Source organism: Scardinius erythrophthalmus (genome assembly GCF_964197995.2).
Source record: "Scardinius erythrophthalmus genome assembly, chromosome: 3".
Taxonomy (NCBI): Eukaryota; Metazoa; Chordata; class Actinopteri; order Cypriniformes; family Leuciscidae; genus Scardinius; species Scardinius erythrophthalmus.
In genome coordinates, this window is record NC_138223.1 from 2,288,025 (window position 1) to 2,358,106 (window position 70,082).

Sequence of the window (70,082 nt, forward strand, 5' to 3'; positions counted from 1 at the left end):
GACTGAAACCAATAGGGCCACAACTGGCCCAAGACGAAGACAACTCAGTTATGAAGGACATGAACACTGGTGTGAAACCCAAGAAGCAAATACCAGTTCCTGTTGAGTTGCGCAGGCAGGGAACAGAACCTTCCCGACGATTCCTGATGGATCTAAACACTGGGATGCTAATACATGAAGTTGGAGAAATGAACAGAAGAGTTTCTGGCTGTAAGTCAAATTTCTTTTTAAACTCAATGCACATAGAAGATTGGTCATATTTACCTATTTGTGTCTTCCTCCACAGTCTACAATCCTCCAGCGTATGAGATGAGGAAGGGAACTCAGAATTCTCAGGCCACTCTTGTGGATTCCAGAACTGGACTGAAGCTGCCGTCACCATCAGAGATGCAGAGGAGCACAGCGCCATGTGAGTGTTTCAATACATCTACACACATGATATCAGTCATGTTTTAACTGTGTGTTTGAGCATAGCAACAAAATATAGCAACATGCAGCAATTACAGGGCCAAGTATAAAACAAGAAGATTTTAACTCAAAGAATCAGAACATAATCTGTTATGATCATCTGTTTGTGAGCACATTAATATTTTATAGGTTATGTGCACATTTTTATAATGCAGTTTAAGTGGTTGCCATAGACAAAAATCCAGCATAAATTCATGGTTCATGGTGTTTCCCGTGCGACGGCATAACTCGCTACTTAACTACCATAGTACGATGCATCAACTAGCTAGTCACAAAACCATATTGTCGCAAATTGGTCGTTCAACCACATTGGCTAATGATGTCACGCAGGAGGTGGAATAATAACTACAGTTAATGAATCTGTTTGAGATCGAATTAACACTAGATGTTTTGCTATAAATTACGGACATGGCATCTGAGGTCTATCTCTTATTTTTCTCAGTTATTTTGCTTTATTTCCAGATTCAATCATTGGCTCGTTCTTACGCACTAGAGCTCGTTCGCACATGCACACAAGTGACGCTTTAAATCTCTTGACAAACTAAAAGACGTAAATGACATTTGTATGTATTCTAAATAAAAGATATAGATTGCACTGAATGCCATCTTGCTTATGTTGCTCAAGATCAGGATTTATTGAATCCACACGTCATGCAAACTAGAAACTCTTCTTCTAACCACAGGTCGAGAGTGTCGTTCCAAACACACAACTTTGCGATGCTGTTTGTGAATGTTCGTCAGAACGATGGTTTCGGGAAATATCGACTCGTTGAACTATGCTGATAGTACTTGGGAACATAGTTGGCTAACGATGCTTTTGGGAAATGCACCCCAGAGCTGATGGACCAGCTGTTCTCAAGCAAAACTGAGCTGGTTTGGCTGGTCCACCAGTAAACAACAACCAGCTTTCATGCATGAGCATAAATGTGAGATTAGTCTCTTTTAAAAAAAAAAAACATGAGACTTAATTAAAAATCTCCAATTGTTCTTGTTTAACATGGTTACACTTTATTTTAAGGTGTCATTGTTACAGTGTAATTATAGTTAAGTACTGAATAATATTAATTAACAACATGTACTTAGGGTAGGATTAGGGATGGTTGAGGGTTAGTTGCATGTAATTATGCATAATTTACTCTGATTACTATGGTAAGTACATGTAACATATGTAACAAGGACACTGCAAAATAAAGTGTTACCTTTAACCTCATATAGGAAACTCTTCAACTGTCTGAGAGATATTAAATCTCATTGTGATTTTTTATTTTGTGTATATGGGATGTTTTGAAGTGTGACAGTCTCCATTTGTTGTGGTATTTCTCCAACAGTGGATGCGTTCAGACAAGGCACTGAAAACCAGCTGCACATCCTACAGGAGCTCAGTAAGCATCTCTTGTTGAAACCACATGAGCAGAGTGCGATCCCTGCTGATCCTCCCAGAAACGTCCTAATGGACCTGAACACCGGTCTCCTCAAAGAACACCGGAACGAGTTGGACGGGAGAGTAGCAGGCTGTAAGTCTCACTTTCTAATGGACAATCTACAACCCTTCTGAAAAGACCTGCATTTAGCTGGTGGACAGTATGGCTATAATGTTATACCAACAACTTCAGTTTTGTCAGAAAAAAAATCTATCTTATAGGTTGATTGGATTATCGAATGTAGAAATGGTTGACATTACTAAAAAAAATTAACAATGTATATTTCTAGGCCATTAGTATGAGTTACTTAAAATATTAAACAGCAAGAACTTATAATGTCAAATTTGGTGGCATGATCAGTTTAGTCACTGATGATGATTTCTGGTTAAAGCATGGGAATTAATGATGAAAAATATTTGGGTTACACTTTATTTTAAGGTGTCATTGTTACAGTGTAATTATATATTTAAGTACTGAGTAATATTAAGTTTACTGTAGGGTTAGGGTAGGATTAGGGTTTGGTTGAGGGTTAGTAGCATGTAATTATGCATAATTTACTGTTATTACTATGGTAAGTACATGTAACAAGGGCACTGTAAAATAAAGTGTTACCAATATTTGTTATGCAGAACTGCAAGTTCTGAAGCTGATCGCTTCAGGTTTTTGAGTTTTCACAACTTCTGATTTTTTTAGTGTAATGCAACGACAACCAACCCAAAGTCTAGTTGATCTTTTCAAAAGGGAATCTAGCTTTCAGAGAAATCCTTTTGCCAGTTTGGACTTATGTTTTCTTTGACCTTCATTAGCAGCCAAATGGGAAGTGGTTTCTGGCCCTGAGCACGAGGACATAAAAAGCCAAGACTCTGAACGCAAGGAAAACCACATAGCCGTTCCTGTTGAGTTGCGCAGGCAGGGAACAGAACCTTCCAGACGCTTCCTGATGGACATGAACACTGGGATGCTCATACATGAAGTTGGAGAAATGAACAGAAGAGTTTCCGGCTGTAAGTCTGCAAAGTCATTTAAAAAATAAAATTAAAAAATGAATGCACATAGTAGATTTTGGCCATTAACAATAGTTTTTGTCTTTCTCCACAGTCTACAATCCTCCAGCGTATGAGATGAGGAAGGGAACTCAGAATTCTCAGGCCACTCTTGTGGATTCCAGAACTGGACTGAAGCTGCCGTCACCATCAGAGATGCAGAGGAGCACAGCGCCATGTGAGTGTTTCAAAACATCTACACACATGATATCAGTCATGTTTTAAGTCTTAGAAATGATTAAAACATATATACACTACTTGCACTTTGTGATTTTAAAGGCCCACTGAAGTGCCTTGGAGCTTTGTCTGATGCGTTGACGTAATTTGCACTGAAACGGGAAGCTAAGGCGGGACATGTTGAATGGCTCCTCCCCCTTTTCTAATAGCCAATAGCGTTTAGTTTCCCTCACAGACTGACAGCACCATGGAAGCGAATCCGAGCGCCGATGATACGCTGGATTCAATAGTAGAAGTGTGAATAAATTATAGCCATTTCATTCTTAACCAACATACAGTTGGAAAACGGAATAAAACTCGAGCGTTTGAGCAACCGAACACACACTCAAACACATATTGCTCCATGACGTGTCAACGGCCGCTTTGGCCAGGTGGTGTTTATAGCATAGGGGGCGGAGCTTTAGATTCTAGAGAGCATTTGATTGGACAGAAGATGTAATGAGACGCGGTGACGTCATAAAAAAATCCCTGATCCATTCTAGCGGAAGTGAGAGACTGTAAGTTTTGAAGGCTTATATCTCCTAAATGCGACCAGCTTATTCATAACCTTAAGGCTAACATATTCATACTAAAAGCTAAAAAACGTACATTTTGATTTCAGGGGGACTTTAAATGGATTTTTCCTCAAAAAAGAAAATTCTGTCATAATTTCTCACCATATTAAACTTTGCAGAAAATGTTTTCCTTCTGTGCAACAAAAAAAGTTATTTAGTAGAGCGTTCAGGCATTGAAGAAATGCTTTTTATTTTATGTTACTGAACAATCCCTCTAAATACTGTTTTTCTGTATTCTTCCTTCAACAGTGGATGAGTTTAGACAGGGCACTGTATACCAGCCGTCCAACCTACATGAGCTCAGACTGACTGAGATGCACAAACAAGACTCTGAACCTTCCAGAAACCTCAAGATGAACCAGAACACCGAACACCAACATAAGATGGACAGAAGAACAAGCTGTAAGTCTCAAGTTCAAATATCTGAGAACAAGACGTTCTGTGCCATTGAATTAAAACAACACCAAAGATTCTTTTGTACCTTAAAATAATGTTTCCAAAATCGTTTCAGTGGTTCATCAACTCGTAACAGGGTGAACGGCACTTCTGCATTCGCTTTGCGACCCTCTATCGGCTATAACCGCACTGTGCAAGTTTGCCAGATCGGGTAGCGGATCTGTAGTTCAAACGAGACATAAGAAACTACAAATTTGACTTGCATTACGACAAGCGTTACAATCGCAAAAAAATAGCAAGCAATGTCATTATTTCGTTTTTCTTCGTTTCTGATGTCGCAATACATCATACTTTCATAAAATCATGCAACATACTATAGCCTGTCTGTGGACATCGTTATTTCCAAAGCCAGTGCTAGACGGTCGGCAGCGTTAGGCGAAATTATTTACGTCAGCGGTAATGCGGCAATTCCGCTTCCAACCTGTAGGGGACCGAAGAGGAAATAGTGCTTTGGTGTTGCTTTAAAGATTATTTGTTGATGTTGAGGATCTTTTCCGATACTTTACAAGCCAAGGGCTTAGAAAAATCTCAATGGTTGCCTGTGTAGACTTACGCCTTCTTTTACCTTCCTTAGCAGATAACTGGGAAGTGGTTTCTGGCCCTGAGCACGAGGACATAAAAAGCCAAGACTCTTCTGAACGCAAGGAAAACCACAAAGCCGTTCCTGTTGAGTTGCGCAGAAAGGGAACAGAACCTTCCAGACGATTCCTGATGGATCTCAACACTGGGATGCTCATACATGAAGTTGGAGAAATGAACAGAAGAGTTTCTGGCTGTAAGTCAATTTTTTTTTTAAACTCAATGCACACAGAAGATTGGTCATATTTACCTATTTGTGTCTTCCTCCACATTCTACAATCCTCCAGCGTATGAGATGAGGAAGGGAACTCAGAATTCTCAGGCCACTCTTGTGGATTCCAGAACTGGACTGAAGCTGCCGTCACCATCAGAGATGCAGAGGAGCACAGCGCCATGTGAGTGTTTCAAGACATCTACACACATGATATCAGTCATGTTTTAAGATTTAGAAATGGTTAAAAAATATATATATGGGATAATAAAGGGTTGTTTCCATCTTAGTTGGTACAAAATTGTTTTTTTCTTCTTCTGTGCAACACAAAAATGATATATTTTGTGGGTGTGTGTGTGAACTATCCAATTTTTCTGTTTTTATTTTTCATCTTCTCTACAGTGGATGAGTTCAGACAAGTCACTGAACCCCAGCTGCACATCCTACAGGAGCTCAGAAAGCATCACTTGTTGAAACCAAAGTACAACAACGCTTGGAGAAACCACCTGGGAGCTCGTGGTTAGAATCGGTGAGCATTTTCTAATCAACAAACAATATTGTAACAAACACACTAGCTAAGTCATGAAACATTATTAAGTTACAGAACTGCTCATTTTGCTTGTCATCATTCTTTTAACTTTGGGCTATTATTAAGTTGTGTAACACATCTAAAATAATCATGCAATTATGGGCCAAAACTAAACAAATGCCACCGTGCAGGAAATGCTGAAAGCAAAGTGATTTTTTTTGTGTGTGGTTATTTTCCAGAGGAGAGCGTTTGACTGTGTTTGTACCCTATGACTGCACGAAGACCATCTCTGGATCTATCTATGCATCTGAAGTGTATAAGAAGCAATTCTCAGTTTTACTAAAGCTTGTTGTCCATCATATATGTAATTGTCTATCTAGTAGCACTTTAATGCTAATTTCAAAGGTTTCATGCAATAAAGGTTTCATGCAATATTTGAACCTCCTGTTCTGATCTACAAAATAAATGCATTAACAAAATATTACTTTTGATGTTTTATTGATGTTGGTGGGTGAAAACTGATTTTTTGCATGTTGTTTACGGTTTTTATCTTAGTGGGACATATCTCTGCTTATTATCTGGTGTGTTAAAGTGCGCCTGTAGTCAATAATTGTATCCCTTAAAACTCATTTCTGATCACCAAAATGATCATATTTAAACATTATTTCCTTGAAAAAAAAATTCATGCCTTAAAATATCTTGAATGTAACTCGACACCCTTGCCTTATTTATATGCAGTTCTATGACTATGCAAATGAGCCCCGCCTCCACTCACTCACTCAGCTCAGAGCTCCACTGGTTGGCGATCACACGTTGATCTGATTGGTTACAAGGTAGTTTGTGACGTCAGAAACACCAGCGATTTCAAAGCGTGTTTTTGAGACTGTCTTTGGTTCACTGCAGTTTTAAGGAGGAAATATATGGGATCAAATTCCCGCCAAATATATAGCGGTCACGTATAAAAAAATAATAAGCGTGAATCAAAAATTTAAAAACACATGTAAAAATATATTGCACAAACTGAAAAAAAGAATGCAAAATGATAAGAATAGCAAACAACGTGGTCACGGATCAAAATATAATAAGCGTGAATAAAGAAATAACAAGCATGAATAAAAACTTTAAACACATTAAAAGTTATTTTGCACAAAACTTAAACTTATGGTCATGCTTTGTTAAAAAGTATGGTTTTATTACTGTGTACTTTGTGCTTTCTTGCATTTTCTGCTCATATTTTACTCTTTTGTACGCTTGTGATGTTTTTCTCTTCGCTCTTCTTTCTATGTTCTGCGCTTGCTCTTCCAAATGTTGCAGTTCGAGTTTCATGTAAATTAGGGCGGGCTTAAGCGTCACCATTGGTCCACTAGTTCTAGATTGACAGATACTCCTCTAGCCAATCAATCGAAGAGGGGAGTTGACGTCACACTAATGCGACTCGTGGTACAAGCTGTTTATGTTTGTACAATTTCTTCAATCCCATTATAATATACTAAAATGTTATTTTCTAATACTTTTATATACTGTTCAATTTCTTATTTGTGCTTTGATATGTGCATTTATTAAATTAATTATTTTCGCTTGGCATACCAGCGTGATTACGTCACCGCACACTTCAGTGGGTGGTGCGCGCCCGTGAAGCACTTCATTCTGAGTAAATATAACAACAAAGAAGCACTGCTGCACTCTCTTTTGTTTCATTTTTCTTTAATCATTATACTCTTTTTCAGGAGTGCTACACTTACAAGGGAAGACGGCAGTTCAATTTAACTTTACAAAGACTTTCAAGCAGTAAAGCTATCTGAACTCTGGACATAAATAATTAAATTCATTTTTTTTTTAGATACATGAGAATGTTAATGTGCACACAGGTAATTGGTGTTAAACAATATTACTTGGCTCATGATGCCAATATGTTAAGGCTGCTGTTAGCGAAACATCCTGCAATTATGAAACACTACAATTCGTCGCAAAAACTAAGTTAAAAACGGCCATTGTCTGAAGACTTTAGGACTTTGACCTGTCGCCGCTACGCATTGCCTACCTTTTTTTTATTAACCTCGCCAAATTTGACAAGATTATTGAAAATGATTGTGTTACAGAGAAGATATAGAGAAACCAGTTGAATTTAATACAGTGGTTTATTACAAACTTACTGTGTTTAATTACATAGCTACATAATTGCATATTACTTTAGAATTAATGTTTTAAATATAGCTTAAAATTTGAATACAGCAACATCTCCATCAGCGATAGGTAACGCTGTTTCTAGAGTGCCGCTGTCCTGCAGAGTTTAGCGTCAACTCCGATTAAAAACCTCACCTGTCTTAAATATCCTAAAGACGATGATTAGCTGGTTCAGGTGTGTTTGATTAGGGTTGAAGGAGCTAAACTCTGCACCCAGGAGTCAGGACCGACATTACACATCCTTGTTATTGATTAAATATGATTTTAAATATGAAAGTAAAACGGCCAGTAGGTGGTGGTGGCTGCTTGGAGAAGATCGACGTTCGCGGTGCCAGGTCCAGTGCATTAGAGGTGAATGATGGATCATCAGACAGGCATAACTGTAACAGGTCGTTGTTAGGATGACGAATTTAACTATACCATATTGCCAGGTATACGCGTATACCGGCAACAGTTTGAGTTGCAGGCACACATGCAGTTTAAAGGTGTCCTGTTGATGGTCGTCTTCCCCTGTATAACAAGTAAGCATCAGTAGCCACGAGTCGCATTGGTGTGACGTCAACTCCCCTCTTCGATTGATTGGCTAGAGGAGTATCTGTCAATCTAGAACTAGTGGACCAATGGTGACGCTTAAGCCCGCCCTAATTTACATGAAACTCGAACTGCAACATTTGGAAGAGCAAGCGCAGAACATAGAAAGAAGAGCGAAGAGAAAAACATCACAAGCGTACAAAAGAGTAAAATATGAGCAGAAAATGCAAGAAAGCACAAAGTACACAGTAATAAAACCATACTTTTTAACAAAGCATGACCATAAGTTTAAGTTTTGTGCAAAATAACTTTTAATGTGTTTAAAGTTTTTATTCATGCTTGTTATTTCTTTATTCACGCTTATTATATTTTGATCTGTGACCACGTTGTTTGCTATTCTGATCATTTTGCATTCTTTTTTTCAGTTTGTGCAATATATTTTTACATGTGTTTTTAAATTTTTGATTTACGCTTATTATTTTTTTATACGCGACCGCTATATATTTGGCGGGAATTTGATCCCATAGTAATACTCAGCAATGAATTATGAATTATGAATTTAATTCATTTTACACATGCTTTGTCTTAAAGCATATTAAAAACACCACATAGACACATAAACAACATTAAAAGCTGGATTTCATTGCTATAAGGTGTCAACGTTGCTTATCATCATCTCGATCAACAGCTTATCTTACCACTAATAGAAAATCATGTAAATATCAATTCATACATACATACATCTGCATCTATGCTAATAATGAAGTGATAATCACATTATGATCAACAAAGCTGTCAACACACATTTTAATGTATCATATTTGCTGATTCAAAAGATGATCAGAACTTTGAAAAACCTGTCTACATGCCTTCTGTCGCCTGTCTGATTGATAGTTCATATTTTTTTAGCAAGTAAAAGGCAATTTAAAATAATTGTATATGTCCACCTTAAGCTCGTGGTTTTATAAAAATCATGTTAAAATGTGAATTTCGATATCGAAATATGATCCATCAGGATTTTGAGGAAAGTTTTTTTTTTTTTATTCCTCAATAATCATTGTTTTTTCAACGAATTATTGCTCGGTTTAGTGTTTTATGAGCTCTTTATAATTTTCACTGCATCATTCTATATGAGCCATAAAAGCCTGATGTATCAAATATGATTCACTTTTTAGATTTTGTCTAACCAGCAAACCGTTCCATTACAATATATATATTTATACTACAGGGCCGTTGAATGCTTGAATCTGATTGGTTGACGAACGTTCTAAGGTGTGCATTATTTTCAGGGAAACGCACAGCTAAAGTAGTTCCAGGCAGGTCTTGACCGCATTACAGTTCCATATCACTTCGCGTAGTTAACGGTAATAACGGAAAATAGGATACAATTCATAACAAGAAAAAAACATTTAGCCGCATGAGCTTGATCTGGAATTTTCAATGTCTAGCTTCACAATCAATGGAAACATGCAGTTTAATTTGAACAAATAAAGTATATTCCTATCTATAATCAATAGAAAATTAAACTGAATATAGGCTAAATAAATGGAAAATCCTGCAGCACGGATTATTATTGCAGATAATATAACAAATAAATAATTATTGATAGGCCTACTTGTTAAAAGGGCTTTGTGTTTTATTTATTTGGCTAGTCTGTCATCTGTCAATAATAGGAAAAAAAAAGAATGAATTCGAATTAATTAAAAGGAATTGAATTAATAAAAAACGGCTCAAACCTCCGTTACTAACTCTAAAATGACGTTTTGGAATTAGCAACGGAGGCATATGGTTTAGATGCGTAAGAAATTAGTCCTACATACAAGAGCGTTTTAATGACAAAAACTTTACAAACGTCTTGAAATACATAATCTGAACACAGGGGCGGATCTAGAAAAATATTTATGGGGTGGCGAGAGGGGGGCAGGAATTTTTGAGGGTTGGCAAAATATGGCAGACGTATATACACTGAATTTAATCACAGTTAAATTGGCCATAACTTTTAATTCGTTGCTGCCAATAGGGATGGGTATCATTCGGTATTACTACTCTTACCAATACTCCTTATCGATCCGGTACTTTACGGTATTCTTATCGGTTCTTTTTGTTATATTAAAAAAAAGGAAAAAAATTTTTTAGAACACAATTAATATTGTTTTAGATTTTGAAATGTAAAATAAATATCTATAGCAAAAGAAAAAGCAATGCTTTAACAAAACAAATAAAACATACGTTATGCAGAAGGGTGCAGGCTTTTGTGTTTTATATACAGAAGACATAGGACACCAAAAACAAAGTACAAACACATGGTCAAACAAAAAAAGTATACAATTAAACAAATATACAAATTATATACCCAGTGCTTTAATTTCAGTAATGTCTACTGGCATTACTGTTCAGGAGTAATATGGGCTAAAAAGACATCTAATAAAGTCAGATTTAAAATAACACTGCATAGTTTATCATAGATAGATTAAAGCTTATATCATTCAAGAGCTGCGACTGATTTTCTCTTTGCCTTTTGTTGTTTGATTCACATTAATAGAGCAATCGTCAGCAGGATTATTAGACTGCTGCCTCTTTAAGACGAAATGCAGATCTATTCATTATTACGCATCATATTTTCTCCCAACTATTAACGCCCATACTTAATCCTATTTTATTTTGTTTCTTTTACTGTCTATGGTCGCTGCCGTGCTAGTGATGGGTGAAACCATTGTGAGGGGGAGGGGATTCTAAATCTGCGATTTCTGTTTGAGAGGAGTTTGTTGCGGGTCTCCTTGGCCTTCAACGTGTAGGCTATGAACATAAAATATCCTTATAAAATATTATCTGATTTATAAATGGGGTGGCAAGACTGTATCCCAGGGGTGGCAGCTGCCACCCTTTGCCACCCCGTAGATCCGCCACTGTCTGAACAATGTTTCGAGGTGTGGTAACTGTAGTATAAGCGGAATAATTTATTAGAAAAATAATGCACCCCCGAGGTGAACGACCACTCCGCTTCGCGTCGTGACCGCATTACCACCTCGGGTGTGCATTATTTTTCTAATAATTCAACGGCCTGTCGTCAATTATTCCTTACATATATATATATATATATATATATATATATATATATATATATATATATATATATATATATATATATATATATATATATATAGAGAGAGAGAGAGAGAGAGAGAGAGAGAGAGAGAGAGAGAGAGAGAGAGAGAGAGAGAGAGAGAGAGAGAGAGAGAGAGAGTGAGTTCAGATGCAAAAGCCTCTAAGTGCCATCTGAAATTTTCTTCTGGAATGATCATTTTTATAAAACTTGTATATTTAAGTTAAGTAATTTGAATTAAGTGACAATTAATAGGTAATTTGCATTGCCATTTAAGTGAAATTATTGAACATAAATTTACGAGCTTGATAAAAATGATCATTCTCGAAGAAAATTTCAGATGGCACTTAGAGGCTTTTGCATCTGAACTCTTCATATAGATAGATAGATAGATAGATGACTATTATTATAGGGTTTACTTAAGTTAATCGACTGGCGACTACATCAAAACTGGGGTAACTTGGTACTACTCACCATTTAAGTTACACAAAAATAATTTCGTTATCATGTTAACTTTCGATGATTACTGAAGCAATTATTATAAATTATATTATTCAATATTTTTGTTATTAGCCGTTTAACTAACGGTTTTGACACTTTGAATTTGCCGCTTTCGCGTCGCTGTGGTGACCGGAGGAAGAAGCAGTTGATGAGGCATTCTGGGATACTGGCGGACTCAACAACGCTTCTACTGTGATGGCGACCAATATCGAGCAGATTTTCAGGGATTTTGTAATGAATAAGATTAAAGAAATCGAGGATGAAACTCAAGAAATCAGGTAAAATGTTATATCTTTTACTCGTGACTTAAGGTATAGCGTGTTTCATTAAGAACGCGTTGATTTTTTTTTAGCCGACTAGCTCAACATTAACGTTAGCTGTTATGATCACTGTGCGCAAACTCCACTGAGATAGTGTTTAAACATTTAATGATGGTGTTGAAACTGAATTGTGTACTCTCAATGTTTGTTGCCGTCTGTATTAGCTACATAACGAGGATCATGTTGTTGAAATAGCGTTGAAATTACAAGTTATTCCAGTGAAACGTTACATGAGAGAATACATAAGACGTTTTGTGTAACGTTATCTAATGTTGTAAATTGTTCGTTAGTTCAGGCATCGTGAGGTAACGTTAAACCTTTACAATAAATGTTACCATGGTTAGCTTTCACCATAATTGTTTCATATAAATGTGTGACACACTTTAAAATGCTAACACTTGTATCATAATTGTTGATTCAGTGGTAACCCAATTGCTGGGTAGTTGCCAATCACTGACAGAATTGTTATGCAATACAATGTTTTTGTATCTGAAAAAACACAAAAAACTTAATTTTTTACAGTTATTTTCCTCTTTATCATGAAGCTGCTTTGAAACAATTTGTAAAGCACTATATAAATACTAATATATATGACTGGATTTGTCTAAAATTGCTTCTGTTATTAATAATTATGTTTAAATGTACGTGATAGGAATTTCACTCAATAAAGCAACTAAGACAACAGACTTCATCTACATCTGCGTCGTGTTTTAAATAAGTAATAAAATGTTTTCTATTTTTTCATTCAGTGTTACAGATGAGCCACAGTCTGAGCCTGTGACGGAGGTGAGAGAAGATGGACTAAAGGAAGAACAAATGAACACACCAACAGGTCAGTTGTCAATACCGTCTATGTTTTTGTATTTTATGACATATATATTCTGTCACTAATCAGTCTTTGCTTTCACTGCAGATAAAGTCGCACATACTGACCTCCAAGATAACCATGCTAAAGAGGACACCAGCACTAAACACAGGAAAAGTAAAAAGCACAAAAAACACAAAAGCAAAAAGAAGAGAAAGAAACGCAAAGAAGGAAAAGACAGCAGCTCAGAGGCTGAGTCCGACAAAGACACACAAGAAAGGTGAGACACTTACAAAAGACAACGAATGTTAATTAGTCACCCTTGTGTTTTATAGTAGGTATGTTTACAAAATGTGACGAGATCTGTTTGTTTGCTTAATGTTTAGTGATTGATTTCAGAGTAGTATCTTTCTTCTTAACATTTGACTTTCTTCATAAAGTCGTAATTGCGAGATATAAAGTTGCAATTCTGAGAAATAAAGTCGTAATTGCGAGATATAAAGTTGCAATTCTGAGAAATGAAGTCGCAATTGTGAGATATAAAGTTGCAATTCTGAGAAATAAAGTCGTAATTGCGAGATATAAAGTTGCAATTCTGAGAAATGAAGTCGCAATTGCGAGATATAAAGTTGCAATTCTGAGAAATAAAGTTTTAATTGCGAGATATAAAGTTGCAATTCTGAGAAATAAAGTCGTAATTGCGAGATATAAAGTTGCAATTCTGAGAAATAAAGTCGTAATTGCGAGATATAAAGTCGCAATTCTGAGAAATAAAGTCGCAATTCTGAGAAATAAAGTCGCGATTCTGAGAAATAAAGTCGTAATTGCGAGATATAAAGTCGCAATTGTGAGAAATAAAGTTGCAAATCTGAGAAATAAAGTCGTAATTGCGAGATATAAAGTAGCAATTCTGACATATAAAGTCGCAAATCTGAGATATAAAGTCAGAATTGCGTGTTACAAAGTCAGAATTGTTTGAGATAAAGTCAGAATTGCGAGATATAAAGTCAGAATTGCGTGATATAGTCAGAATTGCGTGATATAAAGTCAGAATTGTGAGATATAAACTATTATGAGGTAAAAAGTCCGTCTTTTTTTCCTTAGAATTGGACTTTATTAGGGCTGCAACGATTCATCGAGTAACTCGATTTACTCGATTACAAAAATTCCTCGAGGCAAAAACTCTGCCTCGAAGCCTCGTTAAATTCCTATGACGCGCACTATACGCGCAGGGATCTGATTTCACACGGACCGTTGTTCAATGTTCAGGAAGCACACCATATCGCGTGATTCATTTTGAATTTAGTTGGCGCGATGGCAGAGAGTAGATGTCCATAAACGGCAGAGAATGTCTAAAGTTTGGGATCGCTTCCTTCCAGCGTCGCTGAAACAAGGTAACGATTCTGTCCCCCGCATTTTTTTTTTGACCCAGCGCTAATATCTCCGCCCGTGCCGAAGCCTATACGATGTTCGCTGATTATAATCCCATACTGTATTTGTAGTGATGTCGTGATGCGGTTTGACTAGATATGATGTTTAGCTTTGATGTTTTTAAGTAGTAGGACGTATTCACGTTCAATTGCAAGAGAGTATAGTCTAAAAAAAGAAGCCCCTCACACACACACACACGCACGCACCCTCGTCTCTCTCACGCGCCAGTCAGACCAATTGCGGCAATGCATCACAAATGCTTAAACTTTTATGTAGCCACGCAACAATAATTTCAGCATGCATTCACTGTATACACCGAGACGTGATGGAGGAACAAATATTGTATTGCAGTCTTTGCGAGACCTCGTATGTCACGTCTGCCAAATAGTTACAGACAGACAACAACAAAAAATGAAACTCCCCACCAGCCTGCTTCTCCAAATCTACTCGTACTTTTGGGGAAGACATAATCGGCTACCAAAGTAATTGAGCATAGAACATTTTCAATTAACAAAAAAATATAATACTACAAAACGTGCTAATATACTTCAACTAGCCTAAGTGAGAAACAAAATGCTGTTCTTTTTCTATTTAACAAAATGCATATTTGCAATAAAACATTCCCCTTTTCAAAGCTACACTTATTTTTTTTAATAAATTGTATACATTGTGTACCTGTTTGGCTTGATATTTTATATTCATTTTATTTATTTTTGTTCTCCGGTGGGTAATTTGCAGAAGGTGCAATCCTTTTTTTGTAATGTTGTATTAAGAAGACAAAACTAAGGCCAAATGGCCTTTACTATTTAAGTTTGTATTCATAGTTTTACATGTCATACATGTTTTACAGTATAAAGTTGACTTAACTGTATTGTTATATTGTTGGCACTGGCACTTATAAACACTAAATGGGTAAAAAGTACAATAAATAGCCTTAGTTTTGGAGCCAAATGTTGGAGTTGGAATAAATACCTCTGTTTTTTTTTTTTTTTTTTTTTTTGAGAAATAAAAGCCAAATGCTTGATCATTTTACAGCCACATCATTTTCGTTATGCATTATTTGTTTTGGTTGTTTAAAAACACTAATTTTTATTTATCCGATTACTCGATTAATCGATCGATTAAGTGCTAGATTAATCGATTACAAAAAGAATCGATAGCTGCAGCCCTAGACTATATCTCAAAATTGTGAGAAAAGATGTCAGAATTGCGAGATATAAAGTCGCAATTGCGAGAAAAAAGTTGTAATTATCTTTTAAAATGTTTTATTTTGTGGTGGAAACAAGCTTCCATACCATAGGTTCAATTATAACTTTGTTTCAACTTTGTGTTTTTTATTTTTTACTATGTTTGTTTGTTGTCCAAAGTGGAAAGAAAAAGAAGAGAAAGAAGAAGAAAAAAAGCAAAGATGCAGACAAAGTAAAGAGGTCTCGCTCAAAGTCTGAAAGCTCTTCAGCATCTGGTTCTGAATCTGAGTCTGAATCAAAACCTAATGAAAATACGAAGTCCTCTTCCGCAGGTAAGATTTCAAAGTCTGAGCTCAAAGACACATCTGGGGTTTTGCCTGACATTATTCCCAAGATAGAGAACTCTGTCCACAAAAGCACTGAAAACGAAAGGCCCAAAGATAAGAAAAGAAGTTCGTCTAAAAGTAAGGAGACGTCTAGAGGATCAAGATCACCCAGATGGAAATCAGGACACAGATCAAGATCCCGGTCTTCGAAACGACAACGGCGATCAAAGTCAACCTCCCGCTCCAGAAATAGCTCCAAAAAGACTCATAAACAGAGAGAGAGAAGTAGATCAAGGTCAAAGAGACGCAACAATCGGTCCAGGTCTCATTCAGTCAGAAGAGGCAAACATTCAAGATCCAGGTCGCGCTCCAGGCGAACTAGATCCAGGTCTGTTGTGATCTCGAGGAAGAACAGAAAGTCTACGTCAAAATCTAGGTCACGAAGTAGATGCCGTTCCAAGAGTAGGTCTCAAAGTAGAACGAAACCTTCTAAATCAAGGTCCGTTTCTAGATCAAGGTCTGATCTGAAAGATGAACTGCAGAAAACTGAATCGATTAAGAGTGATGCAGATCCGGCAGTGGACAGTAGTACAAGTTGTGCAATGGAAATGCAGAAAAATGTGTCACAAAACACAACTGAGAATGGAAAAAGTCCAACAATGGCTGTGAACTCTGACACCAAGTCGCTTGACGTTGCGTCGATCACCTCGAGTTCTGGTTTCAACACATTCGGCGTCACTGGATCTTGGCGACCAGTTCCCTTCTTGGCAGAGACATCTGTGACCAAGTCTTCCCAAAAGTGCATTACACCTGAGGTGCCTTTGGATGTGACCAATGTATCTGAAGAACCGTCAACCGTTACGCCAAAAGATTCAGAGTGCCCTGCCAACCCTGAGGAAGAAACCAACGCAAATCCAGTAACCGCCGTGGAGACTTCGATCGAGAGGAACTCAACCTCGCCATCCAAGTCTCCCAGTCAAGAAACGTCCTCGAGATCCAAAGTAGCTGCGCGATCCAGATCAAAGTCGTCCTCGAGAAAGAGAAAATCAAAGTCTCGATCGCCCTCGGGAAAAAAATCGCACAAGTCCAGAACGAGGAGCAAACGTTCGAAGTCGAGGTCGCCCAAAAAGAGGAAGTCGAGATCTCGTTCACAAGGTCGTAGGAGGAAATCTCGAACTCCGGACAGAAGCAGGCGATCTAAATCAAGAAAGAGGTCTCGCTCGCATTCGAGGAGGAGATCCCGATCCGGCTCACGCTGGAGAAGAGGAGGCTTCGGGAGCCGATCGCTAAATCAGCGGGACAGATGGAAGCGAGAACCCAGTCGTTCCCCGGTCCTCATCCTCCGCAAGAAGAGCTCGACTTCCAGACCTCGACGGAGCACCAGCAAAACGCCTCCACGTCTTACAGAACTTGGTATGAAGAAACTTCTAAATTCTGTCCATTTTTTGGAATAATTAATATTTTTTTTAATGTCTTTGAAAGAGGTATCTTATACCGTGTCCTAACTACACACGGCGCGATAAAAGGTTATTTTCCATGTTAATCAGAGTGATTGTCCTATCCAGCCGCGACGGCGACACGCGACGAGTCTATTTTAGAAACGGTTTCTATTTTTCTGCGACGTCGCGCTGGAACAACAAACACAAAGTGTGGCGATGATAATCTCAAGTGCTGTTTATGAGCTTTATTTAATGTTAAAAGCGTGTAATGTGACTTTGAATATCATTTAGTGCTCCAGCTTTGAGGCTGTAAAAGCAACAATGGATAATTCACCTCAGATCTTGAAATTAAACAAATGGAAACAAGAACGTTCAAACTGTCAACAAACAAGTGTATTCTTTGACAAAGATTGTTTTAGTAACTCAGCCTATGTATTTTTAATAATGTTTAAATGGTGTAATATTTGTGAATTTGATTTTGTAGCTACTTATCCATTTTCTTGCGAGTGCCGTCAGGATCACTCTCTGGTGCTGTGCACTCGCCGCGAGACTCCGCCCACACGTTGTTCTGATTGGCTGACTCCGCCCACACGTTCTGATTGGCTGACTCCGTCCACACGTTGTTCTGATTGGCTGTGGGTTTTGATTGATTTTTACACATCTCGCAGTCGCGTCGCGTCTAGTGTGGACAGACACATTATTTGTCACTGGAATCTTATCGCATCGCGTCTGGTTAGGACACAGTGTTATGCTCACCATTTCTGTACGTGTTTGATCAAATATATGATCAAAACTGTCAGTAAAGATGATGTTACAAAACATATCTATTTCAAATAAATGCTGTTCTTTTAAAAAATAAAAGAATCCTGAATTTTATCATGGTTTCCACAAAAATCTTAAGCAGTTAAACTGTTTCCATTTATATTAATTGAACATTATTAATAATTGATAATAACGGAGCGCACACCAAATCAGTGTATTGATGTCTAAAGGATCATGCAATGATGCTGAAAATTCAGCTTTGATCACAGGAATAAATTACAGTATACTATATATTCACATAGAAAACGGTGTTTCAAATTGTAACAATATTTCACAATTTTTACACTGTATTTTGATCAAATAAATGCATCCTTGGTGAGCATAAGGACCTCTTTCAAAAACATTAAAATATTGTAATTATTCCAAACTCTTGACCAGTATTGTAAATTGCATTTGTCGGTAACAGTGTTATTGTTACATGTTACATGTAGTTACTATAGTAATAACTATAAATTATGCATAATTACATGCAACTAACCCTCAACCAAACCCTAATCCTAATACTAACCCTACAGTAAGTGCATGTAGTTACTTAATATTACTCAGTACTTAAATGTCTAATTACACTGTAACAACGACACTTTAAAATAAAGTGTAACCCACTTTATTTTACAGTGTCTTTGTTACATGTGTTACATGTAACAGGAAATTATGCATAATTACATGCAACTAACCCTAATCCTACCCTATCCCTATAGTAAGTATATGTAGTTATTACTCAGTGCTTAAATATATAATTCCACTGTAACAATGACACCTTAAAATAAAGTGTAAGCCATTTGTCTTCTCTTACTGTTGTTTTTCCCATTCCCAGATAAGGAGCAGTTGCTGGAAATAGCTAAGGCTAACGCTGCCGCTATGTGTGCCAAGGCAGGCGTGCCGATCCCGGACAGTCTCAGGCCCAGAGCTATTCTCCAGCTACCCATGTCATCCTCAAGTTCCACATCCTTGTCCTTAAGCGTGCCAGTAATGTCAAACATGACTATGAATGCTGCTATGGCTAGCATGACTGCCGCCACCATGACCGCTGCTTTGTCTAGCATGGGTGCCTTGGCTTCATTCACACAAAATTCATTCGCCCCATTACCCACAATCGTCAACAAGCCACCGTCTTCAGCCACACCTAATCTTGCCAGTATTGAAGAAGCCAAAAAAAAAGTGACAAAGCAGGCGAACACCTTCAGCATTAAAGAGCTCACCGAGGTAAGGGTTGTTGTGCATGTGCTTGCAGGTTTGGTGTTTCTTGGTCTGCGTTGAGTCCAACAGTTTATTTAATCCTTCAGAGATGCAAGAAGATCGCAGAGAGTAAGGAAGAGATGGCCATCGCAAAACCACACGTGTCAGACGATGAAGAGGATGAGAAGTTTGGAGCTTCGCTGAAGGAGAATAAGGGCATTGCGTTCAGTCTCGGTGTAAGTCTCTCACTTTTTCCACTTTAGCTGGACAATAACTTTATTCTAGAGCTGCTGTAAAGCCAAAACAATCTCTGTTACTGTAATTTCCTATTATCACTGTAAAGCTGCTTTGAAACAATCTATATTGTTAAAAGCGCTATATAAATGAAGATGACTTGACTTTCGCTTCACTGTTACTTTTGTTCATACTTGAGGTTAGCGGTTTGTTTAATTCATTAACTCATAGTATTACACTTGGAGCCATATTAAACCATATTGGCCCTATCTTACACCCGGCGCAAGTGTTTTTTGCTAGTTTCAGCCTGACGCAGTTATCATTTTCTCGTCTTGCGCCACGTTGTTTAAATAGCAAATGCATTTGTGCGCCCATGGGCTGCTGGTCTGAAAATGAGGTGTGTGTTCTGGCGTATTGTTGGAGCGTTGCTATTTTGAGACAACAGAAATAGACTGAGCCGTTGATCAACTGAAACCTGGTCTAAAGTCAATGGCGCAATATTATTATTTTTTGTTATTTAAAGAGCGCATTAGTAATGTGCACCTATAGGCGGGTCCACAACGTGCGTACACACTTATTACACACACAGGGACGCACAGCAGCACACAAACATGTCAAATATTAAATATAAAAGGATTACAATGTAAAAGATTATTATTGTGTACATAAAGATATGGTGAATCCGGCTTGTCCCGTAGATGTTCTGCTTGCGCACTTTAACCTCGTGCACGAGCAGATCCGTTTGCGCTCTGGAGACGCGTTCGGTCTTTCCACTATCAAGTTCCGTCATGTAAATAGCGAATCTGCCATGGCACGAGCACAACTGGCATTTAAAGGGAATGGGAGATGAGACTCTGATTGGTTTAACGCACGTAAATCCCAAAACACACCCATTACTCATTAAGAGAATAGGGACAACCCTTTTAGACCATGCGCCGGGAGCACCGACCATTTTTCCCGTCGTTAAACTAGCAAAAGTGGATTTGGACACACACTAAGTGCACCTGCACCCTGCGCTTTAGACCATGTGCTTAGATCGTTAAAATAGGGCCTGTACCTTGAATTATGAGGCTTGTTAAGGTGGGCTTTTACTTTTCACATTATTTTTTTCCTTCTGTTTATTGGTATTGTTTGATATTGGATATTTAACATGTATGTTGTTTTACATTTATATTATCTTTGCAGTCACCTAACACTCACCTTAATTAATTTAATAACACTAAATGCAATCGATTAAAAAAATGCATTTAATGCATTGTATAAAATTTTAATATTAGCCATTAAACATGAATTGTACCTCAATTATGCAGGTTGTTGAGGTAGGCTTTTTTTTACGATTGTTTTAAAATGTATAAGTATAGTTTGATAATGGATATTTAATTTAGCATTTTTTACATTTAAATGACCTCCATCTAACCTCCATAAAAACACGAATAATTTGACAACACTGTTAAATGTAATCTTTAGCGATTCCCAAAACAAAAGTTTTTCATCATGCATGTTATAATGCTTGACATTATGATAAACATTGATTGATTTATTTATTTATTTATTTATTTTTTAATCAGCCATTTATCAGTTTTTTTGCCCATACTATGAAATTAATGTCTTATCGTCATAGGCATGATTTTAATATCACCGTCTTCATCTCTACTTCACAGTAACGGTGTTCTCTTCTCTTTCAGATCAAGCCAGGCGTCCGAACCGAAGCGGCCTTTGCTAAGGAGTTCCCGGTGTCCTCCGGCTCCCAGCATAGGAAGAAAGAGGCTGATGGTGCTTATGGGGAATGGGTGCCAGTCGAAAAGAAAACAGAAAAGCCTCCAGCGTCTGTTCCTGCGTCTGTTTCTGCTTCTGTTTCTGCTTCTTCTGAGACTAAGGAAGCCAGCAAGGAAAACGATAGTGTCTTTCCTGAAGCACCTTCTCAAGTCAGTGTTCAACTTCTGAAATGCATCAAATTGATCTCATATAAGCCTCATCCTCAGCTAGTCTCTATAAGCTCTTGTCTTTCGTTTCTAGCCCGTGGACATCACGCTAGCCGTCAGTGAGAGAGCGGTCGCGCAGAAGAGGCTGGCGGAAAACCCTTTCGACATCAATGCCATGTGTATGCTCAACCGGGCTCAGGAGCAAGTACGTTTAGAGTTTGAGAGCCTACATGGTCCATAAATCACAGAAAGTGTCTTATATGTTTTGGCTAATTTGATCTTGCTTTCAGCTACTAGTATAAGTGTAGCAGTGTGGTTACTGTTAACTATTAAAATCCATTCTAAATGTGCCTTTGCAACTAAACAATGTCAAGTACTAAAATTACTAAAACTAAAACAATAGATAAAAGCAAGAAATGCAAAAGTAAATTCAGTATCCCGGAGCTCTTTGGGTGTAGGGATTCTGATTTGTATACTTTATTGGATTTATGATATTTTTGACTTGTGGATTTTGATACATATATTCCAATTTATTTATTTATGATAATGTATTTGTAATTAATCGTTGTTGTTTTTTTACATATATTTTGCTTCATGTTTTTGGTGAGATTATATTTTCTTTGTAATATTTGAACTTTCTCTCTTCTGTTTGTCCTGTGCCACATGACCAGGTGATTGTCATGTGACTGATTGATTGCTGTATAAAATAACTCTGATTGTGTGTGTCACTCACACTCTGATGAAGACTCATTAGCCGCAACGCGTTGGTGTGCCGTTGCTCGTCACCTGTTTTTAAAATACCTAAGCCATGAATGAATAAAGGCTTTTTATATTTTTCTAAAAACAATTTACTCGAGTGCCTTGGATTGGTTTTTTTTTATGAACTAAAAAAAAAAAAAAAAAAAAAAAATCTCAACAAAATTGCTAAACCTTAAACTAAAATTAAAATGAAAACAGAAAATATAATATTACAGTAGTGGGCAAAAGTGATGTTCAGACTAAACTTTTTAAAGACTCTACAAGTTTGATTAAACAATAAAAATATATATAAATATTTTAAATATGAAGTTAAACCAAAACACTAATCTTGGTTATGGTATTTATCTGATAAAATTATTTGGCCAAAGAGGCAAGCTACAGGCTTTATTTTACTGTGCAAAACAAAACAAAACAAAAATGCATAGAAAATCAAAAAGCTGACAGGAAAAAGCAAACACTGATTATAGCCTAAGTTAGTAATTAATTTTTAATATTTGGTTGGTTTTCTCTTGTTTTTGCGTGTGTTCATAATTTCTTTGTATGACAGTCTGGACAAAAATGATGTTGCACACAATTTGGGATGTTTCATTACGTCATTATCACAAATAAAACAATCGACTCTAACCAGGACTATGCAATATGCTTACAAAATAATTTACACATTTGTGAAGATGTCAACTTAACATCTGCTTAAAACCCGTTTTCGGTAAATAAAACATAAATATTAGATGATAACCTTAAGTGATAATTGGAAATGTGCCTTTGCAACTAAATAAGCTGAAGTTGAAATACCAAATTTACTGACACTAGATAAAAATAACGTTTATATAAATAAAAGAAAGAAAAACTAATGACAAAAGCACAACAAAATTTCTAAAATTAAAACAGAAAAAAAAATGTATATATATTAATAAATACTATAATAGTATATAAATCTAGAGTGCATTGTTAAACACTGCAGAAATTAACATTTTGTCAGAACCTCTTGTAAATCACATGTTATTTTGTTTAGTTTTCTGTTCAGAATGATATGAAAATCGTGATCTCTATTTGAAACAAAAATATTGTGACTCTCAGTTCATCCAGAGTCGTGCAGCTCTAATACATTCGGTATTAGCCTATGTTTGAGACTTCATTTCCACGCATCATGATTGTATTGCTCACGTCTGGTAATGATCTTTCGCAGGTTGATGCATGGGCCCAGTCCAACACGATCCCCGGCCTCTTCACAGGCTCCACAGGCGCTCAAGTGCTCTCATCTGACGAGCTCTCGAACAGCGGCCCACAAGCCTGGATTAAGAAGGTAAAGCCCTGAGTCAACGCCACCACTCTTACAATGATTCTGGACATATATTGTGCTTGATGGTTTGTGTTTTGCATCATATATGTGTGTGTTAAATTCCCAAGAATCATGAAAGACGGTGTATTGCAGTCAGATGCTTAGTTTAGATTTCCACTGTTCTGACATACGCTCACATTGCACATGAAGGGTAAAATAGATCCTGAAATCCTCTCAAAACTCAAAATACCCATCATCCTCTTTGATAAAGCATATAAGAACTGTCATCTGTGATTACTTTGCCAATTGGTGTACCCAGCTGAGTTGTTAATCCGACCGCAGTCCAGTCACTCGCACAATGATAGTCCACACCGGCCGCTTTTTAATTAATAAGTATTGATCTTTGAGCTTAGCATGACGTCAATGTATCCTGGGAAACGATCTTGCCAAAAGACAGCTCAGAGCTGTGTGTTTACTGACGTCAGCTGAATGAAAGACAAAGAGCGTCTTTTCTTTTCAAGGGGACCTATTATGCCCTTTTTCAATGTCTTGATTTTGTTTTTTCATGCTTGAATGTTCAAAAAAAATAAAATGTTCACACATTCTCCATTGTTGCGGCTCCTCTCTTCCCAGTCTGTCAGTAACGCTCTGTTTACTTCCTGTCTCTATGAAGCCCCGCCTTCTGAAAAGCACACTGTGCTCTGATTGGTCGGCTGGAGCAGTGTGTTGTGATTGGTCGAGTGCTTCGAGTGTGTTTGGGAAATGTCCCACCCCTTTCTATAAACGCCAGTTTAACACACTACTAACTAACTCAACCAGGCCCCGCCCCTTTATTCTGCGCATTAATTATTTAAATGAGGAATATTGTGACGTGTTCGTTCCCGGAAGAAACTCAAGACTACAATGGAGGCGTTTCAGGGAGTTCAGAAACACTGACACTGATATATTGATCAAACAGCAACATTACACTAAACACAGATGATGAAAGCATATTAGGTCCTCTTTAAGTGCAAATGTTTGACTTGATCTCAACCCTTTGAGGGAAACGAGGCTCTCTTGATTAAACGACCCCAGCGCAGAAGCAGTCGGACGGGTACACCACTTGTGCAGGTCATGCAGATGTTTTATATGTGAAATTCTGTCGCAGCAGATGCATTGATGGATGGGCAGCACGCCTCACTTTACTCCTCTAAAAAGTGTCTTTTGAGAGAGGGGAGGAAAGGAAGATGATGTGAAGTAAGTCTCTCCGCCCCTCCTCTGAATGACATGCAAACTTCCAGTGAATAGAGAAATATGCAGCAGGATCCGACTCTCAAATCTGATTGGATGAGCCACTTCCAGAAAATGGAAGCGAATCTGTATAATAACAACCTACAGTTAGATTAATAAACTACAGTAGTCAACATTTAAAGTGGATCACAACTTTATCAAAGCTATACATGAATTTTGAACAATACCCGTTCTTGTAAATAACTTGTTTTGATCCACTTCATATATTGACGACTGTATATTTATCTACACTACTGTTCAGAAATGTGGGGTTGGTAAGATCTGTCTCATATTCACCAAGGCTGCATTTATTTGACCAAAAATACAGTAAAATTGTGTAATATTCTCGCAGTTTAAAATAGACGTTTTTTTATGTGATTATGTTGTAACGTGTAATTAATATCATGTGATCAAAGCTGAATTTTCAGCATCATTACTCCCAGTGTCACATGACCCTTCAGAAAGCATTCTGATACGCTGATTTGCTGTTCAAATAACATTTCTGATTATTATCAATGTATTATTATAGAAATATTTTTGTGGCACATTTTATTTCAGGATCCTGATAGAAAGTCTAAAAGTACACAGCATTAATTTGAAATGTAACACCATAAATGTACTTTACTGTAACTTTTGCACAGTTTAATGCATCCTTGCTGAATAAAAGTATGAATTTCCTTTAAAAAAAAAATCTTACTGACATCGAATTTTGAACATTAGTGTAAATATTCAGTGAATATTGGTGTCTTTTATCATATTGATGTTCCTGTCACTTTATTAAAACAATAAATCTTTTCGAGTCGTATGTTAGTTACTCTAAGAGGTTTTAGGCACTCCTAAAAACCCCTTGGTCTTATTATTAGTATCATTATTAATATTATTAATATTCAATTTACACAACACAAGCCTTTCAACCAAAACTGTGTACATGTGTTTGTAATGAGTCTCGTTTTAGCTGAGAAGGCTTTGGATGCTGACTGATGTGCAATACAAACCTTTACATTTAAGACATGATAATCCAAAGTTTTTATGTAGACTAAGCTAATTAAATGCTTTTAAAACACCACAGTCTCTGCACAGAGAGATCATAGAATTCACACAACCAAAATACGGCTCATTCATTCAGGGCAGTGTTACCAAAATGGCCAACTTTGCCTAGATACGACAGTCTCGATGTACAGTCAAACCAAAAATTATGCAGATATCATTTTTTTTTATTGTTTTACTAGTGTGTGCAGGACTCTATAGTTCATTTATGTACGTGAGGAGAGCAAAATAAAGTAAAATGTGACATATTATACCCAATAATTTTTCATACAGTGACTAACAGTGACCAAAAATGATTATTGCTAATGCTCTTTTTACACACAGACTGAACAAAATGAAGCATTGCTTGGTGATTGGTTGAGCTAAACTGGTATTATCTAATTGTGTAGTTAAATTGAACAGATATTCAACATAATTCATGTGTGAGACAGTCTAATATCAACTTATTTGTTCTTGTCATGTTTTACCACCATTTTCGAAACTATCGTGAATAAACAGTGAGAAAATGTCTGAATAAATTTCGGTTTGACTGTATAAACCCCGTGTGATATGTTTGGAGCTCACTCTTTACATAAGAGCGTGATTCAAATGATATCGACGGTCGAAGAACCCTGATTTATTTCTTTTTTTAGTCTAAAATGCCAGAGAGGAAGTGTCACAAGGGTCAATGTTTGGGATTTGGCATTGATTTGCCAGCGGGTACGAGGCTCTCAAGCTCATTGGTTGGGTTGGGACACGGATGGACGAGGGGTGGGGGCTCACAGTTTGACCTGTGAACTCTCACCCCTCTGTATGGACACTTGTTGCAGGGTCAGTCCTTGTAGCTGCCTCTTTGCCATGGTCAGAGTCAGGCCCGTTGTGTTCACGTCAGATGCTCGGCCGATGATGGGGGCCTAGGTACGTACGTCCTCCAGCACCCTTCCTTCTATTCATGTGGATTTGTGTGTGAACTGATGCTTTTCTGCCATGTGCTCCTGTTTGTTTCCACTGAACCGACTCAAAGCCTGAGTTCTGTTCAGGACAGGGTTGAAGGCTTGCACAGTAAATTAAGTTATGTGTTACTTAAGATATACACTACTGGTCAAAAGGTTTGGATTTATTAAGATCTTATGTGCACCATGGATGCATTTACTTGGTCAAACAAAACTCATATTGTAAAATTATTAGGATGTAAAACAGCTGTTTTCTATGTGAATATATAGTAGTATCATGTGATCATTACTCCAGTCTTCAGTGTCACATGATCCTTCAGAAATCACTCTAATATGATGATTTGATGCTCGAGAAACATTTATGATTATTATGTTGAAAACGGTTTCATATTTTTGTGGAAACGGTGATACTTTTTTTTTTATTTACTTTGATTAAATGAAAGTTTGATTAAAAGAACAGCATTTATTTGAAATCTAATCTTTTGTAACATTTTGTTGCGCTAAACTTTTGGAAGGTGGTGTATCACGTTTTCTGCAAAACTGTTTTCAACATTGATAATAATCATAAATGTTTCATCATATTACAATGATTTCTGAAGGATCATGTGACACTGAAGACTGGAGTAATGATGCTGAAAATGCAGCTTTGATCACAGGAATAAATTAGTTTACTATATATATACTATATATATATATATATATATATATATATATATATATATATATATATATATATATATATATATATATATATATATATATATATATGAAGAGTTCAGATGCAAAAGCCTCTAAGTGCCATCTGAAATTTTCTTCTAGAATGATAATTTTTATCAAGCTTGTATATTTAAGTTAAATAATTTCACTTAAATGGCAATGCAAATTACCTATTGTCATTTAAGTGAAATTACTAAACTTAAATATACAAGCTTGATAAAAATTATCATTCTAGAAGAAAATTTCAGATGGCACTTAGAGGCTTTTGCATCTGAACTCTTCATATATATATATATATTCACATAGAAAACAGCAGTTTTAAATTGAAATAATTTTTCACAATATTACAATCAAATTTGATCAAATAAATGCAGCCCTGGTGATGTTTATATGTATATGTATACTTGTTTAGTCTGCTGCAGGTGAGAAATAAAGGACTTTACATTTAAACAATTTACCTATTCTATATTATAACGACTTGAAGTGTTAAAATAGAAATTGGCAAGGCTGTTATATCTAAGTGTTCACAGCTCTGGTTGAAGTCATGTGACGTGCCTCCTGAACGAGCGAATCTCTCACTGCTGGCCGTTTCTCTCCGTTTGCCTCTCTTTCTTTCTTTCTCTCTGTCTGAATCTGTCCCGTTGCATTCAGGACCAGTTCCTGCGGGCGGCGCCGGTCTCGGGCGGGATGGGCGAGTTATTGATGAGGAAGATGGGATGGCGTTCAGGGGAGGGTTTGGGGAAGCACAGGGAAGGCACAGTGGAGCCCATCATTATCGACTTCAAAACGGACCGCAAGGGTGAGAGAAACGACCCGTGAGGAAACAGATCGGGTGATGATGTCATCACTGAGGTCATAGTCGTGACATCATGTGCTTCTGTTCACTCAGGGCTTGTAGCAGAAGGAGAGAAAACACAGAAATCTGGCAACATTGTGGTGATGAAGGATCTTCTAGGTGAGTGACATGTGACATGATTTACCCAACATGGTTTACGTTTCACAAGATGTAAAATAAGTCTCTGATGTCCCCAGAGTGTGTGTGTGAAGTTTCAGCTCAAAATACCCCACAGATATTTTTATATTGCATGTTAAAATTGTCACTTTTTGAGGGTGAGCAAAAACACACCGTTTTGTGTCTGTTCCTTTAAAAGCAAATGAGCTGCTGCTCCCGGCACAGGGGGCGGAGCTTCAAGAGCTCGTGTGAAATGACTCCAGGTTGAACATTAAAGGCTAAAAGTTTTTGAAATTTTCTGTGTGTGTGTGTGTAATTGGAGTAATTGGAGCTGCTAACACACACACACACACACACTGAAAATTTCTAAAACTTTTAGTCTTTATGTTCAAACCGGAGTCAGACAATGATGGAGAGACTCAAGAAGAAGTGACAACATGTAGAAGCAACAGGACATTTCTGAATGGTTAGTTGATGAGTTTATGAAGCTGATGTGTAGTTATCTTCTAGTCATTTATTAGCATATTCTGTCTTGATAATCTATAAATCGAGTTCAGAGGGCGGGGTTTATGTAAATTCTAGGGTTGGTGATGTCACTAACCCGGGAGGAATGTGGTGTAGTCTCTACCAGCCGTTTGTTGTAGTCCTTAAAAAGTGATTTCTGTAAAAGCAAATATCTCCCTTTGCTTTGAACTTTGAGCGTTGTAACTTTGCAGATGTTGTTTATTCTCAAACAGCAACATTACACACTAACTAAAGTTAGAAAAGTCAAATCATAATCAACCACTCCTTTAAATATACAATATATACTCTTATCATATTTGATAGGCTTCTGTCGTCTGATAGTTCATACTTGTTTAACAAGCAAAAGTCTTTAAGTGTAATTCTACAAGCGTCCCCATGTGTCTTTATGCTGTCTTTAAATCTGCACTGATTTATATCAAGTAAACACAAGAATAACTTTGATATTGATATTAATGTTTCAAGATTTACACTTACTGAACTGGAGCTACAAAACATGCGCATCAAATATAATCTTCAGGCTTTTGAGGAAGGTTTATTTGTTCATCTCTCAATCATCGTATTGCATTGCATTATATATTTTAAAACTACAGAGCTTTGATCATCAAACTAAGCATTTAAATATCATCTTACTATTAAGACATAATATTGGCAGATACTGATATTTATATGCTTTTTATGTTAGTATCTGCTATACTGTTAAGAAGATCTAATTGATTTACATTACAAGCATCAGAATTTCATCTCACTTTTTGTCCATATGAATATCAGCATCTGCACCAAATTTCATATTTTTCTTCTGAATAAAACTGAATGTTTTTTTTCCTTCATATTTTCACTGTATCATATTATATGAGCCATGAAAGCCTGATGTATCACAACATAAAGCACGTACATTTTCTGACTAGTATTTCAAATGCCAGGCTTTCACGAGTCAGAGATTGGTTGATAAAATGCGCAACCCGACCCCAGATGTAAAATCTCTGTGGTTTATTAGGGAAGCATCCGGTGTCGGCTCTGATGGAGATGTGCAATAAGAAGAAGTGGCCACAGCCTGAGTTTGTGATGGTGCACCACAGCGGACCCGACCACCGCAAGAACTTCCTCTTTAAGGTCAGTGCTTCTTTAAATTACGGCAATTTTCTCAAATATGGTGTTAAAAAAATAGATAAAACCCACTAAAATCAAAACCAGTATTTTCCAACGGATTATGAATTTAGACATCACAATATTATAAATAAAATAAGAGTTGTGTCCCAGTGTGTAGTGCAGGGGTTCCCAAACTTTTACATGACAAGGCCCCCCAGATGCCTCCAGGTTCTGGCCAAGGAGTGTTATTGAACCCATCGACAAATGTAGAAATAAATCAATAAAACATCTAGGTGAACATCAGATTATGTGATGGTGTTTGATACCAGCCAATCAGAAAGATTATAGAGATGCGCCGATTCCATTCATTTTTTCAAATCACTTTTCAGCACACACAAATATTTATTTTCTATATATTTGTGTTTATAAAACACCACTTTTACCCAAACTGAATAACAAAAACAAGTTTAAATGGGTAAGTCATTTTATTTTCTGGCATAGCCTACTCCAGTTCTTGTTGAAACACACTAGACATGCAAATGATGTGCATTTTAGCCACTTTTTGTGTGAAATCATATTTATTTTGTCTATCAAAAGTGTGCTTTCACTTTAATTGAGCGTGAGCAACGTAGCAAAAACAGACTCGGCGCTGAAACCCTCGCTTCACTGCTGCTCACGGACGAGGCGTTTATACTTGACGCGCTCGCCGTCGTACTATTCTTTGAAACGATAGAGGGCGACTCGAGCAATTGTCCTCTAAACCATCAGGAATCAGCGGTGAGAAGAAGAAAGCTATGTATACACACATGACAATGTTTATCTTACTACACCAATACCACACTACAAAAAGAATTGTGTAAAACCCAGTAAACCCTGAGATTATTACTCGTGACCATAAAATATATGGATATGAGAATGTGTATACAACATAACTAAATTAACGATCTCTTACGTATTTTCTAATTTCACTGAACATTTCATTAAGTTTCGTGAACATTTTTATTAAACGTGGACCTTTATGTGCATTAAAAATACTTTTTATGCTATTGTATGCTAATTTTTTTAATGTAAGCAACTAATTTAGACATGCAAACTGGGTTCAGGTGTGGTGAGAAGTTTGAGCGAACCGATTTTAAACTTTATTCAACTCTTCATGTTCTTCAGTGTGTCTCTGAGTGAGTTGACGTAGTGTATCAGCGCAGCGCTTCTGGGTTGTACGTCAGAATGGAGGCTCACTATTGGCCAGCATCACACACATGACCAGCGTCGACCAATAGTGAGCCTGCGTTCAGACGTACAACCCAGAAGCGCTGCGCTGTTACACCACGTGAACTCACTCAGAGAAACACAGACGGACATGAAGAGTTGAATAAAGTCGTTATTTTTGTTTTTCGCTATTGGGTTATTCGCCCAATTTTTGGGTGAACGAACCCTTTAAAGATTCTGTAAAAGTGCTCCTCATCTGCTCATGCTACAGAGTAGTTTATGAGTTGTGCATTACAGCAGCAGACCCATAGTTTGGTGGAGTTCATCAGGTGTTCATCAGGTGTTCATCTGTGCCGTCAGGTGGTGGTGAACGGGAGTGATTATCAGCCTCAGACTGCCAGTCCCAACAAGAAACACGCCAAGGCGATGGCGGCCACAGTGGCTCTTCAGGCGATGGGAGAAGTGGCCGGAGACGGGGTTCACACCGGACCCGTGTTCACAGCCGCCACCAACATGTGACGCCACATCGCCTACATTTCATTTCACATGCCGTCCGTTAGAGCAATATCATCTCGGACGGCACTATCTGTGTTACGCATTTTTGTAATTTTGTAAGTTTCTTCAGCCACATCCCCCTGTGACGGCCTTTGCACGCCAATGAAATGAGGAGCATGTTCACGGGTAATCATGAGTACATAGTTCACCGAGTTTGAGGTTTTGTAATAATGTGTTTGACATTGTTTTAGACTGTTATTGTTTCTGTTAAGTCTGCTCTAATGCATGCTTAAGGACTATTTTATCTTCATAAACAAGGTTTTTTTGTCTTTGCTTTAAATTTTTTACCAGCCCCAGTCCATTGCATCTTCTTCTTGTGGAAGGCTTGTGTTCTGTTGCTGCCGTAGAACATGTTTTTTGTGACGCAACGGAATAAACGGAAAACCTTGTCACTGGAAAATAATGCTCTTTATTGTGTCCGGACAGTTTCACATCATTGCTGTATTTAAGTGATTATCAATGTAGACATTTGCTTCAAAAAGGCTGAGATTCTACATACAAAATATGCATAAAACTCTCAAACTCAGCATTAGAAACACATCAACATGCAAACTGAAATCACACCAAAAAAGAAAAACTGCATGTGCATGAGTTTACATTTTTACAGCATCACGCTCTGCGGATCTCATCTGGACCGGTCTGTGATTTATAACGTTCAACAAATGTAGTGTTCGATTTATTATGTGACAAAAAAGGAGAAACGTGAGATCTGCAAAACAGTGATGAATCTCAGGCATATTACAGAAACATTGCATTAGTAGATCTACAGTCTTTGATAATACTTGTGCCATATTTTGCTTCATGCTTTAAAAGATGGTTAAAATATCAGATTTCAAACACTAGAAATACTTAGAATGTACAAAAAAAAAATATAGCACCATTTTAAGATAAATAAATTAATAGCACCATACTCAAAAGATTCACTGATCAAAGTACCACCCCTTATATTGTATTTAAAACATTAGTTCACTTTTATACATATTATATAAGTATTAAATAGTCTTGAGTCCTGTGAGTGAACAGTTGTGCTCCACAAATAAGACAAGGTATATAAAAATAATACATCATATTTTGTTGAACCAACTTTTCACAGCTCACAAAATTGCAATGAAACGTTAATCCCTTCATAACTCAGATTCTTCCGAACACCAGTAATACTCCCAGAACGACTGCGGTCACGAGCAGAACTCCAGTGATGAGTCCAATGCGGATCCAGGGAATCTTCTCATCCGAGAGGAACTCTCCGAGAGGATCACGCTGACCTGAGAGGAACATCTCGCATTAAACATTAGAGGTGTTTCAATATATGTGTGACCCTGGACCACAAAACCAGTCACATGGGTCAATTTTTTAAAATTTAGATTTGAATTAACAAGTTTTCCATTGATGTGTGGTTTATTATGATAGGACAATATTTGGCTGAGATACAACTATTGTAAATCTGGAATCTGAGGGTGCAAAAAAATCGAAACATTGAGAAAATCTCCTTTAAAGTTGTTCATTTATGTTGGCGATTGTGCTGCATTCACTCACAAAAATACATGTTTTATATATTTACAGTAGGAAATTTACAAAATATCTTCATGTAACGTGATCTTAATATCCTAATGATTTTTTGCATAAAAGAAAAATGGATAATTTTGACCCATACAATGTATTGTTGGCTATTGCCACAGATATACCCGTGCGATCCTCGTGCCACAATATATCGCAATACAAAACTGCAACAATATGTATCGTGGATAGTGACAATATTTATTGTGTATAATTCACCCAAAATAAAAATAAAAAATCAGGTTTACATAATTTTAGTGTCAGTACTTCATTAAACTGCTATATATAATTTTGAATATAATTGTGGGCCTGATAATGCCAAATGTCTGATGTTACCAGTAAAAAGTGGCCGACATTATTTTAAATATATATAATATCTAGTCAGTGAAAGAGTGCAAGCATTCGTCTAAAATAATTCTGTATTTTCAGCTTCAGGATGATGAATGTTGTTATTCTGTCATTTACACACACACAATGAAATACCAAATTTAGCATTTTAATCAACAGTTCATTTTTTGTTAGGCTTTTATCATGTGTCTTGGAGTATCGCAATAATATCGTATCGTGAGTTCAGTTTCGTGATGTGTATCGAATCGTGACATGAGGGGGTCATTACCGCCCTATTAAACATGCATCACAGAGAAGTCCTCACCTGAAGCCATTATAATGTTCTACATCAGGTGTGTGTATCAGCTCAGCTGTTCTTTACTTTTAGAGGGTTTGTAGCCTTTGATTGTTGAAATAATTTTGATGTTGATGTATGAAAACATACTGAACCTTTTAGAGCTAAAAACTTCCTCTTCAGTCCAAAAAGAGCATTTATTTATTGAGGATAAATCCCGTATGATCATAATCACACATACATTACATGATGACAAAATGTTCATTTTCTTGGACTTTCTTACAATAGTTCTATGTTTGGAACGGATTAAAATGTAATTTTAACCTTTTAATATATATATATATATATATATATATATATACAAAATGTGATATTCAAATATTTATAAAAGTATTTAATATAGCATTTATATATATATATATATATATATATATATATATATATATATATATATATATATATATATAATGATACTATATTATATTAAATAACTTTATAATTATTACATATTTGAATATTATATTATATTATATATTACTTGAATATTATATTAAATACTTCAGCAAAACTTGACCTGCTGCGTTGGCAAAATAAATGAAAATAAAATAAGTTTGAGTGGAGGTACTAATACTGCTAAATAATAATAATATATAATATAATATATAAATAATGTAATTATATTTAAGAGAGTGAATTTCAATGGTCTGTTCTTCACACAAAACTATCATTTGTCTTCAGACTTGGCATATAGCACACAGGCTGTGTGGACTATATTATAAATATAATGTATAAGCTTTGCATCCTTAAGAAAATGTTCAATGCTCACCAGAAACGGTGCCCGCCTCAGGGACGGCTGACATATCTGTCATCAGGAGAAACGTGTTGGAGGAGAGAAACACAGATTGAAACAGGGTCAGTATAAATCAAGACACTGAATCACTAACAACATTATATGAAGAGAATCAGTCATTGATAAAACATGTATTGACTGTTGAGCGGATGATCAGTAGCAGTACCTTCAGCTCTCTCAGTATGTGTGTGTGTCGGTGCTGCGCTGCTCGCTTCAGTTTGAGCTCTCTCAGCATATGTGTGTGTTGGCACACTGATGTTCATTTCAGTCTGAGCACTCGTAGCATGTGTGTGTGTTGGTGTCGTGCGGCCCGCTTCAGTCTGAGCACTCGCAACAGCCGTCCAAGCTGGCACACTTGTGTGAGTGTGTGTGTGAGAGGTCGAGCTGGCACTGGAGAACGTGTCCATGAGGTCTGTCATCCCTGAAGACGTAGCTGAAGAGAGAGAGAGAGAGAGAGAGAGAGAGAGAGAGAGAGAGAGAGAGAGAGAGAGAGGGACGGTTAACTCTCTAAAGAGACCTGCTTTATTTATTAATTTATTAAGATACAACATTTTTTAGCCCTACTGCTGATTGGCTCACTCTGTCTCCTCCCCATTATGAGTGGACATGCCCCTACTGCTGATTGGCTCACTCTGTCTCTTCCCAATCATGAGTGGACACGCCCCTACTGCTGACTAGCTCACCATGTCACCTCGATGTCATGAGTGGACACTCTGTCTCCTCCCCATCATGAGTAGACACGCCCCTACTGTTGATTGGCTCACTCTGTCTCCTCCCCATCATGAGTGGAAACACCCCTACTGCTGATTGGCTCACTCTGTCTCCTCCCCATCATGAGTGGACACACCCCTACTGCTGATTGGCTCACTCTGTCTCCTCCCCATCATGAGTGGACACACCCCTACTGTTGATTGGCTCACTCTGTCTCCTCCCCCATCATGAGTGGACACGCCCCTACTGTTGATTGGCTCACTCTGTCTCCTCCCCATCATGAGTGGACACACCCCTACTGCTGATTGGCTCACTCTGTCTCCTCCCCATCATGAGTGGACACACCCCTACTGCTGATTGGCTCACTCTGTCTCCTCCCCATCATGAGTGGACACACCCCTACTGTTGATTGGCTCGCTCTGTCTCCTCCCCCATCATGAGTGGACACGCCCCTACTGCTGATTGGCTCGCTCTGTCTCCTCCCCCATCATGAGTGGACACGCCCCTACTGTTGATTGGCTCACTCTGTCTCCTCCCCCATCATGAGTGGACACGCCCCTACTGCTGATTGGCTCACTCTGTTTCCTCCCCCATCATGAGTGGACACACCCCTACTGTTGATTGGCTCACTCTGTCTCCTCCCCTATCATGAGTGGACACACCCCTACTGCTGATTGGCTCACTCTGTTTCCTCCCCATCATGAGTGGACACGCCCCTACTGCTGATTGGCTCACTCTGTCTCCTCCCCATCATGAGTGGACACGCCCCTACTGCTGATTGGCTCACTCTGTCTCCTCCCCCATCATGACTGGACACGCCCCTACTGCTGATTGGATAACTCTGTCCCCTCCCCCATCATGAGTGTGTACTCTGTTCTCAGTTAAACACACACGTACCCCAAACAGTGAGTGTTTGCCTCTCCGGGAATCCGCTCCGCGGCTCCTCGTAATCGACGCCCTTGTAACGGCACTCATAAATGCCCTGGTCGAAAACACTCACCGACCGAATGGTCAGTGAGAAGACGCCGCGAGAGATATTGTGTTTGGGTGGTAATGCCATGATGTTGTAATCAATACTGACGTCCATCTTTCCAGAGCTCAACCGCAGAATCTCTTTGTCATCTTTCAGCCATTGGATGTAGATGTCTTCCCATGGTTTATATTTAGGGATATTCCCAAAGCACTCCAGAGTGACATCCTCGCCCTCATTAGCTTCCACATGATCAGGGAACAACTCTGGTTCTGCTGAAATACGAGAGATTTTTCTTAAACTTGTGTTGATGCTCATCATATGGCATTTGTGAACTGGTACTTTGTGCCTGAGGTGGGAAAATATGATTAAATATGAAAGTTTGAAAGTCAGGCACCTGAGATGGCTTTCTATCTAGTGTACTAATCAAGCGGCAACCTTCCTGTTTCTCTTTTGAATCCAACACGGAAGAAATTGCAAATGGCCACTAGAGACAGGCTCCAAAAGAGAGTCAATCTCATGTTAAAATGCCCCACTTTACAGCAGAAAAAAAGTGTTTACACAGCCTGGTACAAAAAATAGTTTTGGTCTATATAGCTAATTTTGACTGTGAGGGGGGTGATTTTTTTTAACTAATCCGTTTAAATGATATTAAGCCTTAAAGTTCTGCATAATTAAGGGCGTGGCCACTTGAGTGGGGCTGATGTCACTACTAGCAGAGCCCGTCTACGGAGAGCCTGGCCACTCGCTATTAAGTCCTATTGTAACAAATTTTGGTTGTAGTTCCACCAGAGTTCCACTGGGGGCGATCACTCATTAGTGCAGAATGATTGGGAGTCTATGGGGCTAGACGGCTAAATTTGTCTCTTTCACCCGATTGCCGTTGAGAAATCTCAGATTTGATTGTAGGTTTTGCAAGTTCAACATGGGTTATGGGTCGAAAGTTGAATGAACGAGTACTTATGTCCTTTCGATTTCTTACAGGTTGAGTTGTTGTTGCCCATAACACGCTAGCATTCTGCTAATGAACGCTGATTGGTCAGTGAAGGACTGAGTACGACCAGAGATACCGCTTGATGGTCTTTTAAAACAACCTAACATAAACTCTTCTAGCACGTGTGTTTGCCTGTGTCAGCTGTGTTGTGTGTTTACCTGTGTCAGCTGTGTTGTGTTTCCCTGTGTCAGCTGTGATGTGTGTTTGCCTGTGTCAGCTGTGTTGTGTGTTTACCTGTGTCAACTGTGTTGTGTGTTTGCCTGTGTCAGCTGTGTTGTGTGTTTGCCTGTGTCAGCTGTGTTGTGTGTTTACCTGTGTCAGCTGTGTTGTGTGTTTACCTGTGTCAGCTGTGTTGTGTGTTTGCCTGTGTCGGCTGTGTTGTGTGTTTCCCTGTGTCCGCTGTGTTGTGTGTTTACCTGTGTCAGCTGTGTTGTGTGTTTACCTGTGTCAGCTGTGTTGTGTGTTTCCCTGTGTCAGCTGTGTTGTGTGTTTCCCTGTGTCAGCTGTGTTGTGTTTCCCTGTGTCCGCTGTGTTGTGTGTTTACCTGTGTCAGCTGTGTTGTGTGTTTACCTGTGTCAGCTGTGTTGTGTGTTTCCCTGTGTCAGCTGTGTTGTGTGTTTGCCTGTGTCAGCTGTGTTGTGTGTTTGCCTGTGTCAGCTGTGTTGTGTGTTTACCTGTGTCAGCTGTGTTGTGTGTTTGCCTGTGTCAGCTGTGTTGTGTGTTTGCCTGTGTCAGCTGTGTTGTGTGTTTACCTGTGTCAGCTGTGTTGTGTGTTTGCCTGTGTCAGCTGTGTTGTGTGTTTGCCTGTGTCAGCTGTGTTGTGTGTTTGCCTGTCAGCTGTGTTGTGTGTTTCCCTGTGTCAGCTGTGTTGTGTGTTTCCCTGTGTCAGCTGTGTTGTGTGTTTGCCTGTGTCAGCTGTGTTGTGTGTTTGCCTGTGTCAGCTGTGTTGTGTGTTTGCCTGTGTCAGCTGTGTTGTGTTTACCTGTGTCCGCTGTGTTGTGTGTTTGCCTGTGTCAGCTGTGTTGTGTTTGCCTGTGTCAGCTGTGTTGTGTTTACCTGTGTCCGCTGTGTTGTGTGTTTGCCTGTGTCAGCTGTGTTGTGTTTGCCTGTGTCAGCTGTGTTGTGTGTTTCCCTGTGTCAGCTGTGTTGTGTGTTTGCCTGTGTCAGCTGTGTTGTGTTTGCCTGTGTCAGCTGTGTTGTGTGTTTCCCTGTGTCAGCTGTGTTGCGTGTTTCCCTGTGTCAGCTGTGTTGCGTGTTTGCCTGTGTCAGCTGTGTTGCGTGTTTGCCTGTGTCAGCTGTGTTGTGTTTGCCTGTGTCAGCTGTGTTGTGTGTTTCCCTGTGTCAGCTGTGTTGTGTGTTTGCCTGTGTCAGCTGTGTTGTGTTTGCCTGTGTCAGCTGTGTTGTGTGTTTCCCTGTGTCAGCTGTGTTGAGTGTTTGCCTGTGTCAGCTGTGTTGTGTTTACCTGTGTCAGCTGTGTTGTGTGTTTCCCTGTGTCAGCGGTGTTGTGTGTTTCCCTGTGTCAGCTGTGTTGAGTGTTTGCCTGTGTCAGCTGTGTTGTGTTTACCTGTGTCAGCTGTGTTGTGTGTTTGCCTGTGTCAGCTGTGTTGAGTGTTTGCCTGTGTCAGCTGTGTTGTGTTTACCTGTGTCAGCTGTGTTGTGTGTTTCCCTGTGTCAGCGGTGTTGTGTGTTTCCCTGTGTCAGCTGTGTTGAGTGTTTGCCTGTGTCAGCTGTGTTGTGTTTACCTGTGTCAGCTGTGTTGTGTGTTTGCCTGTTTCAGCTGTGTTGTGTTTGCCTGTGTCAGCTGTGTTGTGTGTTTCCCTGTGTCAGCTGTGTTGTGTGTTTGCCTGTGTCAGCTGTGTTGTGTTTGCCTGTGTCAGCTGTGTTGTGTGTTTCCCTGTGTCAGCTGTGTTGTGTGTTTCCCTGTGTCAGCTGTGTTGTGTTTACCTGTGTCCGCTGTGTTGTGTTTACCTGTGTCCGCTGTGTTGTGTGTTTACCTGTGTCAGCTGTGTTGTGTGTTTGCCTGTGTCAGCTGTGTTGTGTGTTTCCCTGTGTCAGCTGTGTTGTGTGTTTCCCTGTGTCAGCTGTGTTGTGTGTTTGCCTGTGTCAGCTGTGTTGTGTGTTTCCCTGTGTCAGCTGTGTTGTGTGTTTCCCTGTGTCAGCTGTGTTGTGTGTTTGCCTGTGTCAGCTGTGTTGTGTGTTTGCCTGTGTCAGCTGTGTTGTGTGTTTCCCTGTGTCAGCTGTGTTGTGTGTTTGCCTGTGTCAGCTGTGTTGTGTGTTTCCCTGTGTCAGCTGTGTTGTGTGTTTGCCTGTGTCAGCTGTGTTGTGTTTACCTGTGTCAGCTGTGTTGTGTGTTTGCCTGTGTCAGCTGTGTTGTGTTTGCCTGTGTCAGCTGTGTTGTGTGTTTCCCTGTGTCAGCTGTGTTGTGTGTTTGCCTGTGTCAGCTGTGTTGTGTTTGCCTGTGTCAGCTGTGTTGTGTGTTTCCCTGTGTCAGCTGTGTTGTGTGTTTTCCTGTGTCAGCTGTGTTGTGTTTACCTGTGTCCGCTGTGTTGTGTGTTTGCTTGTGTCAGCTGTGTTGTGTTTCCCTGTGTCAGCTGTGTTGTGTGTTTGCCTGTGTCAGCTGTGTTGTGTGTTTCCCTGTGTCAGCTGTGTTGTGTGTTTCCCTGTGTCAGCTGTGTTGTGTGTTTGCCTGTGTCAGCTGTGTTGTGTGTTTGCCTGTGTCAGCTGTGTTGTGTGTTTCCCTGTGTCAGCTGTGTTGTGTGTTTGCCTGTGTCAGCTGTGTTGTGTTTCCCTGTGTCAGCTGTGTTGTGTGTTTGCCTGTGTCAGCTGTGTTGTGTGTTTGCCTGTGTCAGCTGTGTTGTGTGTTTCCCTGTGTCAGCTGTGTTGTGTGTTTGCCTGTGTCAGCTGTGTTGTGTGTTTGCCTGTGTCAGCTGTGTTGTGTGTTTCCCTGTGTCAGCTGTGTTGTGTGTTTCCCTGTGTCAGCTGTGTTGTGTGTTTCCCTGTGTCAGCTGTGTTGTGTGTTTGCCTGTGTCAGCTGTGTTGTGTGTTTCCCTGTGTCAGCTGTGTTGTGTGTTTGCCTGTGTCAGCTGTGTTGTGTGTTTACCTGTGTCGGCTGTGTTGTGTGTTTACCTGTGTCGGCTGTGTTGTGTGTTTGCCTGTGTCAGCTGTGTTGTGTTTCCCTGTGTCAGCTGTGTTGTGTGTTTCCCTGTGTCAGCTGTGTTGTGTGTTTGCCTGTGTCAGCTGTGTTGTGTGTTTCCCTGTGTCAGCTGTGTTGTGTGTTTGCCTGTGTCAGCTGTGTTGTCGATGCCTCGAGAGTAAAGAAAGTGCAGAGCTGAAAGCACCAGAGTGAGCGAAGGATTGCCGTAAAGCAGTATCTCTGGTCGTACGATGTGTTTGACGTCATTGACACTTTAAAGGGGTGGTAAAACACGATTTCACTTTTCTAACTTTAGTTAGTGTGTGATGTTGCTGTTTGAGCATAAACAACATCTGCAAAGTTACAACGTTCAAAGTTTAAAGCAAAGGGAGATATTTGCTTTTAAAGAAATCAATTTCTAAGAACTACAGAAACGGCTGAGAAGGACTACACGACATTCCTGTGGGCTTGCTGACATCACTAAGCCCAACATTTACATAAACCCCTCCTCTGGGAACACAATACATAGAGGGGGCGAGGCCATTTTATGTTGCTTTGGAGAAGAGTTGTTGTGGTAGTAGAGAGTCTTTGCCGCTATGCCGTCGAAACGCTGTTATTTTCACCCAGATTGCAGGTCCACTTTGTTCAGTCTTCCTAAGGACGGTTACAATTTATTTTTAACTCGGTCCCTCATAATTATAATCCAAATGTCGCTCTCTGTGCTGCACATTTTCTGGAGGAAAGCTTCCTCAATCTACGAGTTACAATGCAGGATTCACACAACGGCTTGTCCTGAAAGATCGAGCAGTTCCAACTTTAAAAACAGAAGCTGTTTACGAGCCACAAGCTGTAAGTATGATTTTTTCGTTGATGAGTTTTCCTGTAATAGTTCGTATTGTTAATTGTACATTGTAGTGAGGAAGTAAACGAAGGACAACGCTGTTTGTCTCCACAAACCAGTTTGTTAAATGCTAACGTTAATTCAAACTTATCCGACAAACACATACAAACTTCTGTTTAATATCACCAGCGCAGCGAACTTGGAATGTTCGTGGTTGTTGTCGTTTATGTGATCACTGTAAATTATTCTTTGATTAATAGCTTTTATGTATTGTTTATCTACAGGCATGCTAAACATGGTTTGTGTTTGATTTGGCTACTGTTGTAAAGCCGATGTTTAGTGTTCGTATTGGGTTAATAGTTCTGCGACAGATATTTAGCTACAATCGTTTTAAATATACAAAAGTAACAGCTTCATATAGCGATCACAATAGATCTGCAGTCTTAAAAAAAAAACATACCTTTCTGAAACGTCCTTTAACAGCCGTTCTTGAACAGGTTCTGCTCGATCCTCTCCACTAACATTCTCTGGGTCTGATTCGGGCTCAAACTGGTATGGGAATATTAACGCCGTTGTTTACTGAAGCACAAACTACCGGTGAGGGTAAGGGGCGTTTCCGAAACAACGTGAACTTGGCGGTTAGCGAATCACAACACACTGGGCCAGCTAACCAATCTGAGCCCATTACGTATTTTTGAGGGCGGGGCTTCTTAGAACCAGGAAATCATCCGACCGTTTTTACAAGGAGGGACAGAGCAGTGTAGAATAATGGTTAAATATGTGAAAAATAATGCGAATTTTAAAAAACGAAGCATGAACACATGTTACAGTGCACCCCACAAACACAATCAAGCCTTCGAAAAAAGGTGTTTTACCACCCCTTTAAAAGACTTTTAAAGCAAATAAGTGACTCTAAAAAATCTAACACCCAGCAGTGTGTAATTTCTTTGCATCTCCTTTCGAATACAACATTCAAATTACTATTATATTATTATAAAATTATATCCTGAGAAAAGTGGATTTTGAGGGGTATAGCGCCATAGACCTCCATTCATTCTGCACTCGTCCTGTGAGCGCCCTCATGTGGAGCCAGAGTGGAACTGCAACCAGTTCAGAAGCCGGAAGTTCACTGAGAGTGGAAGTTCTCCCCTTATTAGACATTCTCTGATATCATTTAAACGGATGGGTTATAAAAACCGGGAGTGACGCGCTGCCGGCTCCGCCCACTTTGAGCTTCAAAAATGCTCTTCAGAAGTTCGTGAATCTGGTTTATCTATTTTTTTATTTCATTTTTTGGCTAGTAGAAGTTCTGAATGGCCGGTAACTTAAAAATGGAGTAGCCAAACTGAAAAAGTAAATGTCAAACCCTGGTCTCAGTTCCTTACTCAACACCTGCAGTAACACAGAACAAACGGGTCTCGTTTCCTCCCAGAGACATTCGTATATATCTTCATCGTTCAGCATCACGTCAGTCAGAACCAGGGAAAAGTCCTCGAACTTGGCGGGATCCCCGAGGAAACTGACCCGCCCCTCAAACGCCCTCCCGACCCTGATGATGTCATCGCGAACCGAGAGGACGTCTTTTCCCATCGCCTCCCAGTGAACCCACAGCTCTTCCACTGGGAGTCCAGAACCATTGCAGGGCAAGATCACGCTTTTCCCGAGGGTCGCCCGGACCTCCGACGTCTGCAGGTACAAACCTAGACAGACTGGATGAGGACGTGCCATAAGGAATTAATGCCAATTTTAATATCAGATTCTTCTAAACACAGAAGAGATTAATCACTTACCACTGAGGGCTACAGTAAATATGAGCGCAGTGCCAAGAAGATTCATGGCCTCTTAGAAAACCTGGTAAATAATAATGACAAAAATAAAGATATAATCTATTATCTCCCCAAAATTTGCATTCCATTTTGCAATTCCTTTTATATATATAATAAAATAAATACTTTACAATTTATATATATATTTCCACATTACAATAAAATTCATGGTGAAAATATGCATAAATATTAAAATAACATCACAGTTTAAATGGCCCTAAAAATGCTCATATATGCTTGTATATATATATATATATATATATATATATATATATATATATATATATATATATATATATATATATATATATATATATATATATATATACACACACACACATACATGTAAACACACATATACATATATACACACTATATAGTTTGACAAATACAGTTTGTTTTTATGACCCTGCGAGTTTAAACCATTGAAATATAAGGAAAATATTTTATGTGTCGTAAATATTTTAAACATGAGGGAAGAACAAACACTTGGTTTAGGCATTAATCTGACAAAACTGTTTTTGTCAAAACTGTAAGTTTTATTTTAATAGGCAAAAAAATGCATAGAAAATCAAAAAGCTGACAGGAAACAGTAAACATTAATCATAATCAGTTATTAATATTCTGTTGGTTCTCTCTTGTGTTTGTGTGTTCATAATTTATTCCTATGACAGTCTGGCCCAAAAAAATGATGTCGGCACAATTTGGCATGTTTCATTGAGTTATCTCAAATATCAATATATCATACATTTAAAACTTATGCTTCCAAATGATATTAATAATCTTTGGTATAGTGGGGCACGTGGCGGACAGGGCGACGCCCACAGAAACAGCTCAAGCTGTATTTAATAGTGCTGACGTGCGTCACATGATCCTGTAACCCGATCCACATTACACACTCGGGGGTTCACAAGCTTACCAGTTATGAACTAAATCTACTTTTTTTTTTTTTTTTATCACAAATTATGACACTTATATTCTGAATTGAATTATTAGACAATACAGCAATATATTAGTTTAGCACTAAAGCACATTATTGCATTAAAAGCAATGGGACACTGATTTAGCTTTTATTTTCATTAGTTATTTTAATTTTTGAGCAATTTTGTTTTGCTTCATTATTAGCATTTGCTTCGTAAAATATTTTTATTTAGCATGAATTTATTTTTTATTTCGGTTTTAGTCATTTTAGTACTTTTTTAAAGAAATTTTATTTCAACATTTCTCATTTTCTACAGTTAAAAAGACACTAGTTATGTAACTTTAGTTCTGGAAACTGTTGATTTAACTCGTATTTCCTTAAATAGCAAGAGAACTGATCAATGTTAGATTAACATCATGTTTAATGACAAGGAAAACTGATTAAGACATTAAAAGTTCGGGTTACACTTTATTTTAAGGTGTCATTGTTACAGTGTAATTATATATTTAAGTACTGAGTAATATTAATTAACAACATGTACTTACTATAGGGTTATTGTTAGGATTAGGATTTGGTTGAGGGTTAGTTGCATGTAATTATGCATAATTTACTGTTATTACTATGGTAAGTACATGTAAGGACACTGTAAAATAAATTATGACACTTATATTATTAGACAATACAGCAATAGATTAGCTTATCACTAAAGCACATGCAAATCATTATTGCAACAAAAACACTGATTTAGCTATAATCAATCATAATTTATAAGTACATGTAACATATGTAACAAGGACACTGTAAAATAAAGTGTGTAATACACATTGCACTATTTACACAATACCATACACACATATTTTCCTCATTACACCTTTAATTTCTCCTTGTAACTTATTTTGAGTCAATTCACAGCTTCACGCTTTATTGTTGAGAAATAACATCAACATAGTTTCTGGAATATGATGTTATTTCCCGCTGAAAGCATCACTGAGACGTCGAGGACATGAACGTACTCACGAGTGTCCAGTTCTTCAGAGATTCTGATCATCAGAGCGGCTTCATTCACAGTTTCCCCGGTCTTCAGCTCAGGGTCGAGTCACACATGCTGAACAGAGAGAACATGAATCCAGTGTATCTGAACATGATGCACACACACACACACACACACACACACACACTCGCTGCTTCACGTTTAGGGCTCGAGGTGACGGGTGTTAAAATATGACCTGATGCATCCTCACAGTTACATTACACTGCAGAAACCGCATTACCTGAACAATATCACATTTGCATGCGTTTAAAGACTCGTTTCTGCTGCTTCTGTCTGAGAACTTTTAATGTGTAAGCTGAGTGTGTGTGTAACGTTAGTGTGTGTGTGTGTGTGTGTGTGTGTGTGTGTGTGTGTGAATTTCTTGGCTTGACTGCAAGTATTTTTACACTTCTGGCAGAAACTCAAGCTCTGTTTTTAGACTAGCAAGACCTCGCCACACAATTCGTCAACTCGCACGCAGAACAATAACACAAAGACCAAGTTAACTTAAACGCTTAATCTAAACTAGTAATCGATTTAAAATAAATAAAAAAAAATTAAAAAAAAGTATCTTCCCGGTGGATATGAATGCGTTTAAAGGGTAAATCTCATAAAAAAGTGGCCAGGTCACATTTCACTTGCAAGAATAATAATATTTTATTCAAATCTAAAAAAATATACTTAACAATATACATATATTTTTCCATTTAAAATTAGGGAGGAAATGTGCCTAAATATTAAAATAACACCACAGTAATTAACGTCTTATTGGCCCTAAAATGTGAAACACACACACATATATATATATATATACATATACATATACACATATACATATATATATATATATTACTGTGTGTGTGCATATATATATTTATATATAAAATAATAGTATATAATATACATACATATATACACACACGGATGCACCGAAATAATAATAACCGATAATTCTATATATTTGAAAGCCGATAACCAATAATTCTATATATTTGAAAGCTGATAACCGATAATTCTATAGATTTGAAAGCCAATAACCGATAATTCTATAGATTTGAAAGCCGATAACCGATAATTCTATAGATTTGAAAGCTGATAACCGATAACCGATAATTCTATAAATTTGAAAGCCGATAACTCTATATATTTGAAAGCTGATAATTCTATACATTTGAAAGCCGATAACCGATAATTCTATATATTTGAAAGCTGATAACCGATAACCGATAATTCTATAGATTTGAAAGCCAATAACTGATAATTCTATAGATTTGAAAGCCGATAACCGATAATTCTATAGATTTGAAAGCTGATAACCGATAATTCTATAGATTTGAAAGCCGATAACCGATAATTCTATATATTTGAAAGCCGATAACCGATAATTCTATAGATTTGAAAGCTGATAACCGATAACCGATAATTCTATAAATTTGAAAGCCGATAACTCTATATATTTGAAAGCTGATAATTCTATACATTTGAAAGCCGATAACTCTATATATTTGAAAGCCGATAACCGATAATTCTATAGATTTGAAAGCTGATAACCGATAATTCTATAGATTTGAAAGCTGATAACCGATAATTCTATAAATTTGAAAGCCGATAACTCTATATATTTGAAAGCCGATAACCGATCATTCTATATATTTGAAAGCTGATAACCGATAATTCTATAATTTTGAAAGCCGATAACTCTATATATTTGAAAGCCGATAACCGATCATTCTATTTATTTGAAAGCCGATAACCGATATATGGGCCAATAGATCTAAATCCAAATTTTCATTATTTTTGAGAGCCTGATTCCAAAGACAAAACCCAAAAATGTTCTCATTATAATTTGATGTAGCCGATATGACAGACTTGAGCTGCACATGTTGCACTGAACGGTATTTCCCTTTTTGAAGTGATTCCAATCATATTTCAAGCAATTCAACACCATCATGTTGAACAAGTGTATATTTATACTTTTTTTAAACTTAATTTTCCACAAACCAACCAAAAAAATGATAGAATTAGTCCAATGTTTTGTGGCATGTACCACACTTAGTTTCATAAAAAAAAAAATATTCACACTCAAATCAATATTTCATGTCCATTCATTTATTTATAAAAGTATCCATGTAATAAGCAGGTTATTATTAAATCAGACGGCATATTATCCTCAGAGAAATGGAAATACTTGCTTTAAACACGTGTGTTTTGCACTCATCTGTGACACCATTATGAGAGGTATAAAGCGGGAGATATTTCAGCTCATTTAATATTATACATTCAAACAAGTGTGAATAATACACTTGTATTACACACACACACACACTTCTGAAGGAAGGAATCAGTTGTTTCTCATTAAGAGACGATGATTAAAACTTAAACTTTAAAATCACACCATTTAAAACAGTCCATAAAAGTTGAGACTTAAAATGACAAATATTAACTAATGTTTACATGCACAGAACACTAGAAGCTTCACTATATACCAGCTCAGTGCCACTGATGGAGCGAGTCTGGTCACGTGACGCCTGAGATGCCGAGAGCGAGTCGAGTCACATGACGCCTGAGATGCCGAGAGCGAGTCGAGTCACATGACGCCTGAGATGCCGAGAGATATTAATAGTGTGGCCTGTCAGTGGAGACTCACGCTCAGGTCTTCCAGCTGTACGAGTAGTCTCTCATGTGCAACTGTCTGAGCGCACACTTTCCCAGAATGCTCGGCGCTGCCAGCTGCTGAACTGAGCTCTGCTGGAGCCCACACCGGCCCAGATCCTGTACAACACACTCCTAGAGGAGAAGAAGAAACCAGAGCATTACACCTTCTGGAGCAGCTACACACACACACACACACACACACACACACACACACACACACACACACACACACACACACACACACAAGTGAAAGTCAAGCGTACCGGCTGTGGCTCCGGCTCAGAGCTCGGGCTGATGGGAACGTTGAGGACGGCCGTGGGTTCGTGTGTGTAGAGAGCCACAGAAAACTCTCCTCTCTGAGCCGGTCTCAGGAGCTGCGTCAGCGCGTGGAGTGTGTGAGGCATGATGGGACCAGTCACCTCCAGACTGCACACGTCCTGATAGCCCGTCCTCACTCGAGTCTTCACATTCACAGCGCGCGCCTGGAAACACACACAGACACAAAGAGTGCATTAGAAAATAAATAATGCATGATGTCATCAGTGTCCTATATTAGCCTTTAAAGGTGCAGTGTGTAATATTTAGGAGGATCTGTTGACAGAAATGCAATATCATAAACATAACTATGTTTTCAGTGGTGTATAAAGAGCTTACTTAAGGCGAGACACGGCAGGCAAAAACATCGTTGTTTTTTTTACTGGTCAATTTTGAGATTTTTGTCTTCTTTCAGACTTGTGGTGAAAAAAAGTCCGAAATACACTGTTAGAAAGCTCTTTCTCTCCTGTACAATGCTGTCGGATCCAAATATGGTCATTTCCTTTTTATCAGCAACCAATCGTGAAAGTAAAAGGGCTGAATGCGCAATCTCATTGGCTGATGATAAATCTTTAAAGCCCGTTTTCTCAAAATGACTTTTCTCTCTGAAATCTCCACTTCAGTCGCACCGATATACACCAAACCTTCCAGTCTTGTACCTAGTTATATTATGAAGACATTTACAGAGGGATTTGTAAATATATTATTCCTAGCCTGATTTATACAACATTTTATTCCAAAAAACATGGCGAAAATCAATTTTTTTAAGGCTATTGACAGTATATTCTGATTTACAGGATAACAGAAGTAGATATCCATAAATCCCTCTGTATTTTTTTCCCATGTAATATGTGAACTCAATGAAAAAATAATTTTTAACCTGGCTTTATCCAATACTCAGATTTCGTTTTTTTTTTATATATGCAAATGAGCGCATATTTAATTAGATATTGCCTAATTTGCATATTTAAACATTAAATTACAGAAACTTGTAATACACTGTTTTCTCATCTTAATGTAGGTAATCAACTGGGAAAGTTTTATGGTGATATCTGCTAGTTAAAGATTTTACCCTATTCACCTGTAGTGTCTCGCCTTAATGAACCGTTGTGTGTTTATTAGCTTAGAATGAGGCATTTCTCTCTACACACACCGCGGGTCCGCTTACATCGGCATGTTTCTACGGTGGCCCTGAATGGCCAAACGCGCGTTTCGTCACTATGTTGGTCTTCGTGTAAAGACGCTAGTTTAAGTCAGCGAATAAAACACTGACACAATGATGAACGATTAGCAATAATATTTGCAATAACATCGTTTTACTGAATAATTAAGTAAACATAATTTCTTGCCACTCTGATGTCTCAGACGACGACATCACTTCCTGTCGGCCACCGTAACTTCTGCATATAGTGCGTGAATTGAAGATCGGATTTATATCAGTTTTTCAAAAACACATTTATGTGACCAGGTATAAATGGAATCGTTTTAATAAATGGGATAGCTATCCGATCTGAGAAAACGCATGAAGTGGCCAGGTGTAAACACACACATGCGTCGAGTACCTTGAGTGTGTGCAGTGTGGCCCCTCTGAAGGCCGTCGGGGCCAGAAGTGTCGGAGGAAGACCCGCCTGAGAGCCGGCTGCTGCCACCAAACTCTTGCAGTTGATGAGGAAGTTGAGCAGCGTGAAGGTGTTCGAACCCTCCACCAACACCACGGACTCCGGCCTGTGGTCCAAACACACCTCTCTGTGCTCCTTACGACTGGGGAACGACTCAAGGAAGAACATCACGACATACACCACAGCGTGCTTCACATATGAACATGGTCTGGTAATTAATAACGGTTTAGCCAAGTTTGGACATTTTTCACACAATCCATTTGGTTCAAATCTTTGTACAGACAGACTGAATTTAGGCTTTTATTCACATTGGCAAGTATCTTCAAATTAAATATAATGCCCTTTTTAATGCCATTTTATGTTTAATGCCATACATGACCCATGACTAACCACAGAGAAATTGATAATATAACATTTTCTTGATTTATATCTAAATTTTTAATGCCTGTAAGAATCAAATTCAATGCTTTTTAATGACATTAAAGGCCTTAATTTTCACAAAATCCATTTAATGACTTTTAATGCCCCGGGGAAACCCTGCATTCATCAACTCACACATCAGTTGTGATAAACTGAAGTTCACGCATGTTCCCTTGACGTGCGAGAACCAATGAGGTTCATTCTTGTGTGTTATGCAACACGTTTGAGCTCTATGGAAGCTTGTTTCCGCCACAAAATAAAACATTTTAAAAGATAATTGCGACTTTTTATCTCACAATTGCGAGTTTACATCTCGCAATTCTGACTTTATTTCTCAGAATTGCGAGATATAAAGTCAGAATTGCGTGAAATAAAGTCGCAATTGCGTGTTTTAAAGTCAGAATTGCGAGATATAAAGTCAGAATTGCGAGATATAAAGTCAGAATTGCGTGAAATAAAGTCGCAATTGCGTGTTATAAAGTCAGAATTGCGAGATATAAAGTCAGAATTGCGAGATATAAAGTCAGAATTGCGAGATATAAAGTCAGAATTCTGACTTTTTTTCTCGCAATTGCGACTTTATATCACACAATTCTGAATTTAACACATAATTGCGAGTTTATATCACACAATTCTGAATTTAACACATAATTGCGAGTTTATATCTCGCAATTCTGACATCTTTTCTCAGAATTGTGAGATATAAAGTCCAATTCTAAGGGAAAAAAAGACACTTTTTTTTTACCTCAGAATAGTTTATATCTCACAATTCTGACTTTATAACACGCAATTGCGACTTTATATCATGCAATTCTGACTTTATATCTCCCAATTGCGACTTTATTTCTCAGAATTGCGACTTTATTTCTCACAATTCTGACTTCATATCTCGCAATTGTGAGAAAAAAAGTCAGAATTGTGAGATAAAAAGTCGCAATTATTATTATTTATTTATTATTCAGTGGCGGAAACAAGCTTCCATAGAGCTCCACAAGAACCAATGAGGTTCATTCTCATTGAATCATTAGAAGATTTCCTATATAGTATACAGAAGTCAACATTTAAAGTGGATCAAAACCTTTCAAAGTTATACATGAATTTTGAACAATACCCGTTCTTGTCTAAGGATAACTTTAGTCAACATTTGAAGTTTAATCACTGTATATCGTTTTACATGTGTGTATCCTGTATGTGTGCATGTAGTTAAGGTTGCACATACAAGTTTATATAAAGAGCTGTAAGGATACAGTTTGATGGAAATGGCGTCTGGTTTCTTGATCTTGTCTTGGACGCCCATCTCCTTCAGCCAAGAAAATCCACCATCATCATCATCTTCATCATCATCCTCCTCGTTTTCACTGTGCTCACTTAATCTGGAAAAAGGAAAGATGACAAATGCATTGATCAATATCCAAAGCGCATCTGATCAAAGCAAGACTTCAGATGACGCAAACTCTGAATCAAAATATCTAAATGTCATAATCATCTGTTAACAAACCATATTCATTACTTCAGTGAGCTAATTGTTTCTGCCTTAAATTAGTGTTTAAATTAATTTAATTAACTGTGATTTTGTATATGCACATTTCAGAAATGCATAACTTAGTTTCCTCTGATAACAGATCACAGTAAACTGTAACGTGGACTCCTGCATGTTCTGTAAAGCTGCTTTGAGATGATGTGTATTGTGAGATCTGGTGTCAGAGGTCATGCACTCACGCAGCGCTGCTGGCCGGCTCCTCGCTGTCCGTCTGAGGAACGCTCTCAGCGAGATCTTTGCTCTTCCTCCGCTCCTCCAGCAGAGGGAGTGAGAACTCTAGCCCTGAACAAACATAACACTTCAATACACAGCTGTCTGCCAGTGCACAGACTCACTTCATAAAACAATACGACGCCCAATAGATTTCTTCTATCTCAGAAGATCTCAGAGTAAAACTGGGAGTTGTTAAAAATATGATACACCGGTGTTTAGCCAGATGAGAAGTTTATCTATGTATCATCTTTTTACTCTTCATTCATTTTATAACTGTATCATATATCTCTTTTAATTCCTTTTATAACTGTTTAAATGTTTTGTTTTCCAGAAATTCTGTGTTGTGAATTTTGTAGTAATCAAATGAAGACATCTTTTATATGAAATTTAACTTTTTTTGTCACAACAACATGTGGCACAACTAAACTTTACACTGTTAAAATTTTAACATAGAAGAAAAAGTGTGATTATTCCTTAAAATATTTTTTTTTGATAATTTATTACTATTAGTGTTAGCATTATTATTAAATTGAGATATCTAATATATTATACTGCTTTTATTTTGTGATTATTTTAATTTATTTCTGTGTAAAGCACTGAGTGTATGAAATGTGCTATATAAATAGAGTTTATTAGTATAACTATAACTATCACTAGTATAACTAGTAAGCAGCCACCATTAATTGAGATAAAATCAAACTATTTTCCGTCTTCTCTGAATGGATCTTGCCTTATTAACATGTTTTCTTTACTATTACAAACATTTGATAAACATAAAAGGAAAAGGGAAGAGAAAAAGTACAAAAGGGACTTTGCAAAGGAAACTTATTATACGTTCTATAAACTTATTAAGATTAAGAGATTTTACAGTGTGGGAATTTTCAGACAGACGTAAAAATAAAATATAGGCAATGTGTTGAGAAAGTAGTTCTTAAGCAAAAACCTTTCAATGCAAAACAAAGGAATTAATAAGTTCAACATCATGGTCACATGTTATGAAAGACGACAAATTCTCACAAAAGTATCTGATTGCATTGATTAAAATAAATGCAAAAGTTTCTTAATAAAGCAAAGATTCTTCCTCAGACTTTCAGAACACAAATGAATTAAAAATCAGCATCTTATGTACTTATCTTATTCAGTCTGAAATGCAGTAAATATGCTATTTTTCAGTGAATATTGTTTTAAAAAGAATCCAGTAAAATTTTCATCTAGGAGACACGTAGACTATATCGCATGTAGTAATTGCTATATATATATATATATATATATATATATATATATATATATATATTATTTTTTTTAATTATTATAGTTTAACATTTTCATAATTTTTCTTTAATTGTAGCTTCTCTAATGATTACTCATTGTTTTATTTCTGCTTTTTGACACTAATAAAGTGTTTAAATAACAAATAAAATATTCTTGTTTTATTTCTAATTTGTTTGATACAAATATTAAGATTAATGATATCAGAATGTAACTTTTGGGAAACACAGTGAGTTCACATAAAAATCAGAAAGAAATGGAGAATGACCAAGTTTTGAATTAAATCAAAAGAAAATTATATATAAAATAATAAATATAATAATAATAATAATAATAATAATAATAAAATATATATATATAAAGAACTTTATTATTTTTTTTTTTTTTTACTTTTAAGAAAATCTAAGCCTCCTAATCTACAGAATATGGCACTGGGTTCGCTTGTTTAACTGGTCAGTGGCGCTCACCCTCGGCCCTCATGGCCTCTCTCAGTCCTCTAGTGGTGGGAGACAGCAGTGCAGTGATGCCTTTGGACCCGCTCAGACCGGCCGCTCTGAACAACACCGTGAACTGATACGAGCACAGGTAGAAATACGGACACAGTCGGGCCTTCAGGAGACTGTAGAGAGACGTCAGACTCACAGACCTACAACACACACACACACCAGTCAACATAACATTCACATCACAGACGCCAGAATCTAGAGGGCTGCTGTTAATATTCATGCATGTGGCAGACGCTTTCGCCTTCACCTTCACACACAAGCTTTACCCTTTATTCCATTACCCTTCAAATTGGGTGAATTGAAATTGAAAATACGCCCAATGGAAACACGTCAATTTCGCAAAAACTCCCATATATTGCAAAAATATTTAATATTTATTTATATTAATATAATGTTTTTATGCTCACATAAAAGGTGGTTTTTCAGGCAATTCGAAAAAGGAATATTTAGCAAATGATACGTAATATCAGCGAAAGTGTTACTAGTATCTAATTTCGCACATAATTTGTTTCTGTGTTGATTATGTGTTGAAAATGTCGATACATTGTAACGTATTTTCTCTGGCTCTTGTTTTAAATGATTTTTGTTCCGTTATTATTGCTTGTTGTTGTCATCTGTTGTGGCGGTTGGTCGGTGTGGTATTAGTCCCGCCCCTCCTCCACTGTGATTGGACGGCTGGGTAAAAAGTGACAGTGATAAGCGCTGTTTTTTTTTTTTTAGCGCAACTTTTAGCCAAAGTTAAACATTTTTCAACTCTTGGTGAGCGCTTCAGCATGAAAAAAACACCCAGTGCCTCGTTACGCTCACGGTGGACACACAGCCTATGGCTCTTTCTTTACCATTAATGCTGGATGACACACACACGTCTCCTTCCATCAATAATAACGGCTAGTGCGGCGGCTGCGATATACGTAAACCTACTAATATCCGTCGCCATGAGTTTTGGGATGATTTATCGCGAGAGGAAAAAATTAAGTTTTAGTCGCATAACATCGATTAATGGAAACGCTGTGTGTGTGTGTGTGTGTATATATATATATTATATTAATATATATAAAATAATAAATTGAGAATCTTATGTTTATTTGATGGTGATTACACATTTCTTGTTTGTATGAAGGCTAAATACAAATAAAAGGTGAACATTAATTTATTTGTGCTGTTTTCATTTCTAGAATATTATATAGTTTTATAAGAGGAGGTTTCATATACTCGGCAAATTAATTTTTCATTGGTTTGTAGGAACAGAGTCTGTTGTGGGCGTTCCACGCAGTTTTTCTGAGGCTTTATATTGTTCATATCGGAATTACATCGTATCAACCGAAATTAAGAAATATATCGTGATATCAATTTGGGCCTATCGTCCAGCACTAGCATAAGGCAGACGCTTTTGAGATTCAAACTAAGGTTGTGTACCGTTCACATTTTTGGTAATTTAGGTTTATTACTTTTATGTGGTAATTTACATAAAAGTGGTATTTAAAATTAAATTTACATAAAAGTGGTATTTAAAATTAAATTTACATAAAAGTGGTATTTAAAATTAAATTTACATAAAAGTGGTATTTAAAATTAAAAATAAAAAATACTTTTATTTGTTAATTTAGGTTTATAAACTAAATTGTATGTTTACCTCAATAACTGTAAAGACACTTAGTTATTTGTAGAAGTGTTATTGACATTATGCCAGAGCTGCCCTGGTCACTGTCTGCCATTGTAGACGCTTTTGAACTTCACACACACACACACACACACACACACACACACACACACACACACACACACACACACACACACACTCCTCTCTTACCAGTCGCTCATCAGGCTCTGCTGCAGCGTTGTGTCCCACACACACACACACACACACACACACACTCTTACCAGTCGCTCATCAGGCTCTGCTGCAGCGTTGTGTCCCACACACACACACACACACACACTCTCCTCTTACCAGTCGCTCATCAGGCTCTGCTGCAGCGTTGTGTCCCACACACACACACACACTCTCCTCTTACCAGTCGCTCATCAGGCTCTGCTGCAGCGTTGTGTCCCACACACACACACACACTCTCCTCTTACCAGTCGCTCATCAGGCTCTGCTGCAGCGTTGTGTCCAGCGCCCACGGCACACACTTGCCAGAGAACTTGCGTTCTGCACCAATCCGTGGGAAGAGCGAGAGCCAGGGCATGGACGGGTGCTGCCAGAACTGAAGACACTGCTGGAAACCACAACGCAGCTCCACACACCCCCGGGGATCCTGCAACACACACAAACATATTTTAAATATAAAAAAACAATATAAATTAAAAATAATGTTTAATTACTATTTATTCAAAATAAATACTATGAAAAATTATAAACACTAAAAAACTCATATAACTACTATCTCATATATCATACCATTATGAAATTTACTTTAATAATATAAAATTATATTTAATTCATTTCTTATTTAATATAAAGATTTAATTAATCAAAAACTACAACTACTATATACTATACACTAAAAGTATATGAAATCACACATTAAAACTAAAAAACGTATTTTTTATATATAAAGCTAAGTTTTGTATATAAAAATTATAAAATATAACATTAATAATATCATAAAATAATAATACATAGCAATTTAATATTCTTTCTTTAATATAAAAAATAGTGCTGGGCAACGATTGATCACATCCAGAATAAAAGTTTGTGTTTACATAAATATATGTGTGTATAATTATTTTGTATATATAAATATACACATATGCATGTATACATATATTTATACATAAATAACACATATATTATATATAAATAACACATTTTTCATGTATGCTATGCATGTGTGTCCAGCACTGGAACACTAGCTCTGAGCGCTGCACTGCTAGGCTGATGTCCAGTGGTGTTTCAGTGGTGACTGGTGTGCGTACTGGTATGTTAGCGGGAGCGCTGGTGAACTGGGCCCTGCAGTGCGAGCTCAAGCCCTGCGCCTCCTCCTGTGCCTTCAGATGCTCCGCCCAGGAGAACGACTGAGGAGACGTGAACAACACGCGGGTCTTCAGGGACCAGTCGGCCGGGAACTCCACACACACTTCAGCTGGAGCCGCGGCGCAGACCGCCTCTGGACTCTGGAGACACACACACACGTCATGAGCACACACACACCATGACTGAGGAATCATGAGCAACCGTCAGCTGTCCTCAGACCTTCAACACTGGAGTGGATCTCTCCTCCTCGAACAGACAGTCGTCTTCAGAGAGGGACGCCGTCTGCAGGAACATCAGAGGAACATCAGCACACACACTACAGCTGACCGCTCACAAAGACACGCCCCCTTTAGTTACGGTTGCTATGTCCGACAAGCCACGCCTCTCTCACGCCACACAGTGAAACACACATCGCAGAGAGGACACTGACGACACACTGACAGACCAGGGTACTTTTAATATGAAACTTGATATAAAATTTGGTCATTTTTTAACGAATTTTAAACAATAAATACCGTTTTGTGACGTTAATGTGTCGTGACAGATCGCCTCAGTTAAAGCGGCTCGTGAACCGATCATCTCTTCTAGTTAATTTATAGCATCAAATAAACGTGAATGAACACCAGAAGGAATGTTGACGTCAGTACACAACATTTATCAAGTTCAAATCCTCCGACGTTAATCTCCTTGTCGGACAAAAATGGCGGATTCTAATTGGTCAGATCGCCTGTCAATCAAACTCCCTGCGAAAGGTCAATCATGATGATTAGAGCTGCACGATTAATTGTTTAATCGATTCAAACACCCACCCAATCTCATTCCCAAACGTTAACATTCGGATCTGTGTTCTGATCCAGAGAGAGCCGTTGGCATGTATAGTTATAGGATAGTTCGGGTATAAACACTGATGTCTACGGTAGCTTCAAAATAGAGCAAATCACCCTTTGAAGTAACTTGACGCTTCAAATAAAGATTGTGTTAATTAAATCGTTACACCAGTAGGTGGCGACAAGTGACTGCTAAAAATGTATTTGTAATTGAATCATTTCAATTCAAAAACGCAGAGTATTTATGAGCGAGTCATTGAATCATTCACTCAGATCGTTTTAATAAGTCGAATTAATTAAATGTTTTAAAACGCTTTTGTGCTCTAAATTATGTTATTATACATCATCTACTGTTCAGCCTGTTTTCATAATAAGCTCCGATTTAGAGATGTGCATGCTTACATGATCCTAAATGAAATCAGAGAAGAAATTGATCAATTTTATTATTCTTAATTATTATTAATCATGTCACAACCCCATTAGCCCAATATTTTTTAAACTGTAAATAAACAAATATTAAAACTACACATAAAAAAAAATCACATGAAAAATGGTATACAAAATATTTTAATATAAAAAAATACATCAATTATAAATATTACATCATAAATAATATAATAAAAAATTAACATAATAAAAAAATTGGCTAAACATTTTTAGCAAGGAAGAAACTATGAATAACGGAGTTAAAATATAACAATATTATTAATAGTTATGAATCATGGCAATATGGTGAACATTTTGTACCATGGTATTTATGGTAAAAGAATGTCAGTCTCATGTTAATAAACATTATAATATATAATAGCGCATAAGTGTGCGGTACTGTACCGTCATCTCGTGTTGTTTCCGTCGGTCTGTGTTGAGCAGTTCTTCTCTCAGTGACGCTCCCGCGTTTGGACGCTCTTTGAGCTTCCCGTCCAGAACCGGAGCAACTGCCGCCTTTTCGCCGTCGGTGTGCGATAAAGCCCGTTTCTTAGGACTGTTGTACGTGTTCTCGATGTTCGCGAACGGATTCCTGCGCTTCACGCCGCCTCGCGACCGGTCCGGAGCGTTTAACAGCGGCCCGGGTGAGAACGGGCGGACTCCGGGCAACGACACGGCCGGACTCGAGGTCCTCCGGTCGGGCCCTTCGCTCCGCGCCCGGTTCCGTCTCATCCGAAGAACATCACAAGGTTTTTTAAAGCTGGGAGAGTAGCAGCCCAACTCCGCCATCGTGATCGTTTCGGTCGAGTGTTGATGTGTGAAGCGGGAACTGCGGCGGCTCTTCTGTTGTCTGACAAGATTGTTTTGTTCCGATCAAAATTTCGCGCGTAACGGAATTGCGTCAGCACGTTGCGTGATGACGCAAATGAGCGTGGTGGCGTAAACACCCGACAAATGTAAAGTCCCTACTGTTTCGTTTTTTATTTTATTATTATTATTATTTATTTATTTTCGTATTTATTTTTATTTATTTATTTTGGCAGTACTGAAATAAATAACGTCAAATATTTATGATATGAACAGTCTAACTAAATAAATAGTCTGTAAGAATATATTCAAGTAACGTTAGATTGCCCAAAACAAATGTAAAAGTCCCTGCTGTAGTCTAGTTTAGCACTTACTTTATCAAAAAAAAAAAAAAAAAAAAGATTGTGTTGATAATTTAAAACTAATTTATCACATATTGAAATCTAGTACAGCACTGTAGGCTATCATCGTTATCATAGAGATTATTTCAAATGCAAAAAGGTAATGTATTGTGCCACATAAGCCTATAATATTGAGAGAGGCAGTGCCATCTCCTGCAGATTCCATGGGTGATACTGATTATGAAATCCAAATATCTAGAAAAACTAAGTTGATGTTCCAGTCTAATTTATTCACTTCCATAAGATGCCAAACTTCCTCCGCCACTCCTGTCCTTCAATATGTCAGCGTCTAGATTAATGGTTGGATGTCGATTAATTGCCCGCTATTCATCATTTGCATTTGTGATTAATCACGATGTGAGATGACAGGCGCTGAATATTGTCGGTATGGATGAGTTGTCAGGGTTGATGGCTCTTCTTATCGATCCTGCAGCTGGTCCTGGACGATGACACGCGTGATGAATGGCCTGAGGGTGACCTCTGACCCCGACGACATTTTGGGCATTTTTATAATGATATAGAGACTTGAAAACACAAAATCAGCCTTGCAAAATGATAAAAGTTTCTCTAAACATTTCGCATCACGTGATCTGAGCCGCTTCACGTTCATTTGACCCGTTTAACACTCATTTTATTCCGCAAAAGGGAGTTTTAAGAAACAATTAGGTCATTCTTCAACTTTTTCTTAAAATATAACGAAATGTGTGTTTTAAAACAATTGAATGAAATTTGTACGTCAAATAAAATCTACATGCACAATTGCACATTATAACCACTGTGTTATATTGTTGCAGTTGCATACAATACAACATGATGATTTTGTTACATACGTCTCAAATAAATATGTATTCTTAAAACAAAAATGTTTTCTACCAGTGCACAATTGTTTTCACCCTGAATACAAATATGCATTTTATGATCAATATTTGTATTTAAAGCTTATTTCAACTATTACTATTACAGAGGCCGTGCCACTGCAAATGAATATATATATATATATATATATATATATATATATATATATATATATATATATATATATATATATATATATATATATATATATATATATATATATATATATATATAATTAAAAAAAAATATTCCTAAAACTTGGTCATTCTCCATTTCTTTCTAATTTTTATGTGAACTCTCTGTGTTTCCCAAAAGTTCAATTCTGATATAATTAATCTTATTAATAAGTGCCTGATAACTGAATCAATATGTATTAATTTAAATATTCAAATATTTGCATCAAACAAATTAGAAATAAAACAAGTATATTTTATTTTAGTTATTTAAATACTTTTTTAGTGTCAAAAAGCAGAAATAAAACAATGAGTAATCATCAGAGAAGCTACAATTAAATAAATAAAAACTATGAAAATGTTAAACTATAATAATTTTAATTAATTGACTGTTTTGCATATTTTTGCTGCTAAGTTGAGATCAAATGATATTATTTTTATTTTAAGTGTCTAAATTTAAATATTTAATTATTGTCAAAAAGCAGAAATAAAACAATAAATAATAATTCGAGTACAATGAAAATGGCCGATGAATATTTGATTAATTTCTTTAATTTATGGCACATATTTATGCAACAGTTATGGTCTAGATGGTTTCAAGCATATTTTCTCTGTGTTCGCTGGACTTTCTCTCCAGAAGAATCACGTATAGCGCCGGAGCACAGAGAGCATCAGACAGGCTCCAGTTACTCTGAATAGCCTTATTTTTCACCACATTCTGCCAAGTATTTCTCGCACGCACTAGACGTGCCGGCGGTGTGTGTGTGTGTGTGTGGTGCTGACATGCTGCTCTCACACCCTGAGCTCTTTTTATAAAGGCGATTTGATTTTATAGGCCTTGGCTGGACTCCTAGACCACAGTTATAGCCTCGGCCCGGCCGACGGTGTCCGACACACAGACCGGCCTTTATTTAGCCCGTCTCCTGCGCTTCTGTCTCGCTGTGTTTGCTCCTGTAACTACAAATAGAGGGGAAGGAACACTGTAAAAGAGAGAGAGAGTCATTTATCTGTGTAATATCTGCAGGTCGAGACTCGTCTGATGCTCAGTGTAAATTCTTCTCGGGTCGAGAATAGAGACGAGAGACAGGCGGCGATAAACACGGAAGAGTTCCTGTTATATCAGCATAAGATGACACGACTGTGTCCCAAATGACACACTATGCACTTACACACTGTGCACTTATGCACTTGTAGGAATTTCATACGGTTGTTTTATCAGTCTGAAGCCCCGCCCCCTTCGCTACATAAGCTGTGTATGAAGTGTCCAACGTTACACACTTTGATATCGCAAACTCTCTTGTGTAAGTATTTTAATGAGTAATTACTTCGCAGCCGCTAAAAAAGTATGTTCTACATAGTGTGAATGTAATCTGGACGTACTACATTCGCCATGTTGTCGTTATCATGTGACCAGGTCTTGACAGTAACTTTTTTTTAATAATGTTATAGTCACTGCATTTTCACTGGCCAACATTTTGGAATCGATACCATGGGAAAAAACGCCATGTAAATATTTTAAATACCATCTCATAATTTGGCGTCAGGTTTATTAGGCTACTGTCACTTTAAGACCTGACGCACGGATCCAATATACTCTTACACATACGTTCACTTAAAACACAACTGACTGTGTTAAAGGGTAACTCTCGCCAAAATGCAACCAGGCTCTTTTTGTTAATCTACCCGAGGCAAACGTTCCTTTAAAAGCATAATTAGAATGGAAACGCCACTTAAGTTTGACCGTATTTTCGTTTTAGGTTAAATGCCTTGTGAATGGGGCACTTTTATGATAGCATCAAAATCACTATTTTTAAAACACTAATGCGGCTCGACACAACATGAAACTGTGCTGGAAGTCTCACCAGAGGCTCTACACATGAACTCCAGCATTGAGAACAGTGTTTGTGTACACAGAGTTTACTAAAAAGAAAGATTTTGATCAACTCACTGTGTTTCTGTCCGCCGGCATTTTGACAGACAAAAATAGTCGATCTCCGAATGTGAATGAACTGACTCTGAATTTTAGTATTGCTTCTAAGTACTTGTTTTTAAAATGACTTAAGTATGAAACAGTAAACAGTAAATGTCAATGCATTGTTTTATTATTGTTGTATGTAATACTTACAGTACCTTATGCCTCTGAATCTATGGCTACCCTCATATCAATATCAAATTTATTTCTAGAACACAGTTCCAGTCGTGGGATTGAATGTGAGATTGAATGAGTCACTCAATAACGTCCACAATGGTTTCGGACACCCAAATGGCTGTTCCCTCAAATATTACCCCTATTTAAAGTGTTTTGGCTTTAATGAATATGTTAGCCTTACTGTTATCTATAAGCTAATGTGCTTCAAAACAATGACAAAATTCGCATTTAGAAGACCAAACCCAACGCTGAAAATGAAAATCAGGTTGATGTCAGAATCCAACGCCAGATTGACATTAATCTCCAACGTCGGACAGATGTTGCACTGTGGTTGAAAATGAAAATCGTGTTGATGCCAGAAACCAACATCAGTCGAGTTCTGACGTCAATCCGACTTTATTTTCCAACCAAAATGCAAATCATCCCCTGACTGACAACTCTCTACTCGAGGACTTTGACAGAAATGTAGTGGAGTAAAAAGTGCAATGTTTGTCTTTCAAATGCAGTGAAGTTCAAGTTAAACGTTTCCAGTAAACATTATAACCAAGTAAACGACAGATACTCAAAAAGTGTACTTAAGTACTCAAGTCAATGTACTTTGTTACTGTCCACCTCTGCTTTTTAGTAAACTCTGTGTACACGAACAATGTGTAGAGCCTCTGGTGAGACTTCCAGCACAGTTTCATGTTGTGTCGAGCCGCATTAGTGTTTTAAAAATAGCGATTTTGATGCTATCATAGAAGTGCCCCATTCACTCCCATTCACAAGACATTTAACCTAAAACGAAAATACAGTCAAACTTAAAAGTGGCGTTTCCATTCTAATTATGCTTTTACATGAAAGTTCGACTCGTGTAGATTAACAAAAAGACCCTATAGGTTCAATTTTGGCGAGAGTTACGCTTTAAGGGAATCCGTCTCTTGAGGTGTTGAAGACTATTGCATTTTTGAGCCGATATTCAGTACGAGTAAAATACTTCAAGGAGAAGTTCACTTTTAAAATGAAAATTCTGTCATCATATAATCATCCTCATGTTGTTTCAAACCTGTATGAATTTCTTTCTTCTGCTGAACAGAAAGGAAGATATTTAGAAGAATATCAGTATTTTTGGGTCCCATTGACTTCCATAGTAGGAAAAAAATATACTATGGAAGTCAATGAGACCAGACACTGTCTGGTTACTGATATTCTTTTAAATATCTTCCTTTCTGTTCTGCAGAAGAAATAAATTCATACAGGTTTGAAACAACATGAGGGTGATTATATGATGACAGAATTTTCATTTTAAAAGTGAACTTCTCCTGTCAGTACTGACTAAATCAGAAACTCTATGGCCTGGTTTCACAGACAGGGTTTAGATTAAGCCAGGGTTAGGCCTCAGTTCAATTAGGACATTTAAGAAGCTTTTATAAACATGCAAAAACATTACTGATGTGCATCTTGAGACAAAACAATGAAACTGACATATTTTAAGATGTGTTAGTGCAATGCTTTCAGCTAAAACAGCTCAAACATGCATTTTATTCTGGGATTAGACTCAAGCCTCGTCTGTGAAACCGGGGGTTCGACTTTTAATAAAGTCGTAGTATTGGTGACTTGAGTCATTTTCACTGTACTTTAACTCAAGTATGGTTTTCAGGTGCTCTTTACACCTCTGCTCCCTATATACCCATTATTTAAAAGACAGTTAATATTATTGATTTAATTGCACGGACACTATCGGATGAGAACAAAACCTGAGTTTTGCTGGATAATGACACTAACTTTTCAGCATTGACACGGTTATTGAGATGAATAATTGTGCAACACTGATAGTTATTGAAGCAAAAAGTTTGAGTGCTTTAATAGCAAAAAAATACTAAGATTTTAAAAAACTAGATTTTAACATTTACTTATGGAAACATGAGGGCTAGTCTGTGCAAAATCTGCTTGCCAAAAACAGGGGGGAAAAAATACTATGGTATTACCACATTTTTTGGACCGGGTACCATTGTATACTTTGGAGCAAGTCATGCTATATGAATCATCATGATTGTGTTTGGCAGGTGATTTGACACGACGCACACACTGAACGCAGTAATAAGAAATAAAGACACCAAGCACTGTTTAAGAAATAAGCAGTTTCTTCACAACAAAGTGATATATTCTCCAAAAGAAATGTTGAAAAGGGACAAAAAGGAAAAAAATAAGCTGCATTCCAGAAGGTTTTGCATGTTTCACAATTGTGGAAGTCGAGAACCGTGTCGTGTGTCAAACCGCTGGAGTAATTTACAATCTATTTACACAAGAAATCATGTTGTGATTCTTCCATCTTCCATCCAGCCGACAGTCAGAGCCTCACGCGCGAGAGAGACCGTGATGCGCTGCCAGTCTTGCGGAGAGAACGACCGTGAAAGGCAGTGACCGGGAGAAGTCTCGTAAACCTGGAGATGTGAAGAGTCAGAAGTCTGTTTTAACTCTTAGAAGAGGCGTGTTTTTGTTCCTCCTCGGAGACGGAGACGGAAACTTTCCGGGTTATTTGATGACCAGTTCAGCCAGTTTAATCAATCCAGTCACGAACGGATCAACTTAGACCCGAAACACACTCTACGCAAGTCTGTGAATGCAAACGCTCAGTTTCAGTTTCATGCATCATTACATTCGGAAATGTGTCAGAATGCAATGCAGTGGACGATAGTGTGAATCGACAGATCAACTACAGTTACGGTGGAGTTTGAAGAAAACAGCAATTTCAAGTTAGTTAGTTGACATGTAGATATCATCTAATTGTTTGCTGATATTATTTAATATCTAGTGTCTGCACCAATATCTGAATTACTTCAATATTTAATTATTATTGTCAAAAAGCAGAAATAAAACAACACTGTTAAAAATGATATGATCAATGAGTTATAAGTTTTTACATTGCTTTAACTCAACAAAATAAGTTAAGCAATTTTAAATTTTAACTCATTTTTTTTTAAGTCAGTTTAATGTAATTTTAGTTGAAGTTGATTATACTTAAAAATTTAAGGCAGCAACTTTTTTTTTTTTTTTTTTTTTTTTTTACAGTGAATAAGCAACCAGTACAAAACATAAAATGCATTATGAATATTTTATTAAATATTTTACTTTATGTCATCATGCATATGTCTATGTCTATGCAAAGTTATCAGTTCCTGAATGGAAAACTGAGTATGAGATGATACTATTTTTATTAATTGTCTGTTAATCTAACCCATATTTATTTAAATATTTAATTATTGTCAAAAAGCAAACATAACAAGTAATCATTACAGTACAATTATTTTAATTTATGGCATATAATTTTTTTTAATGCAAAGTAGTTTTGCGATCTATTTCTTTTCCTCTTGTTATTCTTTAGCGATATGCATTTGAGTACTTGCGTAGAGTGTGTTTCTGGCGTAATATGGTGAGGTTTTGTTTGACATGAAACACAGAGGCAGTTTGCTGGATGGTTGATAAACGTACAGTGATGATGAGACGAACAACAGTAATAATAATAATAACAACAACAACAATTTTAATAATAATAATAATAATAATAATAATAATAATAATAATACAAACTATCCACTTTTAAAACAAACAAACAAACAAACAAACAAGCGAGTCTCATGCTGTGCTGTGATAAAATCCGTCCTTTGAGTCAAACGTTCCAATCAGAAACCCCCTCGTTCAGCTGCCCGCGTCCTATTGGTCAAACCGTCTGTCCTTCAAGCGTCAATACGGCCTCCAGACCGACATGCTGGTGAGAGCTTTACTCATCGGTACATGTCGAATATCGGTCGAACCCCTATATGTCAATACGGCCTCCAGACGGCTTCGACCGACATGCTAGTTGGCGAACTACTGTGGCTTCCCTCGGCCTCGACCACGCCTTCGCTCTGATTGGGCAGCGACGGGTGCAGGAGGGCGGAGCCTGTGGAGGCGTTGGTGCACGGCGGTAAGATCCGCGGTGGCGAGCGCTCTCCTCCCGGCATCATGGAGAACTGGTAGGATCCCGCGGCGCTGCTGTAGTACAGGTGATACGGGGACGAGCCGGCCTGGAACGGGCCCGCCTGAGCCTGCGAGGAGCCCGCGGGATACGCCGGCGGGAGGTACGTGTGGTAGCGTCCCGCGGGGCTCGTCATAGCCGACATGCTGATGCCGATGGCGTTGGTGACGGGGGTGGGGGTGTAGGTGAACGGCCCGGTCGGGTACGGCACGCGCGGGTCCGAGAAACGCCCGTCCGGTAGAGAGGGGAGCGAGGGGAAGGAGCGGTCCAGGCCGACACGAGGATCAGTGAACGCCGTCAGATCGGGACCTGCGGGAAAACAAGACATGTGCTCAGATGGATGCTATGTTTAAGGCGAGACATGGCAGGAAAAAACATCGTTTTTTTTTACTGGTCAATTTTGAGATTTTTGGGTATTTGTCTTCAATAACATGTCTTCTTTCAGACTTGTGGTTAAAAAAAGTCCGAAATACACATTTAGGTCTTTATTTTACTACACTGTGTCTGTTTGCGTCTGTAGATTTCTCATAAATTCAACAAAAGTTGGCGTTCTTAATCAACATGCTCCTCGATCTCTGTCTGCTTCCTGTCATCACACACACCGCTGGAAAGCTCTTTCTCTCCTGTACAATGCTGTCGGATCCAAATATGGTCATTTCCTTTTTATCAGCAACCAATCGTGAAAGTAAAAGGGCTGAATGCGCAATCTCATTGGCTGATGATAAATCTTTAAAGCCCGTTTTCTCAAAATGACTTTTCTCTCTGAAATCTCCACTTCAGTCGCACCGATATACACCAAACTCTCCAGTCTTGTACCTAGTTATATTATGAAGACATTTACAGAGGGATTTGTAAATATATTATTCCTAGCCTGATTTATACAACATTTTATTCCAAAAAACATGGCGAAAATCTAGTTTTTTAAGGCTATTGACAGTATATTCTGATTTACAGGATAACAGAAGTAGATATCCATAAATCCCTCTGGAATTTTTTCCCCATCTAATATGTGTCATGATTCTGCCCTTGTGTCCTTGATTTTCTCTAGTCTTGAGGCAGGATCATGACAGACCCGTGTTTGGTGTGCAAGCACATGGCCTTGTGTTTGGGCCATGTGCTTGTGTTGTCTCGTTACCTTGCCCCACCCCCTTGTTATCCTCGTTTTGTCATTATTGCTTTACATGTGTCACCTGCCGTCATTATTAGTTTCTCCCTATTTAATCCCCATGTGTTTGCTGTCCTGTGCTGGTTCATTGTCATTCATTGTGTGTATCAATCTGTGAGTAATCTGTTGTAAGTCTTGTCTAGAAAGAAGAGTTTGATCATGTCTTAGCTGTTAGTTTGTTGTCTGAGTCTTAGTCTAATGTTGTCAGTCTAAAATAGTCTATCCTGTCTTGTTTTGCCCCCTCGTGGGTTTTGTTTTCTGTTTTGTCGTTAATAAACCTTGTGTTAAGTATTTACTGTCTGCGATTGGGTTCATCTTCGCATCATCGTGACAATATGTGAACACAATGAAAAAATAATTTTTAATCTGGCTTTATCCAATACTTGGATTTTGTTTTTTTAACATATATGCATATTTATTATTATGCATATTTTAACAATTTGCGCATATTTAATTAGATATAGCCTAATTTGCATATTTAAACATTAAATTACAGAAAACTTGTAATAAGTTTTTTTCTCATCTTAATGTAGGTAATCAACTGGGAAAGTTTCATGGTGATATCTGCTAGTTAAAAATTTTACCGTTCACCTGTAGTGTCTCGCCTTAAAACATTAAAACACAGCACGCCTCAGGAAAAGTGTTGCAATTATTTCTATTTATTAGAATATAAAAAATGTTTTAACTTCTCAGTAATGATTTTTATGTATTTTAAGTGCTTAACTCCGTTAATGAAAATGGCATATTTAATCTAAATGTGTATATCAGATGTAAAACAGAGTTGAAATCAGTCTTTTATCTATTTAAACTGTTATTGTGAACATACACTGTATTTATGATTAGGACTCATAATGAGGATTTAAAGTGGTTTTCCTTCATCGCATGAGAGTTTGCGTGCGGTGTTTTATAAATCACAACTCTAACGGTAATAAATGAGGCCCCTGATCATTTGATGAAAAATATTTGCGTTTATATTAATATCTGTGACTTTTGCTCACAGTTAGAGACATTATAGAGATCTGAAGCTCTATGATCTGAGATTACTGCGGTCTTTTCCCAGGAGGAACATCAAGCATCAAATAGGCATTACAAAAAGTAGATTTAGAAAGAAATACTGTATTTGATTCAACATGGCATTTATTACACATAAACCTTTAGGCTTCAACACTATTATTATTATTTTTCAGAAGCTGCCTCTGAATTGGCATTTAGATAATATTTACAGACCAAAACAGTTTGGTTACTAATATTCTTCAAAATGTCGGTAACACTTTACTTGAAGGGGTGTGCATAATTCATTAATATGAAGGAGGTTTTATGCATGTTTATAACATTGTTTGAGATGTCTTTGTTATGACAACTTGACATAAACCAATACATCATAACCTGTCATAAATGTGTCATAAACATGACACAGCAGATTAATCATCAAACTTAAGAAACTACTTAGCTTTACGGGTTAACATTACATTAATGTAATGTTGGTTGGTTTTGACATTGGCCGGCATGAGGCCATTGTAACTGTCATGAATATATTTCTGAACAGTATAAAGTTAAAATTAAACATCATCTGTAACCAAATTCATTTACATAATGTATTTCAGATTGAAAGCAGTGGAATTTGATTTTATCATTTACACGTTAACATACAATTCCAGCCAGGTGGTTGGAGAAAAGCTGTTGAAAAAGTAAGAAGAATTTGTTATGTCAGACATTTTACATTTTGATTATGAAATTTTTAAACATTTTTATCAAATTAGACTGAAAAATACTAAATTTGGAATAACCAATTGTGCAACAGTGTTGTAATTTTTAACTAAAACTATTAAAAATGATTTTCGGTAATTGAAATTAAACCGAAATAAATTACACTTTACAAAATAACTAATTTTGCCTTGGAGACTAACTGAAACAAATAAGTTGAAGTAATTAAACTAAAACTGAAAACTGTAAACCCTAACGCTCAAAATAATTAATTGGTTTGAGTAGGACAAACTTAAATGAAACTAATTAGTTCAGTCAAATTAACTTTTATGAGTATTTAGCACTTTCTTTTTCTTTCAAGTTCACAGAACTGATATATTTTAAGTAAACTGAACTGTTTCATTGTTTTGAGTTTTATGAAATTATTTTAATTTAAATAAACTTAAGTTTAACTGAAATGGCTGGGATGTCTATTTCCCAGCATGCTTTGCCGATGGCACTTGAATGGGAGAGTAAATGCTAAAATTAAGTGTAATATAATGTTTTTTTGGGGGGTTTTTTGTGCAAGATTAATGTTAAGAGGGATATTGAGTATTGATTAATGTTTTGTTATACTAATTTGGAAGAATTTCTGTTAATGTTGGTTTTAGGATAGTTACCATCATGGTGACAAGTGGTGCATTCGGCTTGATTTGAGAGCAAATAAAATTTTTATATTGTTGCGCTCATACAGCAAGTGCTGTATAACATACTATTGTTAGCATGATAACATAATAGTTTGTTAGCAAACTAGCTTGTTAAAACT

At 37.6% G+C, this 70,082-nt stretch overlaps 4 protein-coding genes across 12 annotated transcripts in view; 1 reads left to right on the plus strand and 3 right to left on the minus strand.

Moving 5' to 3' along the window:
- Positions 1–11,947: 11,947 nt before the first annotated feature.
- sonb (SON DNA and RNA binding protein b) lies at positions 11,948–32,202 on the plus strand. 5 transcript variants are annotated; one of them, XR_014029924.1, is made up of 15 exons: positions 11,951–12,095; positions 12,887–12,969; positions 13,051–13,222; positions 15,741–17,299; positions 18,962–19,350; positions 19,431–19,559; positions 21,243–21,482; positions 21,574–21,684; positions 23,425–23,541; positions 24,665–24,753; positions 26,643–26,730; positions 28,134–28,281; positions 28,372–28,437; positions 29,954–30,069; positions 31,612–32,201. XR_014029924.1 is itself a non-coding variant. In XM_081361845.1 (13 exons), exons 1-13 carry the CDS (start codon positions 12,013–12,015, stop codon positions 31,768–31,770), a joined length of 3,372 nt encoding a protein of 1,123 aa, XP_081217971.1. In that variant the 5' UTR covers positions 11,951–12,012; the 3' UTR covers positions 31,771–32,202. The 5 variants fall into 5 exon arrangements, 3 of the variants coding, with proteins under 3 accessions (XP_081217971.1, XP_081217972.1, XP_081217973.1); XR_014029923.1 differs by lacking the exon at positions 24,665–24,753 and having other exon boundaries at positions 11,948–12,095; positions 31,612–32,202; XM_081361845.1 differs by lacking the exons at positions 24,665–24,753; positions 26,643–26,730 and having other exon boundaries at positions 31,612–32,202.
- Positions 32,197–45,372, minus strand: LOC308688653 (uncharacterized protein). 3 transcript variants are annotated; one of them, XM_081361860.1, is made up of 7 exons: positions 45,247–45,372; positions 43,272–43,332; positions 42,867–43,190; positions 36,441–36,788; positions 34,999–35,265; positions 34,809–34,844; positions 32,197–33,068 (listed from the first exon to the last, which is right to left on the minus strand). In XM_081361860.1, exons 2-7 carry the CDS (start codon positions 43,315–43,317, stop codon positions 32,938–32,940), a joined length of 1,152 nt encoding a protein of 383 aa, XP_081217986.1. In that variant the 5' UTR covers positions 43,318–43,332; positions 45,247–45,372; the 3' UTR covers positions 32,197–32,937. The 3 variants fall into 3 exon arrangements, with proteins under 3 accessions (XP_081217986.1, XP_081217987.1, XP_081217985.1); XM_081361861.1 differs by having other exon boundaries at positions 36,441–36,785; positions 45,243–45,339; XM_081361859.1 differs by having other exon boundaries at positions 45,243–45,339.
- Positions 45,243–58,915, minus strand: donson (DNA replication fork stabilization factor DONSON). The gene is made up of 11 exons (XM_081361853.1): positions 58,432–58,915; positions 56,993–57,055; positions 56,716–56,913; positions 55,876–56,054; positions 53,758–53,936; positions 51,988–52,090; positions 51,516–51,641; positions 49,792–49,990; positions 48,178–48,396; positions 47,907–48,046; positions 45,243–45,334 (listed from the first exon to the last, which is right to left on the minus strand). Exons 1-10 carry the CDS (start codon positions 58,813–58,815, stop codon positions 47,909–47,911), a joined length of 1,788 nt encoding a protein of 595 aa, XP_081217979.1. The 5' UTR covers positions 58,816–58,915; the 3' UTR covers positions 45,243–45,334; positions 47,907–47,908.
- Positions 58,916–66,079: 7,164 nt separating this feature from the next.
- Positions 66,080–70,082, minus strand: part of runx1 (RUNX family transcription factor 1) — a 63,508-nt gene continuing 59,505 nt past the window's right edge. For 2 of the 3 annotated variants that reach the window (XM_081361856.1, XM_081361857.1), the window contains one exon: positions 66,080–66,717. In XM_081361856.1, the coding sequence (XP_081217982.1) occupies positions 66,215–66,717 (503 nt within the window). In that variant the 3' untranslated portion in view covers positions 66,080–66,214. Of the gene's footprint in view, positions 66,718–68,695; positions 69,251–70,082 lie in introns of those variants that run through there. The other variant, XM_081361858.1, reaches the window with a different exon arrangement.

Coding starts and splice junctions, on each gene's coding strand:
- LOC308688653 (XM_081361860.1), bottom strand. CDS start 43,317: ATGAATCTTCTTGGCACTGCGCTCATATTTACTGTAGCCCTCAGTG. Junction 34,845..34,998: donor ACATACTGAGAGAGCTGAAG/GTACTGCTACTG, acceptor TCCTGATGACAG/ATATGTCAGCCGTCCCTGAG. Junction 33,069..34,808: donor TGAGGCGGGCACCGTTTCTG/GTGAGCATTGAA, acceptor TGTTCCTCTCAG/GTCAGCGTGATCCTCTCGGA.
- donson (XM_081361853.1), bottom strand. CDS start 58,815: ATGGCGGAGTTGGGCTGCTACTCTCCCAGCTTTAAAAAACCTTGTGAT. Junction 57,056..58,431: donor GGAAACAACACGAGATGACG/GTACAGTACCGC, acceptor ATGTTCCTGCAG/ACGGCGTCCCTCTCTGAAGA. Junction 56,055..56,715: donor GCGCTCCCGCTAACATACCA/GTACGCACACCA, acceptor TGTGTGTTGCAG/GATCCCCGGGGGTGTGTGGA.
- sonb (XM_081361845.1), top strand. CDS start 12,013: ATGGCGACCAATATCGAGCAGATTTTCAGGGATTTTGTAATGAATAAG. Junction 28,282..28,371: donor CTTCAAAACGGACCGCAAGG/GTGAGAGAAACG, acceptor CTGTTCACTCAG/GGCTTGTAGCAGAAGGAGAG. Junction 30,070..31,611: donor GCAAGAACTTCCTCTTTAAG/GTCAGTGCTTCT, acceptor CTGTGCCGTCAG/GTGGTGGTGAACGGGAGTGA.